This window comes from Amblyomma americanum, chromosome 2 (assembly GCF_052857255.1).
Source record: "Amblyomma americanum isolate KBUSLIRL-KWMA chromosome 2, ASM5285725v1, whole genome shotgun sequence".
NCBI classification, from domain to species: domain Eukaryota; kingdom Metazoa; phylum Arthropoda; class Arachnida; order Ixodida; family Ixodidae; genus Amblyomma; species Amblyomma americanum.
Window position 1 is genome coordinate 122521679 of NC_135498.1, and position 71727 is coordinate 122593405.

At 48.1% G+C, this 71727-nt stretch overlaps 2 protein-coding genes and 1 long non-coding RNA gene across 3 annotated transcripts; 2 read left to right on the forward strand and 1 right to left on the reverse strand.

The window, feature by feature from the left end:
- The first annotated feature begins 2845 nt into the window (after window positions 1–2845).
- LOC144120046 (uncharacterized) lies at window positions 2846–5562 on the forward strand. Its single transcript, XM_077652518.1, has 2 exons — window positions 2846–3340; window positions 5025–5562. The coding sequence occupies exons 1-2, from the start codon at window positions 3306–3308 to the stop codon at window positions 5560–5562; spliced, it is 573 nt and encodes a 190-aa protein (XP_077508644.1). The 5' UTR covers window positions 2846–3305.
- A 37144-nt stretch (window positions 5563–42706) lies between these two features.
- Window positions 42707–45740, reverse strand: LOC144120047 (uncharacterized; the record flags this gene model as incomplete). The annotated part of the gene is given in 3 exon segments (XM_077652520.1): window positions 42707–42799; window positions 42802–45414; window positions 45585–45740. Coding segments are annotated over 3 exon segments (2862 nt in total), but the record flags the coding sequence as incomplete, so codon positions are not given.
- Window positions 45741–49741: 4001 nt separating this feature from the next.
- Window positions 49742–51890, forward strand: LOC144119043 (uncharacterized). Its single transcript, XR_013312242.1, has 3 exons — window positions 49742–49982; window positions 50040–50206; window positions 51684–51890. It is a non-coding gene; the product is annotated as an uncharacterized LOC144119043 (long non-coding RNA).
- Window positions 51891–71727: the final 19837 nt, after the last annotated feature.

Genomic DNA, 71727 nt, shown 5'->3' on the forward strand with positions numbered 1-71727 from the left:
TGCGGACGAGGCGGTGATGGCGCCGATGCCATAGCGTGAGTCTTTATCGAAGCAAAGCGGCTTCTTTAAAAATCACACCAAAGGTGTCGCAACGTAGAGTCTAGATAAGCAGCAGTAAATGATTCTTGGTCATTAATACGATCCTATGCTTGAGTTTGGCTGTTTTACAGGCTAGAAATAAATCTTTATCGATATTCGCATGGAATCGCTAGTTCGCAAGTGCCGCGCGCGCAAAAGCCGCGTCGTTGAAACTTGCGAACTTAGCATGGTGAAGTGCGATGAACACTTTGAAGCGTAATTATTTTGCGCGTTCACTTTCTTTTTCTTTCGGCACTTATCCGAAAGCGTAAATAAACTACTTTAATGACCCATACAGTCTAACGCTATGTTTCGTGCCTACACGAGTGCGGCCCTTACCCGCGTAAATGCGGTATGTGTATTGTGTGCTGGCCTTATAAGGATACCATTGAAAAAAAAAAATCAGCAGTTGGTAACAATGGCCATTCCGCAGCGTAATATTACAGCAGTGATCAAAATCAACTTTTTAATGTTGGACTGCATCAAACAGCCAGAACCATCAAAATCCTTGAGCCTACAATTTCGACGTTGATTGACTGCTTGTTTAGGTAAACAGAAAAGTTTTAAAAGTGGTCTACATTTTCTCGCGGAGGAATTCTGTTCGGTGGCCCTGAATGTGCGCGTAGCTTTACTGCAGACTAATTTCCGACTATATGTAGTCCATCTGCAGCGTACGTTGGTCGCATATATGCGGTAAAAGAAGAGGCAACGTAGCTGTTGTTTGAAGCGGCAGCCAGGGGGTCATTCGAGCTTTATAGTACAGTCGAAGTTAGCGCTGAAAATGTGTTTTTGACTGGCAGGGGAAAACGCTGTGATCGAGTGAGCAGACGACGGTTGCCAAGAAGCGTTCACAATTATACAACCACTTTACGCTTTGTATCCGAGAAATATATGTACATTGTGAAGTTCTTGCCATTCATGTCGCTCTTTAGCAGTCACGTCGTGGCCAGAAAGCCGTGTTTAATCTAGACCAGAATGGACTGAAGCTCGATGAAAAATGTGTTTGCTGCTAACGCCCACCTTAAAATATTACCATATACACCATACTATAGCTAAGTGTTCAAGCACTGCACTGCTTTCATGCAGCTGTAATAGGCTATGTTGGCAGCATGAACAAAACTCCGAACAGGAATGCGTTGACGACATGGTGTCGTGGTGGTGTTGACGACATGGTGTTAATCAGCAACGAGTATGTTGCTGATTAACAGACGGGTCATTAGGCTGAAACTCGTTACCAACCTGCAGAATGAACTTAATCACTGCTTTTTGAACACATTACATGTTGGCAGAAACAACATGTTTGCTATTTGGACTGTTCGCAAATTGTAGAATAGCAGAATATGCTCATTTTTGACGCGTATCTTAGGCTCCAAACTACTGCGAGTGCACGCGCCGCGCAGAGTGATCACCGGCTCGCCGCTTCAGGAAGAGCCCGCTTTGCGCCCCCACCGTCGCTGAAACGATCGAAAACATCATTGTAACCTTTCGACAACTTCTTTTTTACAGCTGGTGGCGACCGTCGGGGCTTCATGTTCCCGCAGGATAGGAGGCAGCCCCCCTCACCTTTTCGAAACAGAATACAGTGGAGAACGACTGACTCATCTCTCCTCATTCTAACCCCGTTAGTCAGCAGAGCAGGAAGTGAAAACGCGGTTTGCTAACGTGGGTTGTTGGAAGAAACCTTCCTTTAAGCCAGCAATTCTGCAAGTTGTCCATTCACTTCTGAGAAAATGAATGCTGCACGTCAAGAGCACCCTGTCAATAGTTCTTTGTGTTTGGTTGGCCTAGGGTGCAGTGACGCGAGGCAAAGATCATGTGAACCAGCTGTCTTTGAAAAGGAGTTGGTTGGTTGGTGTTTCGGGAAAGGAAATGGCGCAGTATCTGTCTCGCATATCGGCGGACACCTGAACCGCGCCGTAAGGGAAGGGGTAAAGGAGGAAGTGAAAAAAGAAAGGAAGAAAGAGGTGCCGTAGTGGAGGGCTCCGGAATAATTTAGACCACCTGGGGATCTTTAACGTGCGCTGACATCGCACAGCACACGGGCGCCTTAGCGTTTTTCCTCCATAAAAAAGAGCTGTCCGCATTTTCAGTGCACGCGCTCACGCTTCCCCGCTGAGAGGTTTACGAGCATAGTGACATCACGAGTAAAAGAATAGTGACGCCATGCGTACTCAAAGCAATATGAAAATAAATGGCAATAAAGAATGAGATATCTGGCGTTCTGCGGTGGTAACCGTGTCTCGTGATTTTTGTGCTCTACTTTGCGTTTTTTTTTAATTTTGATATGGTGGCATTGGAGACTCAATGCACCGTGCTCGACGCTTTTCGCCGCCAGAAAATCTCTGGAGAAATGGACAGTTTTTTGCTATCTATTCGTTTCTTGCCACACAAGACGAAAACACGTGGTTTTTGAAGCTTTCACCAATTATGTGGTCACGGAAATGTCTCGCGCGTTCACAATGGTCAGTTTTATTTCGTACAGTACACAGGCCATAACAACACAGTGCACTCACGTTGCATGACAAGGAACGAAGTAAAGGATCTAAAGCCCCACCTCGATGGACACATCCTACGCGTACCGGCGGAGCGCCTACGCGCACGGGCGTACGCTGGATCCTGTCTGCGCATGCACAAAGCGAGACGCGCGCGCAGGCGCGCGCGTTGCTAGATATCTGTTTATGTCAGATATTTTCGGCCCTGGCGACGCGCTGGCGCACGCGCCGGAAGTGGTTCGCTGGTTTGTGGCCAATGAGAGGGCACAGTTCCCGCAATATCCGGAATGAGCCTCCGTGGCGCGCCGACTGATTTTTTTTTTGTCAACGAGCTGCGACAGCCCCCTGCGCAAACATGTCGTACCTAATAAGCAATGAAAAATTAATCGCTGCTGTTGAGAGGCGCCGCTCGCTGTGGCTTGCCAGCCACAAACACCACAAAAATAAGCTCGTTACGGCAGCGTCCTGGAAGGAGGTGGCGGCGGAAATAATGCCGGGAACACCATTTGAAGGTAAGCAGGCACATTGCTCATGACGAGCACTTCATGATTGTAATGTTCTTAAGATTCCTCATGTTTCAATCACGCAGAGAACGTTCACCACGTTCAGAAGCGGTGGAAATCTCTCCGCGATAAGTTCCGCCGGATTTTCACGGCGGACCAGCAGGCCAAAAAGAGCGGCGCCGGCGCCGAGGACACGGAGGCCAGCGACATCGGTTGGGCCTATTATGAGCAAATGATGTTTCTACGGGACACCATGACCACCAGGCCGTAAGTACACCGATATTTTTGTTGCCATAACGAAATTTTTGGAAAACGGAACTCATGAAGTGCTGCACGTGGTTTTGCCGTGGCAGCGATCGGTGCGTGCGTGAAACAGGCGCTGTTTGACTAGACACGATTGCAAAGCATTTGTCCAAAATGCGATTACATCCGACGCTAACGTGATCGTATTACCACTTCAACTGCGTCTACTAATAATGCCTGAATTTTTTTGCATTTTGTGCAAGATGTGTTGCAAGGAAATGCTTCACGCATGTTATGTGCGGCAAAGCCGCCGTGAGCTTGCCATTGTCGATCACTCCAGGTTACAACTGCGACGTGAAGTGTACTGCAAGTGTGCCTACTGCTGCGGCGGCTGAGAATTGAGCCGATCTCGTGCTCGGCAAGCAGACGGCTTAGTCGCCGGTCCACGACAGTGAGTTAATTTTAGGCGTACGAAAATCGTGCACCTCAGACGCACTCGCAGTTGATATGCTTTCATTTGCTCGGCACTTCGGGAGCAATCGTATGGGAAGAGACAGGCGGACCAAATATAATCTGCTCTACGTTATGTGTTGTTTAATTGCCTTTTTTTCATGGAAGCATTTGGCATTGTTGTCTTATATCCTAGCCTTTAAGGGCACTCACATTACAGGTGCAGTTCTGTTACTGTTATTTACATTCTTCCCATGAGTGCCTGTTTCCTTACTACCCATGAGGAATAAATTCCAAAAGACTATGCTTCTTTTGATGCTGTACATGCAGTTGTGTTGCGAATCTATCACTGAGAAACAGGTTTTTAAGACGAGTGGTTGTGTGGTTTCCATGCAATGAAACTGTGAAAGTGCTCGAAATGTGTAAATGTTTGCTTACTGTCCACCGGTGATGCTTCTTTCACTACTCTTGTACCCATCCTTTTATTTTTGTTATCTTGTTCACAAATATTCCTGCACCTCTCTTATCTTGGCAACTTTTATGTGTAGCATCATGAGGTACTAGTGAGAAACGGGGAAGATCATTGCTTAGGCCACAAACTGCACAAAAAGTGTGAGGGCAGCTTTCAAAGTCGGTACATCACAACCTTCCGAGGAGCCAGTGGCTGATAATGTGTTGCATTGCTCAACTCACTCCTGCATGCTGCAGGCGTAGGTGTATTTTGAGAAGCCCGCTTGAACAATGATGCGGCTGCACATACGTATCTTGCTTTGGCCTGTCTGAATTAAAACTTTAGTCAGCAAATACGTCTCTTGCTCTCTGTGCCATTTATGAATTATTGCTTAACCTGGCCTCTAAAATTTTATAGATCTGTACGAACCAGGTATAAACTATGCAATTCTCTTTACAAGAATTGCCACCTACTCAGATTCTAGGTCATGGATGTAGAATGACAGATGGCTGAAATTAATCGGGAGCTATCATTTGTATTTTGTAACCATTATAGTGTTACGGGAATTGACATTAATAATACACAAGGCAATATGCACAAGAAAATCATTATGCAAGACACATTAAGTGAGAGTATGAGGAACTCGAAGACCATAGAGTCAGTCTGTTCTGCAAAGAGCACAATATGACCTAAATATGATGGGTGGAAGTTATAAGCCTTTTTATGCGTATATGAAAACCTTCTTTTAAACAGTGACTTGCAACACACACATTTATGATGCATATAAATGTTAACTTTTATATACAGGACCTCAGGCAACTACAACAGAGAAGCGCAGGCAGCCACCATGTCGGCGCAGCAAGACAGTTCCCCAGCACAGCAGACGGTGGCGGAGAGCGTTTTTGAGCTGGAGGAGTGGCGGCTGGATTCGGAATCCCAGGCGTCACTGAATGGTGTGGTGCCTGTGGCAGACGTCGATGTGGTGCCTGTGATGGACCGGCTGCAGGCATCGCTGGACTCTTCTGCATCAAGCCAGTCGGTCCAGTCTCCACAGGCATTCGTAGACTTGTGCGCGCAGTCACAGGCCTCCGCGCCACCATCAGCTCAGTCTGCACCTGGAAAACGAAACAAGCGGAAGCGTACCGCACAAGATGAGGAACTAGTGGGGCATGTTGAAAGACTTACGCAAGCTTTGAGTGCTTGCGACACGCTCAACACCCGTGAGCCAGAGGACGAATGTGAGCTCTTCGCACTCACGCTAGCAAAAAAAATGAGACGTGTTCCAGCAGAACGGCACACACAGCTACAAATAAAGCTGCTGGAAGTGTTCCAAACTTTTGAATGAAGCTGCATTGCCTAGCGTCCTTCTTTCAGTTGTAAATTGTGGTTGAAATGTGGCACAGAAGCTGTGTCACATGCCAAAATGTAGCATAGTGGGCAAGAAATTTTCGCCACGGATATCTGCTCGGTTACGTGCCTGACACACACTACAATGCTGAAAAGTGTAGGCAACTCCTGTGCCCCTGAGGAAAGCCAATTTGTAACCTGCAGTACAGAGGCAGTGCTCTGAATGCCATAAGTACACTATAAGCAAACAGGCAAGAATCTGTTGTGCAATTCCGACAAAATCTTGCAGGGACTCCACGGTGACACAAAATGACTGCATGTGTGACGGATATGTTAAGATGCATGCATTCCGGGCTGAGGAGCTTACTGATATCCTGAATTGGTTAATGTAAGCTGTGCTGTAAAGTAAGCACAAGATGAAATTCCAGTTCCTTCGTTGTTTTTGTAACAGAATATAGACACAAACACAAAAAATTACTTTTCATAACAAAAACCTTGTTTTATGCTAGCCATCACTCTCTCCATCTTGTCCTCCACACAAAATTGAGGCAATGCTGATATGTGCCGGATACTCTCCATTTCATGTTGGAATAGTGCTGCTAAATGTTCGTTCCCACACAGCAAGGCCTGCTGGTATAAGGTAGAGGTTAGGGCAGCAAACGTCATCATCCGCGATCAAAACTTCATGAACTAGAAGTTCTTATGCACTCTTAAACACTACAGTAATTTACCTTCAGTGGCAAGCACGACGCTGCTGCCTTTGCAGCCCCCTCAGGGCTGCCTCCTGTGAGATCCCTGGTTGCTGCCACTGCCACGAAACTTCACCAAGAGTGCTGCAAAAGTTTGCAGCGAACTGGTCCCTGGTCGCAGCAGCATCATTGTGGTGATTGCGTGCATGCGTCGCAGCCAGTGGGAAGTACCGAGGCTCGGAGTTAACCCCCAACACCCTCTGGATGCCTTGCCGCCAGCGTACTTCCACAACATTCCCCAACATGTCCTCTCTGTCTGCAAAGGTCTGAGACTGAGGGTTTCGAACTGCCAGGAAGTTGTGGAGGACACAGGCAGCCTTTACAATGTAGTCAACGTTCTCGGGGTGCAGGGGGATAGTGCGCAGAAGTATACGCCACCTGGCTGCGGTGATGCCAAAGGCATTCTCGGCACACCGTCTGAAAAAAAATGAATGCATTTAAAACCATAACAATCTCCAAAGAAAGGCTGCACTATGTCCAATGCATCTATTCATTAACAAACACATGCAGAGGGGATACAGATATGTTAACAGAAACACTAAAATTATGATACAACGGAATTTTGTTCATTTGTACCAACTTGCTTGCTTTGAACTTTCCATTTGTTCAAGCTGATGCTTTTGTCCCGTCAGTATGACGTTTGTTTCAAAGGCTTTCATTCATCTGAACTCTGGATAATATCTTTCGACTGAGGTATGTTTTCTACCACTTTCTTTCAATGACAATTTACCAAGCTTAATGAAATAATACCACATCTTACCGTGCTCTACTTAGTCTGTAATTGAACACCCTCTTCTCGTCATCCAGCTGCCTTGATGGGTAAGGGCGCAAAAAGTCTGTTCAAAGCTGAAAAGCTTCATCGCCCACAAATGCGTAAGGCGCAGTCGTTGCCGTCCCAGGAAGTTTTTCAAGTTGTGGAATGGGGAGGCGTCCTTCAATGAGGTCATATCCAAAAGCACTGTTCTTGAAAGTTCCGCCATCGCTGTGCCGACCTTCCGCACCCACATCTACAAGTATGTACTTGCAGTGGCTGTCGACGACAGCCATCAGGACTACGGAGTATGTGCCCTGAAATGAAAAGCATAGCACTGACAATCACCACAGGCGATAAGACATGTGAGCCTAAATGCTCAATGTGGCGATGGCCAAGGCGTGACTGCATGCTGTAAGGCATGATAGAGTCATGTGCCCAATTAATCGTGATAATGATAGAGGTATTTTTTGCCTGTGTGAATCTCTAAGCTGATAGGAGGCTGTGATCATCACTTTGCAGCAATGCCTGTGCCTTTTACGGCAGCAGGTACGACTGCCTGTAAACAAGAGGCTGCTCGTCAGAGCCAATACCAAGAGAAATGAAGCACACAGCCCGATCACTTACAGTTACATTGCCTTAGTATTAGCAAACTGGGGAATCTTGCACAACAACACAGACTGATAGCAAGTAGAGATGAGGGAAGTAGAGATGAGACAGAGTGCTCTCTCTAAAGAAGGTCAGGCTAGTTGGTGCTTTTGATAAACGGGCTGTGACATGGTAACTAGTGCTAACGACACAAGGGACAATGTGTGTCCTGTTGGTAGCTTGTCGTTGCCCCTTGTGTTTTTCAGCGCTAGTTACCATGTCGCACTGCTGTCTCGGCTCTCCTACCCTTGTCAGTGTGTAGGTACGTTCTTTTAGCCTTATTGCGGGGAATCTTGAACAGCATTTGTTCCCATGGCAGCCTTTGACTAAGTCTAAACAAAGCTGCCTTTTATCAAGCGACGTGCCTTATTCGTCGCATTTTCTTTTCAGTTAGTTCAATGTAGTCAAGAAGCCACGGGGATTAACCAGTGGCTAGCCCACACGATGCAGTCGCCTGAATAGCACTGTTTAAGCAATCTAAGCTCTGAGGTCAGGCGCAGTCGCAGTGGAAGTGAAGCTAGTTGAGAGAACAGCGTGCAGTCAGAGCTCTGCGGAAAGGAACCGGCAGCATTCTAGTAACTTGGCGCAACGAGAGACGGCACAGTAAACTAGTGCCCTGCCCTCGTCCCGCAGGCGCCTGCATGCTTGCTTTGCTGAGAGAGTTGCGCCTTACGAGAGTTGAGCTGCAACGCTCACGAGCAAGACTTGTGAAGCGTAATAAGCTTCTGACAAACCAGCTTGAGGGAGGCAAGAAGGAAATGGTGAAGCTACAAGAAGAAGACGTCACACAAAGGTTGCAAGCTCTTGATGTGCCACCAGCACAGCTACTTCTTTTGAGGGGATGTATTTCTGCTGCCAAATGCACAACCAAAGAAAACAGAAGATATGCACACGACTGGCTCCTACTGTGCCTGCCCCTCAATATACGAAGCCCTGCTAAATATTCTTTCTCGCGAAGTAGTAGCATATTACCGCTTTCCTGTGTGTCCACAATAAGGAGGTACACAAGTATGGTTGACTTATACAGTTTTATTCACGCAGAGGTGCACCTCGACATTATAATGCAGAGCCAACTGTCGAGTTTACGCTTTTTCTTAATGACATATTTGATGCCCTCAACCGCCACTTCATAGCAGAAGGCTGCACTATCGGATACAAGGACTTTGTAGTAATTGAGAGTTCCTCCTGGTGGCTCGACAAGTGGGAACAAGAATTTCCCATTGGAGACATTCCCACACTATCTCCTGACCCAGTCAACTGCAGAGGCATTGCTAGCGACATTAAAGTCAGTTAAAGGGCTGTCCGCTTACCTCCTGCCGGAATGCGAGTTCATATATATTCTCACAGCTAAGATGAATCAAGACCCTTTGGAATGCTTTTTTGGAATATTAAGGAAAGCAGGAGGCCAAAATAAACACCCGACATTTGCAACATTTTTGCCGCTTTGCCGAATGCTTTCACTGCAATCTTTCTTGAGGCCACCACAGTTTGGGAACTGCACAGCTGCTGAAAGTGGCCAGTCTGCTTTTGTGACTTTGGCTGACTTTACAGGTATATGCAAGAGTTCAGCTGTACAACGGCCGAAAAAGGTGGAAGAACTGAGACATAAGCTGGATGGTGTGATAGCAAAGGAAGCTGCGGTTGCCGCCTATTGGCCCCGACATTACGGTGATTTCAAGAAGGGCCTGACGGCATATTTTGGCTTGGAGCTCCCGCCGACTCTCTGCACTCCTGCTCCGGACTCAGAAACACCGCCGCCACACAACTCATGACCACTGGCCGAATCACCCCTCATAGCTGCTTCGGCTTTCCCTCCGCCCGCTCCTCCGTCGTCGACCCTCACCACACCTGTCTCTCCACTATCGCCGCCATCGTATGTGCACCGCCCATGGTTCGGCAAGTGCCACGCAAGCACGCGTCGGTCTCTTGCCAACCTTCTCCACCAGCTGCCTCAAACTACACCCCGATCTCTCTCAAGTTTGCTATTTGAGGTCCCGGATAGCCACGACTGGTGAGCCTGTGGAGCGGGCTGTCGGCGTTGCTGGCCAGGCCCTTTGCCGAAAGCGGTCTGTGTGGCGCGAGCGAGATCTTCTTCATCAGTGCCACTAACGATGCCAGCGCTGTTACAAAGTATTTGAGCACGATTACTGCAATGCAACTGTTAATGACTGCATTATGTATTATGTTACTGGATTCGTAACAAGGAAGCTAGTCAATCAAACACAGTGCATTGTTTGCAAAGAAGCAATTAAAGGACACAAAGGCATCTCAAAAGTAGCTGAAGCTGACCTTGCTAACTTGAAGACGAGAGGGAGGCTAACACATCCAAATGCACACCTTTTCCAGCTTTTCAAACATACTGTGCAAGAGTTTGAGAAGTATGCAGACCAGAGGGATGCATATGGTAAGACTACAGATAATGTGCTGGTACATCCTGAATTTCCTTTCCCCTGTAATCTTCGCAAAGGCAATATTTTGGCCAAGTTGTTGAACTGCTATGTCTGTCTGCGCAGGCATCAATTCTGCCGACAGCTAAAGACTAAGAATGAAAATAAGAGCCAGGATTTGCAAAAAATGTCTAAGCTTGTTAGAGCTCGTGCATCAGGAATACATCGGTGAACAGGTTCCACGTTGTATTTCTCATAAGCTATAAATTTGTGTCAGTGTTTCATTTCTACTTCCGTGAGTAAAATGAATCACTTCGCATATTATGTTGAGTGTTTTGACGGTCACTCTACGGACGAATAAATGCAGCGTTGTAGTACGTGTTTGCATATGGGAAACAAGATCCCATGAAGATATTTGCCCAAGACTGCACATCCCTTCTTGGTGGTACGCAAAGCCGTTGGTACATCAATTTCTCTTAACATTGCTACATGTCATTACACCGCTTGACAACACTCTGCAAAGTAGGTCTTATCAGATGAACATAGCACACATAAAGCAGCACGGACTTGCTTTGTCAAGACAGGCGGAGCCTTGTCATTAAACCGCCTTCATGTGGAAACATTCTACTGGTCATGTGCAGTTTTACCTTGTAGTTGTGATGACCCCCATAATGCGCAGGTCCACACGGGACGGAGAGGCAAAGAGACACCGTATGGCTCAGTTTAAACAAACAGGTATATTCAATAATTACACATGGTTAAGGTTATACATCAGAGGCTGGGGCGTCCGAGCTTACGTGCCGACGACTTCATGGGGGCGATGGAGTGGCTCCGGAGTTGGGCTCGAGCGGTTGCTGGCAGAAGCTGCACGCCGTCGGGCTTCGGCGCTGAAGGCCCTCTTCACTAACGATGTCGTCCTGGGCGTGGATGCAGTAGAATTTCATTAGTCGTCCGTTTCTTCGAGGATGGATCACAAACCCTTCCTCTAGTGTCGTTCGGCTTGGAAGATGAACAGGAGGCGAGCTTGTAGATGATGACAGCAGAGCATAATTTTACAACAGAACAAACTTTGCACTACTTTACTCATCGACCGGGCAGGTTAGTGCCTAAGTAGCATCACATTACATGCTAAGCATGGAGCCCTAGCTCAGACTGGACTGCATCCGTTTACATGTGCTTTTAAGCACTTGATTAACAAAGGACTAAGGGCGGTCATTTCCAGTGGCCCGCCCAAAGCATCAATTCTCCAATCCAAAATAACATGCGAGATGGGGACCACCCCTTTGGGTTGGGCTTAGCCTCGAACCCAGAGTCTGTTAACAATACAAACTAAATAAACAACAAAAACGCCACCACTCTTTCTCAAGTGAGAGTATACACAGGCTCTCTCTTCGGAGCTAATTCACTAGCGCCTGTCTTTCCACATTCTTGGCGAGTACTGCCTGTCCGCCATGACAGGTGTCCGTCCCGGCCCTTCTGGGAAGCTGTGGGTGCCTTCCCGGCGATAGCCCACGACAAAGGGGGGGGGGGGAGGGAAAGAATGTCGTCGCATAGCGTCGGCTGTGGTACGGCGCGCTCTGGCCCGCTGACAGCTCCCTTGTCCTGGAATGTAACCGGAAATTGGGGAGGATAAAGGCTGTTTCCCCGGGGCGGCGGCGGGTCCGGTTTTTCTGGTCGTCACTCAAAGAGCATGGCTGGGTAATTGATGATGCCGCTGTCACGGGTCTCCGTCTACGCCGCGCCGTCGAACGTGGATCCTCGTAGCACACACGGAATGTCACACTCGCTCACCCTCCAGAAGAATGTTCTCCGAACATTTGAGTCCACGCAGCTCCCCTTGTCTTTCTGAATCGCCTCGCACAGTGCGTCCGACAAAACACTTTTCGCTGCACTCAACACCATATGCCTCCGCTGTCAATACTGGCGTCTCCAGGGGCAGCACTGATCTTTTACAGATAAACATGAAACTCAGCACCCAAGCCTCTCCTTTCTAGTCCAAACTGGACGAAATAAATTTACCACAGTTACAAAGGAGCTCCCACTTCTAGCACGATCACGGCACAGACAAAAATATAGATAACGAAAGGAAGTAGGGCAGGTTCTGCATGCGCTCCGCATGCTCTCCTGTGCAGGTGTTACTTAATGACAGAAAGGTTTAACTACCAACTCCGATAACTTAACACATAAGCACATAGCAATGTTATGAGCTGCGGCATTACACAATTCTAACCAGTTCACAACTCCGCTCTGTTTACGCCATTAGTCCGACTTAGGTTTCCGATTTCGCAGCGGATATCGGCCTTCATGAGTCATACTAAGTAAGTCTGTGCCCCTTTGTCTGCTTTGGGACTCGCGAGGGCTCGTGGCAGGAGCCTCTCCTGGCGTTATCTGCGCGGCAACCTCGCGCGCTTCTTCTTCTAGCAATGCATGAAGTAAATCCGGTGGCATTCCGGCCGTCACCTCGGGCGCCTGCCGAACAAATGCAGGAGAGGGCGTTTCTTGCGAACTATCTGCGCGCTCCGCTTCACTTCTGTCCCCATCAAAATCCGCGCTTTCCCTTTCCTCATTTCGTGAATACTGAACCGGTGCCGACTTGAGGCGATTTGCGTGTATCCTTATCAAACGCCGGTTCACGTCTCGGACTCTGAAGTTTACCGGAGAAAGCTTCTCGACAACCTCGCACGGTCCTCTCCACTTCGTCTGGAACTTACGAGCTAGCCCAATCTGCCTTTGGCAGTTTTCAATGTACACGCTGTCCCCCACATCAAACGGCGCGTCTCTAGCACTGCGATTGTGCACCTCCTTCCTGCGCTTCGCCGCTTTCTTTAAGGACTCCTTTGCGATGTCCCTCGCCACTTGCAAGCGCGATTCTAGCTCAACCTTATAGTCGTCCAGTGAAGCGTATGGGACACGACGGGGGCCCTCTGGCACTTCACTAGGCTGGTCCGGGTCTCGGCCGTAGAGAAGAAAGAATGGCGATTCGCCCGTGCTCTCGTGTGCTGCGGAATTGTAGGCAAACATTGCATACGGGAGCCACAAGTCCCAGTCCCGCTGGTCGCGCGAAACAAAATGCGACAGGAACCCGGCCACGGTTTGGTTCAGTCTCTCCACCGCGCCGTTGCAAGCCGGATGGTACGGTGTTGTCTGCTTCTTAGCGATCTTAAGCAGCTCGCAAACTCTCCTCATTAGCTGCGACACGAAGTTCGTTCCCCGATCTGTCAAGAGTTGCCTCGGGGGTCCATGTCGGAGCACGATCTGTTCGACAAATGCTCTTGCAACCGTGTCTGCCTTCTGATCTGGGAGTGCTACCGCTTCCGCGTATTTTGAAAGGTGGTCGACAAATACTAAAATGTACTTGTTTCCGGAAGTGGTCGTGGGCAATGGGCCCATTATGTCCATACCTGTCCGCTCGAAGGGAGCCGAAACCTCAGGGAACGGCTGAATTGGAGCTGGTCTTCGTCCCTTGGGTGTTTTTCTTTCGAGACAGGAATGACACTTCGCACAGTAGTCTCTAACATCCTGTCGCATGCCACTCCAAAAGTACAAACGCTCCACACGCCTGCGTGTCTTCGCTACGCCAAAATGACCGGCGCATGGCGCATCGTGAAACGCGCGAAGAACCCTTTCTGTCCACGACCGAGGTATGACGACTCTCTCCCAAGCGGTTTTCTCTGGTCTCCCTTTCCTGGTTGGCCTCGTGCGCCGACACAGGGTGCCGTCTTTGTCAATGAAATAACCTAGCTGTTCGGGATGAGACGGTGCGCCCTCTAAGCTTTCGATTATTCGCTTCAGGTCAGGATCTTTGCACTGCTCTGTGCGTAATTCGGCGGGGTCGACTACGGGGACAAACTCTTCTATAGCTGCCACGGCAGCTGTGCGGCTGAGTGCATCAGCATTCAGATGTGTCTTTCCTGACTTGTGCTCAACTTCAAAGCAGTATTCCTGCAGGTGTAGATTCCATCTAGCGAGTCGCGAGCTAGGGTCCCTGACACTCATCACCCATTTCAGAGGATGGCAGTCTGTGACTAGCTTGAATTTGCGGCCGTAAAGGTAGCATCTGAAGTGCTTTACTGCCCAGACAACGGCGAGGCACTCCCTTTCCGTAGCTCCGTACTTTTGCTCTGTGGGGCTCAACTGTCGGCTAGCAAAAGCAACGGGATGTTCTTTGCCCTCGATAACCTGAGATAGCACGGCACCAACTGCGAACTTTGACGCATCTGTGGCCATAACGAAGGGCAAACTAAAATCCGGGTGGCGTAACAGCGGTGCACTCATTAGCTTCCTTTTCAGGGCCCCAAAAGCATTCTCCGCGTTTTCGTCCCAACGAAAGGCGACATTTTTGGCTGTTAAGGCGGTGAGCGGCTTAGCGAGCTTGGCGAACTCCTCTATGTGCCTTCGGTAGTAACCGATCAGGCCGAGAAACTGCCGGACCTGGCGGACGCTAGTCGGGGATGGAAAATCCGAGACACACCTTAGTTTCTCAGGGTCCGGTCGCACGCCGTCAGCTGAAACAACGTGCCCGAGGTATTTCACCTCGTTTTTGAGGAATTGGCACTTAGAGGGCTTCAGTTTGAGACCCGCTGCTCTTAGTCGCACCAAAACCTGCTCAATATCGCGCAAATGGTTATCAAAACTGCCACTGTATATGATAATGTCATCCATATACACGAAGCACAGCCTCCCCAGAAGACCTGCCAGGATAACATCAGCGGTTCTCTGCCAGACAGCAGGGCTGTTGGCCAGACCCATCGGCATTCTTTTCCATTCATAGTGCCCTGAGGGCGTGTTGAATGCCGTTTTCTCGGCATCTGCCGGATCCATTGCTATCTGCCAGAATCCCGCCGCCATGTCCACTACCGTGAAGTACCTGGCAGAGCCCAGCTGAGAAAGCGTCTCCTGTATATTGGGGATGGGGTATGGATCGATGCGAGTTACGGCATTTAGTTTGCGGTAGTCCACTACCAATCGATACGAGCCATCTGGCTTTTCCACCAATAGTGCTGGTGCTCCCCAGGGTGACTTTGAGTGTTCGACAATGCCGCGATCAATCAGGTCCTGCACCTGCCGCTCCATCTCCTCACGTTGGGAGTAAGGAATCCTGTACGCACGCTGGTAAACGGGCGATGAAGTGCCGGTTTCTATCCTGTGCTTTATAACGCCACAGCAGCCCAAATCCAGGTTGGACGCGGCGAATACCTCCGAGTAGTCGTTCAGCAAACCAGCTAGAGCCTCCCTCTCCCTGGATTTTACGTGAGAAAGATCGAACGACACCTTTGGAGCAGCCGAAGGACTAGCATGCTCTGCAGTTGCGAGTACCGTATCGGTGGGCTCACGTTGCTCTATCGCAGAGGTGAAGAAAGCCAATGTTTTGTTCTTGGGAAGGCTCAGTGGCTGCTGGCTACAGTTAACCACCCGTAGGGGCACTCTGTGGGCGTCATTAACTGTCACGAGGCACGCGGCTGCCTTCAGGCCATTGCTGAGAGAGTCGACCGGCTCAAGCACTCCCACGGCGCCGCTCTCTACATCTGAAGGCACACACGCGTACAAAATGTGCTCCGACCAAGGAAGGACGACCGCCTCCTCGACCAGCCGGACGGCAACCCGCGAATATACCTTCTCCAATGATCCCACTGTTTGACGGGTGTCAATATCGGTAATGCGAATCTCAGCCCCTCTCCTGTTCAAAAACGGAACTTTTGAGCCGCCCGCATTAACCTCTTCCTCAGAGAATGAGACTACTACCTTCCCTTTTCTCAAAAAATCCTGCCCTAATATACCTGACACTCCGTTTGGCAGAGACACCGTGTCCGGGCATACGTAGCAGGGGTGCTCCAATGCAATTCCGCCGAGAGAGAAGTGTAACCGGTAGAGTCCACTTATGCCAAGAGGATCCCCCGTTATGCCTACAAATTTGGTTGCCATACCACCAGACGCTTCCAACACCTCGCGGTCCCCCTTCCTTCGAAGCGTGTTAAAACTGCTGTCCTTAAGCAATGTCACCTTTGACCCCGTATCTATCAACAATTCCATACAACAACCATTTAACTTGCAACGCACAACAGGGCATGCCTCGTCGGCCACACAAACTACCACCACCTCATCATCTACTGCTCCCTCCCCACGCTCCTCAGGCTGGGGAGGACTAACTAGTTTTTTGACTCGGTATCTGGAGCCCCGCTGTAGGCTTGCTTAGGGCGTGTCTCGCCTGCTTCTCTTTGTGGCTCCCCACGGCGCACGTTTTGGCAGAACCTGGCGATGTGTCCGCGACCCTGGCAAGCGAAGCATACGATTTCTTCAAAATCTCGCATACCGCGCCTGTAGCTTTGTGGCGGTCTCCGGTTTCCAGCGAATGGGCGCTGTTGAGCGCGCGCTTCAACCTGGCATTCTACCTGCTGAGATAGCAGCTGTTCTAAGCGATCTAACCGCTCTGTCAAGAGAGCAACCTCAGGGTTGAGCACCGCTCTCTCTATGACGCGTACTCTCGCTGCGGCTGTCGTTAACGCCTCATTTTGTTCCTCATCCAATGCGGCCTCCACGGCTTGGTCGAAATTGCTCGGCTTGCGCGAGAGCACGAACCGGCGCACGGGGTCTTGCAGACCAGCCACGAACAAAGCGGTCATTTCCTCTTTAAGTATATCCTCCGCGTATTTCTTCTTAAGCTGGTCTCCTTCCTCCTCCCTGCTTAACGTATCGCGCGCTAAGCGCTGAAGCCGCGACGCAAACGTTCGCACGTCCTCCCCTACCATCTGTCCGGCGTCACGGAACCTCTGTACTCGCACGTGACGTGGTTCAGTGTCAAAATGCTCAAACGCGAGCTTCTTAAATTCCGCAAATGATTTTGTGGATTTTACTTTTTCGTCTCGCCATGCAAAATCATGAGCAGCTCCTGCCATCTTACACCTCGCCATTCCCAGCATTTGAGCATCGGACCATCCCCCCATTTTCCCAATCTCTTCTAGCATGGAAAAGAAATCGCAGATTGGAACCCCTGTCTTATCTCCCGTAAACTTCGGAATGACGCTTCCTAATGCCAGCATGCTTGCTCCGAGCGACGGCTGTGGAGTGGGAGCTCCCTCAGATACAGTCATTTTTTTTTCAAGCCCTCCAGTGCCTCAAGCCTCTCAAATGGGGGTAAAAGTCCCACAATCAGTCCCGTGATTCCCTTTTGATTACAATTTTGAAGTCATGAATGTCACAGCATTCAGAGGACATTTGCTTTTGAGACCCCACTTCTGACACCAGTGTGATGACCCCCATAATGCGCAGGTCCACACGGGACGGAGAGGCAAAGAGACACCGTATGGCTCAGTTTAAACAAACAGGTATATTCAATAATTACACATGGTTAAGGTTATACATCAGAGGCTGGGGCGTCCGAGCTTACGTGCCGACGACTTCATGGGGGCGATGGAGTGGCTCCGGAGTTGGGCTCGAGCGGTTGCTGGCAGAAGCTGCACGCCGTCGGGCTTCGGCGCTGAAGGCCCTCTTCGCTAACGATGTCGTCCTGGGCGTGGATGCAGTAGAATTTCAATAGTCGTCCGTTTCTTCGAGGATGGATCACAAACCCTTCCTCTAGTGTCGTTCGGCTTGGAAGATGAACAGGAGGCGAGCTTGTAGATGATGACAGCAGAGCATAATTTTACAACAGAACAAACTTTGCACTACTTTACTCATCGACCGGGCAGGTTAGTGCCTAAGTAGCATCACATTACATGCTAAGCATGGAGCCCCAGCTCAGACTGGACTGCATCCGTTTACATGTGCTTTTAAGCACTTGATTAACAAAGGACTAAGGGCGGTCATTTCCAGTGGCCCGCCCAAAGCATCAATTCTCCAATCCAAAATAACATGCGAGATGGGGACCACCCCTTTGGGTTGGGCTTAGCCTCGAACCCAGAGTCTGTTAACAATACAAACTAAATAAACAACAAAAACGCCACCACTCTTTCTCAAGTGAGAGTATACACAGGCTCTCTCTTCGGAGCTAATTCACTAGCGCCTGTCTTTCCACATTCTTGGCGAGTACTGCCTGTCCACCATGACAGGTGTCCGTCGCGGCCCTTCTGGGAAGCTGTGGGTGCCTTCCCGGCGATAGCCCACGACAAAGGGGGGGGGGAGGGAAAGAATGTCGTCGCATAGCGTCGGCTGTGGTACGGCGCGCTCTGGCCCGCTGACAGCTCCCTTGTCCTGGAATGTAACCGGAAATTGGGGAGGATAAAGCCTGTTTCCCCGGGGCGGCGGCGGGTCCGGTTTTTCTGGTCGTCACTCAAAGAGCATGGCTGGGTAATTGATGATGCCGCTGTCACGGGTCTCCGTCTACGCCGCGCCGTCGAACGTGGATCCTCGTAGCACACACGGAATGTCACATAGTTGTAGTACCTGCTCCCGGAATTGGGAGGGCACATGATGGCCACGTGCTTCCCGTCGACCGCTCCCAAGCAGTTTGGAAACTGCCAACGCGAGGCAAAATCCTGGGCAATCTGCTCCCATTCTGCCTTCGTAGGTGTCTGGAAGCAGTCAGAAGCACTCTTGTAAGTGGGACGGTGGCAATCTTGCAATGTGTCGGGTGGCAAAAAGCCAACATCCAATAACAGATATGTGCAATGCGATTTTTTTGTCATTCCTCTGTTAAATAGGTGTTCTTTCGGGCAGTGCGACAAACATGACAACTGTCAGATTTCTAACAGTTATTTTCATACTGAACTCCTCTTTCACCTATAAAAGTTCCTTTTGAAGCATAAACCTATCTGCACCTTTTATGACTTCCATACCTAATATTTGCTAGTAGTGTACTTAATGCAAAACATTTAAAATTGCCATGTACTCCATCTGTGTGCGAACTGGTAGCAGTGCAATCATAGAGTAGTGAATAAGTTAAAGGAAACAATTTTGGATTGGCTAGTTGTAAAAACTGGGACAGTGAAACCAGGGCGCAGATAACTAGCAAACAGTGAGTAATAGACCCTCTCGAAAAGCCGCCATGAAGATGGGAACATGAGAAATTGCCACATTAGACAGCACATCACTAAGACACCAACACTGACCCTCAAAGTGGAGTGGGCATACATTAATGAAATCATGCATCTGCTTAACCATCCAGCACCTGAAAGGAAGTGCAATGAGTGAAAAATTTTGCTGCAAATGTTCACCTCACCCGCATGAAAAGATCTTTCAGCCGTCTCCAGATGGCCCGACATGCTGCGTGGATGCAGCGCCTTGCAGTCTCTACCCCCACACGGAATGCAAGTGCAACGTTGCAGATGTCCTGCCCTGAAGCCAGATAGCTAAAAGCCAGAGGGAGAGAATCAATCCATGAAGAAGCCTGACCTTGCACCTTCAGGTTCACTTGTATTTGATCACTGTGTGAGTGTTCCAGCTTCATAACCAGCTTTTCTAGAGATATGTGAGGCCAAGCACTTTTACGGTGTGAAGCTTCCAGATTCTGGCAGTTCTAGATTACAGGTATAGCATATTTATGCATTCAAAATTTTCCACTACGACCAACATGACAGCATTGTGTAAACCTACATGACTATTCCTTTTTTCCCCTTCGTCATTAAAGTTGCCCTTACCTCTTTGTTACTTTATATTTACCATTATTTTGCTCCTGGGAAAAACGCCACAGTGCTATAGTGTGCTATGCACGTTTGCTTTTTTCTCAACACTGCACTGTTCTAGCCATTCCTTTCTGCGTAAAGACAATTGCCGTTTTGCCTCTAAAGTATGTCTGTTTCTTCTCTTTTTTTATGGCTGAGGTGTCCATTTTCCTGCATTCTCAACACATTTATCATTTGTTTACATCTCAGCTCTCCTGCCAGCAGCGTGTACACCTCTTTGCACTGCTTCTTAGTCATTTCAGCATTTATTTACAGTAACGTCCTATTAGTTTTGTCATATTCCTACTTCTCTGGGCTTTTTTTTACTCTGTTGTTTTCCGCCTTTTCAGTTTCCAGCTGCTGCATCCTGACCTTCCAGTGTCATCAGCCTTCCTTGTTAAAAGTTCCTAGCCCTTCTTGCCATGTCTCAATTATTGCATTTTTTTCCTGTTTCCTTTAACTGTGCCTTGGTGCTTTTGCCCCCTTGCGCAAGACTGTTTTGTTTTCCAATTTTTCAAACCTTTTTAAGCACCTAGCAAGCTATCTCTTATTGGATGAACTAAGGAAAACTCTGCCGGTCCAGTCTGCCTCACTGATCCATTTCTTTGTTATTGTTTTTAGAGGACCTTTAAAGGGCTAAAAGGGTACAAATGTCCGTCTCACCACACTAACAGATCTCTATTTGCCAAAACGACACTTCTAGCAAAGGAAACTCAAGTACCACAAACCTTAATGCTATTGCCAGTCGCTCACCTGGCTCCAGAGGCTCTCTCACAACTTGCTGCCGTGTGAGGTCTGGGGAAACCAATCCGAGCACTTCATCAAATAGCTGTGGGGTCATCCGGAAGAACTTGTAGAACAGATCATGGTCTCCTTCCCGCATGCGGCGCATCTTTTGAGAAAATATGCAAACTATTAGGCTAATCAGCAAAAACCAGACAGCATGATTACAACACTTGTTGCTGCGTTATTACAGCGCAGCTATTGCGGGGTGTTTCTTAGAATGAAATAAGAAGTGTTATTATGCGCATATCATTTAAGCCAGGTTAGGTTTTAACGTGGTATTCACAGCTTGACCTTGTAGAGGTTGACGCAGCTCTCTTACTTCGCCAGCCTTAGTTGGATCTCCGATACGTAGGCGCTGCGCTTCTGCCAGAGCAGCGCAGAAGCACCCAAATTTTCACAGCCACCGATTCTCCCGGAACTGCTTTGTAATAATCATGATCACCTGAGCCCACAGAGTGTAGCCACGGTTTTTTGAAAACCACGCTTACTCGGAACATGCGAGTGATCGAGTAATGTGACGTTAAATTCCTTTCTAACTTATGTGCCCTTTATTGGCGAAGGAGAAAATCGGAATTTACGGCATGCGCGCAGTCAAAAGCGAAACGAATGAACGACAGTCGGCCCCAAAGAGCGCCTAAAGTTTTCTAGCTACTGTGTGTGTGTAGTATTCCATTCAGATGGAACATGACTGCAGCTCAACTCCACACTCACGCTGTACTCTCGCAAAGGAACGAAACAACTTACCGCTGTGTGATAGAGGCCTTCTTCCTTGCGCACCGCAAACACGGGCCCAACCCACCAGCGTGGCCGTCTCCGCTGGCGCCGCCTCCATCTCAGAATGACAGCAAGTACTGTTCGAATCAGACGCAGTAAAAGTCCATTTCGTTGCTGTCGTGCGCACACTGCTGGCATGATTGCGGCACAAGTATGAGCAACACCGAGAATGCTCGCAATGCTGACGAGCTGACAAGCGTTTGCGGGTGACGAGCTGGCGGGAAATGCCGTCCATGCAATGCTATGGCGATGATGCTGTTGGTTAAAATAAAGACCTGAGAAAACTGCACTGAAACACGTGCCAGTTTGAGTGAAAAGCTACTATTAAAACTGCAGTTCAGTTTATATATTACATAACTTGCCTTGCTACTTTCAAAATCTAAAGATTTCAATTTGCAGTCTAACTGTTTTGGCCAGTTCCAATCTATGAGGTCTAGCAACAACGTGCTAGCGCGCGCACGAGCGCGAGTCAGCGACAGGCTATGGAGGTGCACACCACTTGCGACGCCCGTCGCGACGCGGCGCTGGGCGCACAGGCGCTCTGCGCGTACGCGTAGGATGTGCCCATCGAGTTAGGGCTATAGATATCTGTACATGTCAGATATCCGCTCCTGAGCGCGGGCGCCTGCGCGCGCATCCGAACCGGGGTCCGGTTTACAACATTAGGAAAACCGCGGGGGCTCTCGGGGACTCTTTTCTTCATGGCTTGAAGCCCTTTCAGTTTCCTGGAACTTTCCTTCGCGGTTTAAGTGGTCCTTTCAGCTCTCCCCAAATCCCCTTCACGCTTGAAATTATTTCAGTCGGCTCGTGGGGGAACGCGCCAGCACTAAAGAGCATGGAGGTAGATGCCTTTTTTCGACGCTCGTCGCGGCGCGGGGCTGGGCGCGCAGGCGCTCTGCCGTACGCCTAGGATGTGCCCATCGAGTTGGGGCTTAAGGAAAACATTTCCAACGCGCTGCCTTTTTCAGTGAGTGAGCAGATGAGAGCCACGGCCACTCGGTGATGCGGTTCCATCGAGTGGCCGCATTGGTACCAACCGTTGCCTCCACAAGCTGGTAGAACAGCGGGCTAACGGGGTCGCATTTTTCATTGCAGCACTGAGGCTTCAATTTTGGATTTCGACGTGGCCTCTTTGTATGTCTGAAATTTACTTGACCTGAAATAAAATAATCGAAAATGTTTTACGGCCGCGAGTGAGTTTCGAACCCGAGGCGGCGAGAACGCATACGTTTTGCTGGTTACTGCGTTAAGCGTGGCTCGCATGGAGCGTTTTTCCGGGCGATTCGCCGGCGTCGGCGGCAGCGGAGCGCTTTTTTGCCGCCGTCGACTGCCACACCGCCGCAGCCGAACATTCTGCGTCATAAAATACCAGTCTCTTGCGCTGTATTTTGGATATCGTCGTCTTCATCAGCTGCATCTATGCGCAGCGGAACCGAACACTGAAACAGCACTGAAAACCGAAGTGCTAGCACTCCTAGTTGCAACTGGCGTAACCACGCTAACTCGTCCGAAATTGATTTTGGTGGCACTGTCTACCTGTGCCATGCGCTGTGCTTTTAACAAGGCTGGTGGAATTCCTTAGTTTGGCGGAAGGCAGTAAAGAATCTTCTGCAGAAATTCTGATGTCTTTTTGGGAGATTTTTGTCTGCGTGTGGAGAAACCCTTTGCCAGGACTGACACATTAGCGGTTGTAAGTTTTTTTTTTGTGACAGCCTGGAGGCAAGAGTGCGTCCATGACCTTTCCGGGCCGTTTTCGCAGAGGCGCCGACTATGTCGTGCAGCTCGTGCTTCGCACCATAGGGAACAGAAACATAGCGCATCCAAAAAGCAACCATGGACTGCGCTCCACGATTCGAGGAAAAGTAAAAGGAGAAAAAACAAGAAAGGCAGGCAAAGGCACAGCAGGAGACCCCTCCCCACTGTCCTTTTCTTCCTCCCTCTTACCACCCTGCTACCGGCTGCCCGTGTAGCTCTTGAAAAAGAATTTCTCCGTACCTATGCACCTGCTCAAATCATCCTTGGCCCTTTCCGTTACCGCCTCTCCACGTTCTTCATCCGTTTGATGCTGCGTGTTGTGCGTCTTGTTCCCGTAGCCTTTTTGGGAGGAACAGTGCTGAAAATTGTGCCCTAAGGGTAGGGTGGAATTCAAGCAAGTTTTGGTTAAGACGATTCCCAATTCTTGCATATTTGTTTTAAAATCAGCGACAACAGCAATGACACATCGCTTTGAGCATGCGGCTCGAGGACGGTGTGTGATTCGTTCCGCAGTGTCGCCGTGTACCCACTGATTTCCAATGGGTAGAAGTTTTCTCGAAGCCTGGCGCTTGGTTTCTTTGAGTTGAAGTGCTCGGAAAATGGTCTTCCACCTAACATTGTGTTGAAGAAAACACTTCAACCCATTGCGCTTGGTGCGAGGTTGCCAGTGCGCCATTAAAACTCATCATCAGCAAAAGAAAACATTTCTAGGCAATGGATACCCAAGATTCTTCACTCGATGTATCATCTAAAACTGAAAAGGGTGCAACGAAAACAACTCGATATGCTTATGCTAAGGACACGCTGGTGGCGAAAACGCGTGTGCAGTTAGTACGTAAAGGGTGTCTGCGAAACATTGGCCAGTGTTCTCAGAAAGGAAGGGATGCAAACTACACACAAGCCGGACATCATTATCGGAGGCCTCCTGTGCCACTTCAAAGACAGTCATCCCACCCCAAAAAAGGCCTAGAGGCGCCAACTCGAATGGCCCTTCCTGGGCGTACGCGCTCTTAGCGTAAGCCGAAACCGGTCTGCGCATGCGCACTGCAGGAGACGCCAGCAAGCCTAGGTGAGGCGTCCGTGCTAGATGTCGGCATCAGCGCGCGGGCGCTCGTGTACGCGTTGGAAGGGGGGTTCGGTTTATAACAATGGAAGGATCGCCGGGCTCTCAGTGGCTCTTTTCTTCATGGCTTGAAGCTATTTCAGGTTCCCCGAACTTTTCTTCGCGGTTTAAGTTGTTCTTTCATCGCCCCCCAACCCCTTCTCTCCACGGCTTGAAATTCTCTCCGTCCGCTCGACAGGGGAAGGGAGCCAGCACCAGGAACATGGAGATGCATGGCACATTTAAAAGTCGCTGGATCGTTCCGTGGAAACGGCTCCCTCTTCTGACTCCCGCGGTTTGTGCGCTTAAAAAGCCGCGCTAACTCCCCGGGAGTCACACATCCAAGAAGTAGTAGTTTGCCAACAGCTTGAGAGGCAACAACAACTGATGAGAATACAAAAAGGAAGCTAAAAATGTTGCCGGCCCAGCGATTGCTATCTAATCCCTCAAGCACTGGAACTGCAACCGGTGGAATTAAAAGCAAAGAGAGAGGATAGCGAAAAGTAGATAGAGCGGCAGAAAAAAAAACGAGGGTAGGTTGGAACTTATGCAAAAAAAAAAATATGTTCGCGCTACTAGTGCGAAAGTGCTTATGGGTATTGTTGCACATATTCGCAACACGGTAAATTCACTGCATATTCAGGACCGCGAGCATGTAGCGTCCTGTCGCTAATGAATCGCGCTAGCGGCGCATTGCACAAACGGGTTGGGTGGAGCGCCGAATCACCGTACTGGAGAAAACCAGTAATCTTTTAAACATCGTGTTATCCGACAATAACTTCTGTTCATTTCTTAGCAGATTTAAATTATAATCAAGAACATTTAACTAGAGTTTGACTCTTGATTGCTGCTCTGGGTAACGGCGTAGTTACTGGCTTGCCGAACTGATGGCACACTCTTCAGAATAGTTCCCAGCATGCCACTCTATGAAGTCTTCGTTAGCGGTTCATCCTTCACGTACATCTTTGACAGAATTGCCGAAACTAGCATCGATTACAGCAATGGTAAACCCCTTCTCGACGGCGAACGATCGAATCGTGAGAAGCACTTTACCAACCTAGACAAAAATGTGAACTACCACACTACTAATTGTTACATTGGACAAATAACCTACTGGCATAAAACGCAGCATCAGGTTTGCCGCCTCTTATGTGCAACACATGCAACATTCACTTCAACGCATCCTTGCTGCACTTGCACCACATCGACAAAAGATTGGAAGAGCTTTCTGCTATTAAGGCTAATAACATGAGTGTTGAAATGTAGACATTAAGACACGATTTTACAATTTTGAATGCACAGTGCAAGAACCATATACAAGTATCGGTGAGTGAGGTCTAAGTATGAGCGTCCGGGAATTACAAATTTCACTGCTTGAACGAAAGTACCTAGAAGCTTCATTGCTTTGCACTGTTATTGCGTACGCAATTCCACTATCACCTATGCCGGTGTGGCCACTGTACGCGCTTAATGAAAAATGTACCTGTCAAGCAAAAGAGTCTTCTTATAATTTCCTCTATATACCTCATAGAAGGCACACGCTTTCTTGTAGCATTTTATGTGCAGCCCATGGCCATAGCCTCCCTCCGATGGGGGCACTTTTGATAAAACTGCGCATTCGTACGGCAGGCTCAACCTCCCAAAGCAGCCTACCAAAGCAGGGACACTGTAGCAGGGCACGGCCGGAATCGAGCCGCCTCCGCTACTCGAGCCCGGCCGCGAGCAGGGACGTGTGCCTTTCCAACGCACCGAGAGAGGGCGCCACACGTTTCATGAAAAAGCTGATGATGCATGATCAATAGTGAAATAGCGCAAGAAGACTTTTACGCCATTGAAATGTAAAATACCTTATACTTCCTTAAAGGTAAGACATTACCCTACGTGAACCTGCTAGAGCTTGTCGATATATTTTAAAATAGGGCTGTAGTGAGCGATAAATTGAAGTCAAGAGGGGTATTTTCCAGGCCCTTGCCATAGGCTCCATGCTGTCATAGATCATTGCTCATGGCAAACGCAATATGTAAGCTACATCGATGAAACTCGACTAAATGAAACTTTAAGATGCATTTAACATCTAGGCGAGAGAGCTAATTTCTAACTGTTATGCGCGACGAAATATCAATTTTTATTTTTCGTCGCCATTCAGTTACGCGCCGCCGGCTGTCGCGAGATGGCGCGACTGGTGTTTCGAGGCGCATGGTCCAGAATCCTGGGGATGTAAGAGTAGAGTCACTGGAAAAATCAGAGTACCGCAAAGGTCGGCATTTGACTGGCAACACTGAGCGGCCACCGCCATATACCTTCCAAGCCGACTGCGTCGCAGGAAGGCCGCCGTGTTGGAAGAGCTCGATATTCGGTGACACACCGGGTTGAGTGTTTACTCAAGTGCTTTGTGCACGAAGATAATGGTTGCTAAGAACGAAAAGAATGTTATTTTGTGCGAAGTAATGCAGCTGGTGGTTGTTTTGCACGCCGATCGTGTTTACTTCCGGAACTGTGCTACGATTGTGGGCAGCAGCTTAGCGCTGCTATCGGGAGCTTATGCACGCGTTTTTTTTTCCCCCTTCCGTGGAGCGAGCTACGAAGGAAACATTTCTTTACTTCGAGCCGCAGTGAGGCAAGCTTGTGCTTTTGGGCATGAACATCGTGGACCGCCGTCGGCTTCTGGTGAATGTTTCCAAGCAGGACTTAACACCTGACAGTGTCACAGGTAAGTACGTGCGTTCACTGTATAATTTCACAAGCTAAATAGGATATATTTAATTTAGTTTATAATCGGATACCGCTCGTTCTGGACTCTGCCGGGCGATTTCGTCCGCCGTATACGCACGACACACCGCGACTGCCATGTGCGTCGTGTGCGCACCGGTGTTTGGCCGTGATCGTAAGACGATCTGTGCACAGCAGGCCTAAAAACCAACTTCGATGGCCATTTTGCGGACTAAATCTAGCGTGATTACAGCAACGTATATGTACAGAAGTACACTGATAATGAGCGAGCGTTTGCTACATTGCGATTTATGAACGCGGCTGTCTAGTGCGTTCATGAGTGGCTACTCTTCCCAACTTATTTACGACTGTTTTCTTATACTGCAAAGATTTGCTGCCTGTGTAAAAAAAAAGGCAGGAACGCCCGCTTGTGACGCAGCACTTTGTTTTTCTAAGTTACATGGGTGATGTATAAAATTCTTGTGGTTTTAGAGCGGTTTATGCAACATGCCCTGCATTTGAATTGTATGTGGCCACATAGTGACAGAGTGAAACTAAAGCTACTGGGTGTTCTGTTGGTTTGTATTTCTTGTTATGGATCAAGCACAACATCATTTGGGTATGCACCGTAGCATTTCAACATAAAACATAAGTATGATGACTTCAGTTCATTGTGTGTGCTCGGCTTACAAGCTCAAAATTTGAAGCATGTGTTGTGAATATCACCTGGCCATCGGTTTCAAGCTCAAAATGCGTATGTATACATGAGCAAAGGATAAGTGGAAAAGAGGAAGTATTATGGGCCTCGTATTGACCATATTTTAAGAAAGGACTGCAATGTGTCAGATTCTGAAATCTTTTGTGTAGGTGACCAAAGGAAAATAAATCAAAAGATGAGTTACTTGAATATTATATGCTTGCAGTGTTTGGTAATATTTTCTTGAATGTTATTTGTATAGGTCAGTTTCATTTGTAATAAAGATACAGGTACAAATTACACATTCAATGAAAGCAAGGCAGTAAACAATATGAACGCTTTTTGCGCGGTAAGCGATAGCCACCTTGCATCCATTTATTGATACCATATATAACATATACATTGCTTTCATTTTGCCGACCGCAAGCCTACAGCTTTAGTCATGAACAAAGTGGAACTTTGGGCTAGTTGGCAGTACTTTCTAGAGAGAGACTTGCCGAAGAAACAGAGGATGGAGAAAGAACGATTGGAGAAGTGAAAACACTCAAAGAAGCTTTAATTGCAGAGACATACTCAAGGAGACCAACATGTCGGTGCTCACTGCTGTTGCAGAAAGCCTGTTTCAGAAATTGTGCAGAGAATATAGATGACCCACTGTCCTCAGTGCCACAAAGGAACAGCAGAAAAAAAAATTCAGATTTTGCCCTGCTTCCACCCTATCTCTGTTCTGAAATGGCAGCAGAACAGTTCAACACAGTCGTAGTGTTCGTTGGCTCCCACTCCCCTCACAAGTAGTCAAGCCTTTATACACTTTTCAGCTTAATTATGGTGAAGAAACTGGTTTGAAATAGGAAGTATGCCACAAAGCTTGTTGAATGTGCAGCAGCTGTGGTTTGCAAGATAGCTGTAGGTCTGTTTATATAGGCAGACTGGTCGTTTACTAAACAACTGACCAAGAGAATATGGTGCTTAACTTAATAAAATAATGCTCAATATCTGCATATACACTGTAAACCCTGTAGTTTTTATCTGCTGTACAGAAGCACAGAATTCTTAGGACAATTAAAAGACAAGTTAGCTAGGGGGATTCTTGAGGCACCTCTCATTGATAGGTTGGGAAGGGACGCATGTCAATGATAGATCTGGTGTTGATTTTCTTCAAAGAGCACTTAGGTTGCTTAATTCTAGATAATATAGTTTTTTTTGTCATAAGGTGAGTCTTTATTCTTGTTTTTAATTTCGCTACAGGTATGAAGCTTTCACCTTCTTTGCTTTTGATAGTTTTTGCTGTGATACAAATTTTTTCCCGTAATCGCAAAGCTTTCACCATTCCTGTTTAAGTGTTGTGGCTAGAGACATTGCTTTCGTTAATGGGGTTATCAAATAGAGCTCATCCCGTTCTTCCTTCATCATCCTGTGTTTCTGAGTAAAGCCTCTCCTTCAAATGTGATCATGAAGTAGGCACACCGTGCAAACTTCAAAAATGGGTCGACTAAGACTCTGTGTCACCTGTAACAAAGTGCACGTAAATGAGTGACAGTGCCTTTTTTCTCTTTATGGCACATAAGCCAAACGTGCTTATGCTGAAGAAACTTGGAAGTGGAGGTACACCTGAAGTAGAAATTAAGAATGGCTTAGTTTTGCTCCTTCCGACTAGCAAACTGCCTGTAACATCCATCATGTACGGAAGCTACAAGTTCTGAAGCCTAATGAATTTTATGATTTCTTTTCTCGGATTTATAAAGACAGCTTTAACTAAGCTTCAATGCATGTGTTGCTTGGAACGTATCACGATCTGTAATTACTGTGCTAGCAAACTAGTTTCAGTTGCAGTGCCAATCATCACAATGGCAGTGAGGTAAACCGAATGCCCCTGCTGTTGTGCCCTTGGGTTAAGTGGAGTAATCACTGACTAAAGAATAAAGAGTAGTAATAGTGGAAGCAACTGCATTTCTTTCATACATTAAATTTTGATGGCACTGCAGAGGATGCTTTGCTATCTGTGAAAAGCTTTCAAAAAGCCCATGGGATCAGCAGATACAGTTTGAGCTATGAAATTGTCTGCCTTGTCATAAACAAACTACTCTGCATTACTCTGCAGCTGAATGGCACCGACAGAGACATATTCAGCCAACGGAGGTCCTCATCTGTCACCACTGGGAAGGCACAGCATTACACAAGAAAGGAACCCTCTTACAACTCACAACAGCGGGCGCTGGTGACTGGTGCCAGGACCTTCCCCGCAAGCCTTGTTTCTTAGAAAATATGCCAGTGAGCCAGTTCCTCTTCATCCGCATGTTCCAAGCAAACACTCATTCCAAAAGTATACATCACTGACCTCACCTCCAGAAGCAAACAAGTTTGCTTCACCTACGGAACACACTGGAGGCTAACACCACCAGTGTAAATAAACAAAGTAGAAGCACTGCAAACAGCACACGCAAGACTAGAAACACATATCACCCCTGCAGTCATCTTGAACAGCAAGTGGAGTTTGCTGTACAACATAATAACAGCTACCTAGTACTGAAAACACAATTTAAAAGTACCAACTCTCAAACAGCAACATCCTTGGTGCATAAGAACAAAAATAAAATTTTGTACATATGACAATGAAACTGCAAGAGCATGAACACCAGAAAACACCGATTGCACAGTACCTCCTCAAAACCACAGCAAAGTCTGATTTCATCCTTCTGCAGAATACAGAAAATAGTTTTTGAAGCTACAAAGCCTTACATACAAGCCATAATAAGCAGAGTGAGCCAGTACTCTCATCCTAAGCACGGACCAGAACAGCTTCTCAAATACACTTAACATTTTGCCAAGATGACAGTATATAAAGCATCATCTATCACACAAATATGAATGTGTGCTTACAACCCACCTAAACAATGCAATCCAAGAACATTTCAAATGCATCAAACTGCTTGAATAAATTTTAAAAATTCTATGCTATGCGTACAGCTTCTATACAAAAAAAAATAACAGCAACAATGAACAGCACTAACTGGGTTCAGCTCACAAAACTCCTGCAGGCATTTTTTGCCACATAGTGCAGCAAATTAAGCATTAGTGGAATGGCTAACAAAGACTAGACACAGAGGCACAGTCATTCAATATCTGTGCCTTCCGACTCCCTTAACAAAGACTTGGTCAGGTTTAAAAAAAAAACCAGAACCAGCTTGCAGTGATGAGCCATGAGTCAGGAATAAATAAATAAATATTGCAAACTGGAATAATTTATTCTTTGCCTGACCCTGGAGGCTGAACTCAGCATGGAACATCATATGTGACCAAATTCAAAACACATTTCACTCCAAACACACATGGCCATTGTTGTTAGAGGACTATAAACACCTAACTTTATTGCGTGTTTTCTTCTGTCAAACGATGCGTTAGACATTAGAATACATGGGTTAGTGGGTGGTATTTGCCTACAACTGCTAAATAATTTATAATTGAATTTCTTCTGTCATGTTGTTTTGGTTTCATTGACCAATTACGCCTGTCATTTCAAGTTAATGTTTTGGTCACGTGATCCATTAAAAATTAATATAATCGCTGATGTGTAGTTTCAATTCACTACAACATTTAAACCAGCCTCTTTCAAGACCTGCAATGACAAAAAATGACCTGTCAGGAATTATATCAGTTTTTCTAGTGGATCAAGTGACCATCAACTTGACGTCACAGTCGTCGTTTGGTGAAACTGGAACAGCATCCAGAAGAAATTCAATTATAAATTATTTAGCATTTGTACACGAATACCACAGGCTGCTCCATGTATACGAATGTCTAATGCATCGTTTGAAACAAGAAAACATGCAAGCAAAGATGTGGTGTCTATAGACCTTTAAGCGTACTAAAGACAGTGACAAGCCCATATTACAAAAACACGTCATCCTTTTCAGCCTGAGACATACAAAACGTAGAATAATGGTACCCCGCTGTCGATTCTTAGCACAGTGCAACAATGTACTGATATGGACACAGAATTTATGCTTGAAGAGCTAGACCATTCTGAAAGTTACAGCTCACTTTACAGTTGAAACAGCTGCACGCATGCCAACACTTTTTGATCCGCACTTAGAGTTCTGTGCTGCTTTCCTTTGCAGCATTTCATTTTTTGCACGCAGTGCAAAGCGCAGCCTACACAACAAAAATTCACGCACAACTTTGTCTGCAACATTGTGACATACAGGAAAAACAGTGAACGTGGGCTCCACGGCTGCAATGAGGGTTCTGACTTCATCAATGTTGGCTTTTCCCATGACAAGAGAGTCTTCATTCTCCCTGAAGTATGTCTCCACACACTCTATGAGGTGCATAACATTTTCAGATGGTGTGCAAAGAGATTGCTTGTCTGGAACCTAGTTCTTGAGTGCCAAAAACCTGTTTTCATTCTTTGCCGGCTGAGCCAATAAAGCTGTGCAGCTCTCACAGAGCTTGTGCTTTTTCATAATGTTGCGTGCTACATAACCAGCGACATACTCTAGAGACTGCTGTTCTTCAGGCTCAAGGTCTCCTACTTCCTCTGGCATATTTATATTCCCTAGTTCTTCAGCCAAGTCAGGTCGGGAGGAAAGAAAATCTGTTAGCTGAACAGAGTCATCAATGTCGTAAGAGCCATGCCTGCTTGGCTTGAAAAATTGTGCCAGGAAAATGACTCACAAAGTATACTTGAATTCCCGTGCCCTGGGCACGTGCGACTTAACTCTTATCGTGCTGAATAGGTTCTCGAGTGCGTCTTGGCAGAGGCGACTCAATAGCAGAAATTTCAAATTCTTGCTTTGCACATACAGTTCACGTAAGTTCAGTGCAGTTGTAGTTGTTATTATTATGCCGGCCTGGATAGGCTTCCATGTTGCATTCGTCTTTGCTTTGTCAATGATGCGGAGGTTCCTGAAGACCTCCATGAAGTCATTCAGGAAGGTCACAGCTTCCTTTCCCTTTTCAGAGCAGAGGTCACTCAACGCCATAGTTGGCATTCGAGATGTCATGAGGGAAAACCACTTGAACACCTGGTCCACAAACCATGCTGTCGTTAGGGCCTCTTCGTCTATTTTGCCCTGCTCGACCAGAAGCCGTAGGGCAGATGCTACTGCATGGTTAAATACAGCATATGCTGTGCCTACATTCATTTTTTCATAATGACTTGGATTTAAATGTTTTAACTTCAGGCGTGGAGCAAGCTTCAGGCTATGCTTCTCGTCAATCTCGCATAGCTGCTCTAGGTACTTGATGGAGACCTGCAGAAGAAGCAAATGATCATTGTCGATTTACATGTGTAGGCTAATGTAGCATTTTGTATGTTTGCAGGTGCTTGCCTCTCATGTAATGCCCTCACAAAGAGACTCGAGTTATCTGAATAAATAAATAAAACTGTAAAACCATATTTGTATTTATTTGAGCTGAATCCTATACATGCATCACACTGAAGTATGCATCACACTTCATTGCAGATGCAAAAGTCGCAACATTTTTCAAATAATTAAAATCCATTGTGCACGCTGTGTGGTGAACAGCAATAAAAGACGGTGTGAGACTTATCCAGCAACTTACCTCATTGGATGGCAACTTGTTCTTCCGCACCGTGTCGTCGTCTAGAAGGATTTTTTGTTGCCGAACCAGGTGCCCGCGCAAGTTCTTCAGCAGGTGGGGCGCGTCCGCAAGGAAATGGAGGCTTCGGTTGTTTCCACATAGATGGGGGCAGGTGGTCCTTGGACGACCATACTTAGTGGCCATGATTCCACGCAGGCTCCAGATGGCTTGATTTCCTCCACCCATATCTGATGTAATGCAGTCCACCGATAGGCCGATGCTTTCACAGCGCCTGATGATTTCAAATAGCAAGTCCAGTACTTTGGCTGCATCAAAGGATTCAGCTGAAATGAAAATAAAATGCTGAAACCTTTCATTTATTTTTTGCACATTTTACTCATAGGGATATGCATACTGATGCTGCATTTATTGCATTATGCTGCTATTAGTGGTGCCTCTCACCCGCTCCACACTTGGCTGGCACACAGGCAACATGGCAGGGCACAAGGCCAAGTCGATAACCACTTTCTTGAAGCCTTGCTTCATTTTTTCATGCTATCTTCGTTCACTCATCAGCCGCTTAGGAGGTTTAGCAAGCAAGTAAACTAAGTACCAGCGATGACATGTCACCAGTAGTCGTGCCAAGGATGCTGCTTTAGTTGTGCGAGACATCACTTCGTATACCTATGTAACAGTCTATAAAGTACGGACAACTCATTTCGGCTTTATTCTGTGGGTTGTCATTGCCTGCGACACTAGGTGGTCTTAACCAACATCAACTGCACTTTCTGTAAACCTGCCCTGTGCATTAACTCGCTACCATCCAAGAAAAAGTAGGCAGTTCAGTAAAGATTCTAGGAGGAACGTTGCCACTCCATGTTACACATCACCGGCATGCAACTCTTTAGGAATTGGCCAAACAGTCCCTGCAGTTATGCACATATGAAAAGTGAAAACATTGTGTTGTTCCCAACTTTGCATGAAAATTCACTTAACACTTTAACTTCCAACTGCTACTTACCTGTGAAATAATACGCGACAGTCTGCTTCCATCTTGCTGCAATTCCACCAAGCATGAAAACCAATGCATGTGTGGCCAGTACAGGTTCTGCACTTGGGTCCAAGGAAGGAAGAGTGGGGCGGCCTGAAGAATATTTCAAGAATGCTTATTTGGGGCATAGCAGTGCAGAGCTGTCCAGCATACTGTTACGTCTCGCCTTCGACGCGCGGTATAGCCGGCGCGGATGCAACGGACGCCGCGGCTTCGTTCATCGCGGCCGCAACGCCTCCCGCCAAGCGCGTCCAGACAGGTTTCAGTGCCACGTGTCGTCGTGCGTGCGTGTGTGTGTGTGTGCATGTTTTGCCCACGCTTGTCAAAGCGCGGCCGCCGGGGAGAGGAGCTCCCCAACTGAGAGGCGAGGAGGTCTGACCGGCGCCGGCCTGGCGGACGCGCCCGTCACGCCTGAACATGTTCACGCGTCGCCGTCTTGTGCGACTCATCCCAAGCCGCTCCTTCTTGCCCTCGACTCCGAGGGTATATAAAGAGAGCTGCCCCGGACGCCAACGAGAGACTTCGATTTCTTCATGCGAGTAACGTGGTCGCCCTGACCGGCTGCTCTTTTGGCGATGCCAGAATAAACAAGTTGTTCTGTTGCCAGTCGACTCATCCTTTGCCGGGACCTTCGGATGTTTCCTGCTTTGCCCCAGGCCGCCAGGCCAACGCTACCCTTGGGGCTTGCAACCCAAATGCAACAACTGGTTGCCAGCGGTGGGATCCCGACAACGGAGGCCAGCAGCGAAGATATGCGTTCAACTGTATGCTGAGCAGCACAACGACCATCCGGGAGCAGTGCAACGAGCCCTGTGTGATGACTGGTTGCCTGCAGCGGAACGACTGCGCTGAATTCTTGGCTGCGAGGTTTGGTGAGTGCGGGACTTTCTTCTGAGTTTTGCCAGGCTTTTGTTAGTGTCAGAAACAGAGCTGGTAATTGTGTTGTCGTTGCTGCCGGGTTAGTTTGCGGCAAGACAATAGTAGGCAGTAGAGAAAGCAGCATTCGGAGCAGCCATGGATTTGAAGTCGTTGCGCAAACCGAAATTGCTGGAGCTTGCAAGAGAGTTGGGTCTGGATGTCTCAGACAAACTCAGAAAACCAGAACTGCTAAGGGCTATTCTTGAGTTGGAGGCTGAGGATGACGAGCTGTCGGAATGCCTTGAGACCATTGAGGAGAGGGAACAAAAAGAAAAAGAGAAAAACGAGCGCGAACGTAAAGAGCAAAAAGAGAAAGACGAGCGCGAACGGAAAGAACAAAAAGAGAAAGAGGAGCGCGAACGTAAAGAGCAAAAAGAGAAAGAAGAGCGCGACCACGCTTTAGAAATGAAGCGTCTCGAGGTAGAGATGGAACGCGCTCGTAATGGAAGTCAGGCACACGGTGCAGGAGAACGGGTATCGTTCAAAATGACTGACCTGATGCGGCCGTTTAAGCTTGGAGAGGACATTGGTTTGTTCCTGGTTAACTTTGAGCGAACGTGCGAGAAGCAGGGGTTCTCTCGGGAAACGTGGCCACAGCGCTTGCTCACTTTGTTACCCGGCGAGGCGGCCGACGTAGTCGCTCGCTTGAAGAGAGAGGAGGCAGAGGATTTCGACCAAGTGAAATCGAGTCTGCTAAAAAAGTACAGGCTGTCAGCGAAGGCGTTCCGTCGGAAGTTTCGGGAAAATGAAAAAGGCAGAAATGAGTCATATACAGAGTTTGCCTACAGGCTTATGTCAAACATGCAGGAGTGGCTCAAAGAAGAGAAAGCGTTTGGTGACCACGAGAAAATTCTGCAGTGTTTCGGGCTGGAACAGTTTTATAGTCGGTTACCTGAGAACGTGCGGTACTGGGTCTTGGATAGGCCAGACGTTAGTACAGTGGCTAAAGCCGCCGAGCTAGCCGAGGAGTTTGTGACGCGTCGGGCTCGCGGAGCTAAGGACGGTCAAAAGGGTGAATTTGGCTCCAAGTCTGAGAGGCCGAAGTTCACACCCATGAGAGCAAGGGGGGACACGCGTAGTGCGGATGCGAGTGAAAGCAGTCCGACCGAACGTAAGGAGACGGCGGCAGCCGAAGCCGAACGCAGAAAGCGGTTCGAGGCGAGGCAAGCGCGCGTGTGTTATACGTGCCAGAAGCCGGGTCACTTTTCGGCGCAGTGTCCAGAAACAAAAAGAGAAGTCGTGTGTTTGTCATTATGTAGCACTGACGAGAACATGAAGCTTCTCGAGCCTTACATGCGAGACTTCCTCGTGAACGGGAAAGAGTGCCGAGTGCTTCGTGATTCCGCAGCTACAATGGATGTAGTTCACCCCTCTTACGTAGAACCCGATATGTTCACGGGCGAGTGCGCATGGATCAAGCAAGCCGTGGAAGCTCATAGCGTGTGTCTGCCCGTAGCAAAAGTGCTTATTGAAGGACCTTTCGGAGCACTTGAGACTGAGGCCGTAGTGTCATCTAGGCTGCCCCCCCAGTACCCGTATCTTTTTTCGAACAGGTCCGATCACCTCCTGCGCGAGAAGGGGCTTTTGTTTGGTGAGGCTAGCGTTCAGGCCTTAACCAGACCGAGAGTTCGGGAGCTCGCTGCAAAGGCGGTAGTTGCGGGGCCGACGTTGTCGAGCAATGAGAAAGGGTCGGAGGCGCAGCAAGCTGATATTCAGAGCACGTCCGAACTGAATAAAATTGAGCCTGTAGCGTTGAAGGCACCAGGTACTGGAGAGGAAATGCCCGACACGGGAAAGTTAGAAGAGGTTCCGGTCGAGCTTCCGGGACTAGGCTCAGTGACGAACAGGGAAGACACTGATCAGGTCATTAGTGACTTACTCAGTAAAGCACAGCTGTCGCCTGAGCAGAAAACCGAACTACACCAACTCTTACAAGAGTTTCAAGGTCAGTTCTCTGAGAGGCCTGGTAGGACTTCTGACCTTACTCATGATATAGAACTTACCTCCCCAGAGCCAGTACGATCCAAGGCGTACCGGGTGTCACCCCGCCAGCGCGATATTATGGAGGCTGAGGTAAAGAAAATGCTACAGCTCGGTGTTATTGAGGCGGGTGAGAGTGATTATACCTCCCCTTTGATTTTAGTTGAGGTACCGGGCAAGGAACCTCGTCCTTGCGTCGACTACCGCAGGCTTAATTCCATTACTAAGGATCAAATTTATCCGATCCCTAACATCGAGGAGCGCCTTGAGAAAGTTAGTAGCGCTCAGTTTATTTCCACCCTAGATCTTGTCAGGGGTTATTGGCAGGTTCCACTTACAGAAGAGGCTAGTAGGTATGCGGCGTTCATTTCACCAATGGGAACATTCCGTCCTAAAGTTTTGAGTTTTGGTTTGAAGAACGCGCCATACTGCTTTTCAAGCCTCATGGACAAAGTGTTGCGGGGACAGGAAGAATTCGCTTTACCGTATTTAGACGACGTAGCGATATTCTCCGCCTCCTGGTCTGAGCATATGGCACACTTGCGGGCAGTGCTAACCCGCCTGCGCGAAGCGGGCTTGACAGTCAAGGCTCCCAAGTGCCAATTAGCACAGGCCGAGGTTGTCTACCTCGGTCACGTGATTGGACAGGGTCGTCGCCGCCCCTCTGAAATAAAGGTGGCCGCTGTGCGAGACTTCCCGCAACCGCGCACGAAGACCGATATTCGGTCGCTCTTAGGTGTCGCCGGCTACTATCAGAGGTACATCCCCAGGTACTCCGATATCGCGGCTCCCCTGACGGATGCTCTAAGAAAAACAGAGCCCCAAACAGTCGTCTGGAGCGAGACAAAGGAAAGAGCTTTTAGCGCCTTAAAGAGCGCCCTAACAAGCCAGCCTGTGCTACGATCGCCAGACTACACAAAAGGGTTCGTTGTTCAGTGCGATGCTAGTGAGCGAGGCATGGGCGTTGTACTGTGCCAAAGGGACAATGGAGAAGTGGAACACCCCGTCCTGTATGCTAGTCGTAAGCTGACCTGTCGTGAGCAGGCGTACAGCGCCACCGAGAAAGAGTGTGCGTGTCTCGTGTGGGCCGTTCAGAAATTGTCATGCTACCTAGCCGGCTCGAGGTTTATCATTGAGACGGATCACTGCCCTCTCCAATGGCTGCAGACCATATCTCCCAAAAATGGCCGCCTCCTGCGCTGGAGCCTCGCTTTGCAACAATATTCCTTTGAGGTGCGTTACAAAAAGGGGAGTCTCAACGGTAACGCCGATGGCTTAAGTCGAAGCCCCTAACGTAGGAATCCGCCTCAAAGTTGTTGGTTACTGATGTTTTCTTCCTGAGGCAGGATTTTTAACATATTGCTTTTGTTTAGTGTTTCAAAGTGATTATGTGCTTTCTAGTGCAATTTTCCAATTTGTGGACGCGTTCTGAGTGCTGCTTGACTACTGTAAGGAACTAGGCAGTAGTATAAAAGGGGAAAGAGCCTGGCAGAGCTTAGTGAGGGTTGTCTCGTGCTTGCTGACTGAGCGGTTGCGTTTCGGCGTAGTTCTAACGCTTGCTGGGAACGAGCACAACAATGGCAACTCTCCTGAAGTGACTTTGCAGTGCCCTGTGTGATCCTGAACCTGAGAACGAGGCCTTCTCTGTGCGCTGCGCTCAAGCAACGTCGAGGGACGACCGGTTTCGTTTACGAGCATCATCGAGCGACATCCCTCTGGACAGCGGATGCAGTCCCCTGACCATCGGGATCTCCTCCTCCCGGCGGGGCGGTCTGTTACGTCTCGCCTTCGACGCGCGGTATAGCCGGCGCGGATGCAACGGACGCCGCGGCTTCGTTCATCGCGGCCGCAACGCCTCCCGCCAAGCGCGTCCAGACAGGTTTCAGTGCCACGTGTCGTCGTGCGTGCGTGTGTGTGTGTGTGCATGTTTTGCCCACGCTTGTCAAAGCGCGGCCGCCGGGGAGAGGAGCTCCCCAACTGAGAGGCGAGGAGGTCTGACCGGCGCCGGCCTGGCGGACGCGCCCGTCACGCCTGAACATGTTCACGCGTCGCCGTCTTGTGCGACTCATCCCAAGCCGCTCCTTCTTGCCCTCGACTCCGAGGGTATATAAAGAGAGCTGCCCCGGACGCCAACGAGAGACTTCGATTTCTTCATGCGAGTAACGTGGTCGCCCTGACCGGCTGCTCTTTTGGCGATGCCAGAATAAACAAGTTGTTCTGTTGCCAGTCGACTCATCCTTTGCCGGGACCTTCGGATGTTTCCTGCTTTGCCCCAGGCCGCCAGGCCAACGCTACCCTTGGGGCTTGCAACCCATTTGCAACAATACATTATAAAGTAAGCATGCAGTGTGTTTTATTAGCATAGGAAATCACCAAAAATAGAATCAAAACAAATATTGCTGAGTTGGGTTTAGTAGCACATAAGCATCTAAGCCTGTCATGCAGCAAGCTTAAGCAAATTAAGTTGGACACCACTTTGATAGCTTTGTTTATCAGGTATAACAGGTTTCATCTAAAACTACACAAATATAAGGTATTCCAGGGATGCTTGAACGGCTTTCTGTGTGTACCTATACACACACATTTAGTCATTAACCCTTAGATATTGAAATTAGTGCAGTAAAAAAATTAGTTGCATTTCATTTTTGTTTCCACACTGCTAAATTAAGTATCACATGCCAGTGCTCATTACTGCATTGGGTTTAGCTCCAAGAGAACTACACTGCCTGATATGTAAACAACAGGCCGCATTTGTTTTTGATGAAGCCTTACCTATGACGGAGCGTGTTGTAATATCATAGTCCAAACCAGGTGTCAGTTGGATTTCGTCCAGCATTAGAACCGCATAACGCTCTTCATTGTGGAATGTTGCCACTTTTGATGCCAAAGCTGGAAACACTTCTTCAAGAATACCTAGAATGGCAAGAAAAGAGCCTTTTATTATGTTTGATAGCTTTAACATTAGTTCCAGGGTATTGTAGAGAGCATAATTACAGTGTATCTTTGCTGAAAAACATGCATGCTGGAATGATCACTGCTAGTTTTCTTTGAAATTCAAAATTACAAGCTTCAGCCCAGTGTTTCAAACAACCTCCCTTGTCACTATCAGAGCATTTATAAAATCTTTTCTAAAAAGATGAGTGCAAGCCTTCTGCTGCCGCCTAATATTTGTAGCTGTACTTGGTATGTGATCATCGGTGAAGTCAATAGCTAGTCCTGAGTTGCACCTGCAATTTGGAAAATGTTATTATAGAGCTGCAAACATTGCTGCATACCTGGGGTAAACTTGATGTCTTCAATATGCTTCTGAAGTGTGCGTTCAGCAGGGAGCGGCCAGCCATTACCTCTCAGGTACTCATAACCTCTTCCCCCACAGGCAAGTCTGACCTTCAGAGACTCCTGAATTGTCTTCTGAGTCCATGATGACCCTCTCATTGTTCCCTTTTGCAGGACACGGAGCTGGTCTTCTGCAAGAAGTCCATTAAAAGAACTTCTCAGGGCGTCACACTCCATTTCCGCCCTTGCACGCTTTCTTCTTTTCAAGTTAAGTTGGCGTTTCAGTACGTCAACTTCACTGAACATGTTGGGAGGTGCATCCTCTTGAATATCAGAGGTTATGGGCACTTCTGTTGCCACATCAGCAGATTCATCATGATCATGTGGCTCTTTTGAAGACTTGAGTCCATCTGCTATGCTGTCAGCAGCTGCAAAAGTTTTCATAGCAATTTTTTGGTTTCCAACGCTTTTTGTACCAACTTATCCAACTGCATTACTTGTAGTGCTACACTTAAAAGGGCAGTGTTAATGAAATAATTGATGTTCCTCTGTTTGGTCACCGTATCAAGCCATGATTCAGATCGTAAAAAAGTTAGAAGATCAATACCAGTTACATTCAAGTACGAAATTGTCCATTTTGCATTACATGTGGCTACATGATAACTGACCGACAAAGCACTGCTGCAGTGTATGTATGAAAAACACATTTTGATTAGGGGGAAAATTACCTATTAGCAAGTTTTCCTCTTCAGGTTCAGCCTGTTCTTCAGCCAAGTTGTTTGCTGGTGAATTAGGAAGGTGGGCGAATGGTGGCTTTCTGATTTTTTTGGCACACGGTGAGAAAAAATATTTGGCACAGCTTTGTGCTTTAGCCTCTTCTTCCCATCCACTCTAGCCTTCTCAAAGTCTTCTGCACAAAAGTAGTCCTGCAAATGTTGTATGGTTAGAAGTGTGATGCTGGTCACCCAAACGCTGGGCTGCCCAAGGAGGCTCCCAGGGCTTTTTGAATGAAGCTTTGTTTCAGACATGTGAAACAAGAAAAACATGGAAGATAGCTGCAATAACAAGTTTAAAGACCAACTCAAGAGACAAAGAATACGTTAAAACGGTTTAGAAGTTTACGCAACTAAAATAGCTCATTTGGGTGCAAACGCGCACGTGGCCGCAAACACGCAGCTTTAAGGATTGCTAACATTTAACTCATTTCTATTTTTCTACCCATGCCAACACAACTGCACAGAAAGCGGCCGTTATGCGGACGCATGACATGCACTGACGATGTTTTTATTGACTGTGATCGTCACGGTCTGCGAAAAACAATTAGGTGCCATGGAACGAGTGACTCGAGGCGAGAGCGCGCTCACGTGCGCGGAGAAATCATGCGAGTACGTGGTGCACGTGAGGACGCGGAATTCTCGCGTGGCAAGTGGACTCTAGACAAGTGTTCCTTCGCGTGCCACGAGCACGGAATAATCGCGTGCGATGAGCAACAAACGCGAGCACGTGTACCCGCGTCAAGAGTGCGATGCGCTAACGATCCCTGCAATGAACTCCTATTTTCGTAGCATCGCTAATACCGCGTGCACTTCGCTTAAATATCTTCTAAAACAGTGCCGAAAAGCACAAACAAGGTGTACTTACCTCGCACACGCGGGTGTTTTTCGTAGGCTTGAAGTTCTCCCGGCCGATTCTGTGTAGCCACGCAGAACGACGCTCTCGGTCATTTTTCCCGGTCGGAATCGAGAAAAACGTCTTTCCAGACTCGGTTCGGTTGCTGCATCCGAAGGCGCAGCAGCCAGGCATGATTCCTTGCAGTCAAACACGAGTGCGACAATCAGAAAACAAGAATCGTAGGGGACCTGCGATGTCTGCGCTCTAACTCAGCCGGCCCGCCCGGCGCTTGGAAGGTATATGGCAGCCCAAGGTCACGTGGTACGGTTGGGCCAATGAACGCGTCGGCGGCGAGGGGCAAACGAATGCGGTACTCTGAAGTTTTTCCAGTGACTCTATGTAAGAGAGAACTTGCGCGCCACCTGGTGCCGTCATGAACTACTGCTGCCTGCGCCGCGCGCGCCGCTGGCCGCAAAGCTCTCACCTCCCAGCTTCTAGTCACCATAGCAGTTTCGTGCTGAGCCAACACCACCTAGACGAACTTAAGGCCTCAGTGCTCCTCCAGTGACGTCACAGAGATGGGGCCTCACCGGTTTTTCCGAGGAGCATACATGTTTCTTTTTTACTGCGCAAGGATATGAGGCGGCAGCACAGTTGGCTGCAAAAGATTGTTTTTACTCAAGTTGAGACATCAGTGGAGAGATTTACAGGTACAAAACATTTATTTACATTTCGATTATTGTAACACTGTTCTTGATGCGGAATAATATATACATTTAAAAGTCACCAGCAACAAACAAACAACTTTTCACTTCCTTGAAAGCGTTGCAGCTTTTCTTTCCTTAGCCTTAGCATTTGCATCGGCTACATCAACGTTGAGCTTGCGGCAGAAGTTTTTGAGCTTGCGGCACGTTGAGCTTGCGGCAGAATGTTAGTACTGCTCCACAACACATGCTTCAACAGAAACTCAACTGTGTGCCCATCTTCGCAGGTGTCAAAATCTGATGACTCTTGATCTGCAAGCAGCTGTAATGTGAGTTCGGTGACTAGACGGCGCTGGTTCGGGCTCCTCAAGAACTCCGCTTTCTTGGACACTTGTTCAACAACAACATAGTTGTGGGTTACAGCTTTTACAGCAAACAACGCTGGGAAAATGAGGCCACCTCGGTCTATATCTTTCACCAAGTGATAGTACTTTTGAGCTGCAGAGACAGTGATAGTCTTGCCGACTGTCAATGCTGCCCGACATTTCATGCAGTTTAATTTCTTAAGAGTCGCGTAGACTGCATATCCTGCCACGTACACCAGGACGGGGATAATGTCTTGTATTTTTGACAAGACATCTCTCGTAACTACAACGTTGCAGTTAGGATGCGGTGTTTCTATCTGCTTTCGCAGATCTTCCCATTGCTCATCGAAGGAGCTATTCGTTCCGCAAGCACTTCCGATTGTGGGCAAAGTATTTTGCAGCCGTAATTTAGTTTCGCTATCGTAAACTTGCCTAATAGAAACATGATATTGGGAGCCAGCAAGTTGCCTGTATTTCCCGAAGCGGTCCTCTAAGCTGTCCGTCTGGAACTTGCCGAGCAGGACGTATGAAAGCTGCAGTTCATCGAAGCAATACCTGCTGACATCAACCAGTGCATGGATTGTTTGATGCAGAGAAGCATGGGTTTCCTTTGTGAGCACCCCGCTGTCCAGATTCTTCTCTTTCCAAGAATCAAGCCAGTCCAAAATTTTGTAGAGGAAAGCCACCTTCATGTCATCCTCCGAAGGGAAAACTGGCTCTTGAAATCGGTCATCCAGTCGTTTTCCTTTCCATGGGGTTTTAACATTCACAACCTTCCACCACTTCGCTATAACTTCAATGAAACTCGCTGTATCTTCAGGAAAGAGTAAGCTGTGTTTTTCTCCAAGAGCACGAAGCGCTGGTGGCAGGGAGTCATTAAAAATCTGCAAGGCAAACTTCACATTCTGCCGCTCAAGGCTAGACGGGTACAAGGCTTTTCTAGAGAGCGAGTAACCGTACCTCAAAAGCTGATCACTCTCCAGCTTGTAAGCTTCTCTGATTGTAGCAAACGATGCTGTGCGCATGCGTGGAGGCTGGTTGGAATTTTCATTGAAGTCAGGAAAATAAAAGCATAGTTGGTCGTTTTTTTGGTTGAGCCAATTATTTCGGATGCATTTGAGTATATGCACTGGATCAATTACAAAAACGAGAGGTCTCGATGGGTCAGAGGGGTGCGGATATAAAATTGCATTTGTTGGCGGCGTTGTAAACTGAGACATTGCCTTTCTGTTCACAGAATGATTGTCACTGACTACACATAAAACTCTGTAGCCAATGTTTTCTAGCCCACATATCACATATTTCAGTAAATTGTGCAGAAACTCCCCATCGGCTTTGTGCACTGGCACAATGTGGGCCACTTCCTTGAAAGGGCATGCGACGCTCTGTATCATGAAGACGAAAGCACTGGTAGCGACTTCCGATGAATTCAATGCTGCACCAGTTATATTGCCCCCTTTGTAATCAAAATAACGTTTAATATGGACTTCATCGACCATCAAGGTAACGAAGCGCTGGCGATCATCGAGTTCCGAGATCCTCTTTGTAACATAATTCAGGAACGTCGGACCATGATGTTCCAGTCTTGGGTTCATACCAAATGACGAACATATCGACCGAATGGTCATAGGGTGGGGCAGGGTGACATATCCATAGCTGCGGATGTATTTATATGCGTGCGGTGATACCGTAAAAAGAATGCAGCAATAAACCATGAATTCAACGGAGTACCGTCTCCGCTCCTTCTTCAAAAAAAGCAGGTTCAGCTGCTCGCTCAGGAATTCTATTGCTTTGGCTTTGTCGTCGGCTGGTGTCGTGGAAAACTTGTTCAGCAGCAGACGAATAGTGTCGCCGATGTCTTCGTTTGCATCGCCAGAATTTGAATTTAAGCCCTTGTCCCAATTCTCAACGTCTTGGAGGAGTTCTATTATTTCTCTTTTGCTTCTGGCTGCACTCGGAATAGGCAAGTTAGGGCCCAGTCTTGTGAGCGGCTTCTTCACAAAGAACAATGTTATACTGAGGTCTGATTTTATTACAATTGAATATTTAATCCATGGAGCTTCGTCCTCTATGATGTGCACCAACATGAGACGCTCACTGGCCTCAATTACATGCCAGAACTGTGACTTATGGCTTCTGACTTCGCTAGCAAGGTCCCTTAAGGTGGTGATTTTGTCCGCTTCCTCGGCATTGCGAAATGTCTGAATTGACTCAGAAATTCCTCTTTGCATTGAAGCAGCTTCCAGGCGTGTTCGCTTCGCCTCTGGCTCCTCTCTTAAAGTCTTTGTGCTTGATAGGTAACTAGGGCAGCCTGGAAATAATGATGGAATTGCACCTGACCGAAGGCGCAGATGCGATAACTCTGCTGTCGTCACTCGACCTGTAGCATCGTCGACATATGACGCCTCTCGCACGATGTCGTCCTCTGTGAAGTGATGCTCACAGACCTAAAAAAGAAATATTTGTCTAATATAAGTAACAGCCTGCTACAAATAAGAACCCGTGATCAAATATTAAATAAACATTTAGAAGGTACCCAAAACGTTTTGCAAGTTAGGCGGTGTTACAATTAAAAGCTACAAAAGAGGACGAATGGAAAAAATTATTCATCTCTTACCCTGGAATGCTCAGAAGGGACGAAGTTATTCCGTGGAATGGCACGTATCCATGATTGCTGCAGCGCTTTATCTTGCGGGAACTTAAACACATGAACCTTTGGTCCCGTTTTATAGTTACCTCGGCACTGAGGCACACAACATTTGTTCGGCAGTTTTGCGTTAATGTCGAAGCGTCATCACAGCACTCGCGCACAGAAGAAATAGACGGCAGCCAAATAAGCTGTGAACACACCATCGGACACGAAAGGCGACTGACTGCTCCTGCCGGAGCCACGTGCAGTGGCTTTCCGATTCCCGTCTAGGAATTCAAGGAAGGCATGCTTGGGGCAGACCGGTTTCTCGCGCCCCGTCGCGACTCAATCGCTTGCATGTGAACCGCCCTGAAAGGGCGGTTCACATGCAAGCGATTGAGCGAACTCAGCGACCAGCGGCACGGCGCAGCGATGCTTTTCGCAGGGTTCCGTTTCACATGCGTCGCTCCACAGCGTTTACTGCCGCTGCGAATCTCAGTGTTGCTGGCAAAGAATACGAGCTCGCGGTTGGTTTCGGTGGTTTGCAAACATCAACATGGATAATATTTATGCATTATTTGGCCACGATTACTCAAATTTTGTTAAGAAATAAAGAACCCTTCTTTTTTAAATATCAACTACTTCTTATGTTGATGGTAATAACATCATTTTTTAAGTCCGTACGTGCGGTGTAACCATTGGCCTGTGCGCTGCAATTGCACTTCGCACGGCCTGAATGTCCCTGTCAGCAGCCTCCACTTCCTGCCGCCTTTTCTTCTGTCGCTTGTTTCCCCTATGTGGGAGAACCTCTGGTGAAGTTGCTGCCATACAGGATGGTCCTGGTTCATCAGGAAGGCCTGGGACACTATACATGCATTCAAATTCATTTGGCGTTGCTTCTACTTCTTTCGAGTCTGGCGATGCTGGGCTGCAGCTGGCGTGGCTCGTCTCGGCTGCTGCGCTGGCCACCTGCACGTGGCTCACTGCGTCGAGGTTGCAGAAGCTCCTGAGTAGAATGTACAGGCTGTTAATTGCTGTCACTTACACATTCAATTCATCATTAGTATCAGTCATTGCTTACCGTCTCGTTTCCATGGAGTCCCTCAGGAACTCCATCTGCTTTAAATGTGGCCAGGCCGTCTTTGCAGTGGCTCCTGACCCACTCTTCTTCCCATCTTTTTCGTCTTTAATTTTTCGCCGGTACGTATCTTTTAGATTTTTCCACCGAGCAATAATCTCCTCAACTGTTACTGAAATATGGAGCAGTATAGAGCATAATGTTAAACAAGCAAATTAGGAAACAATGGCAGACATGTGGCCCAAAGTTTAGCATGAACATGTACAAATTCTCATCTGTTAGCACACAAGAATATTGCAGAAAATGTTTACAACACACGATTCAGTACGCAAGCACGAGTTTTTTTTCTTCTAAAAGGCAGTTTTACTGATTATGCATGCATGCATGCCTGAACTGAGGCACACACATGATGAATGATTTATTTTGCGGACACGCACGAGATGATTTTGCGCGGTTCAGAAGCTGCAGATTAATGCTACGTACAAGACTACGATGAGCGGGCAGTGCCGCGGGACGGAGCGCTCGCTCTACATACACGCAAGCGACGATTTTACTAGGCTCTCAGCGCCCGGATTAACTTCACGCCTGAGAAACGTCGCCTCCCGCATTTACAAACGTAGCTGAGAACATGAAAACGTGCACGTCGTGCATTTCACGATTGAAGTGAAGGGTACAAAATGATGCAGCTAGCGTGTCTTAAGAACCAAAAACATTTGCTCACGGCTGCGTGATTCCGACAATTTTCATACAGCTCATCTACGCACAATAGCCGGCGCACCGAAAAAAAAAACACCGAGCAGTACGCAGGAATGCGCGGGGACATAAGACAGTTTTTGACACGCTGCAGAATCCTGCCAGTGTGACGAGGAAAATTTGTTGGCTGCACAATGAAAAAATATGGCTGATAATCTTCGAGCTCGCCACAAAGCGTGCTTTCACTTACCGGTGTCGTCAATTGCTCGAATTGCGTCCCTCACTTCCTCCCAAAGGGACTCCTTGGTCGACTTATTGCGGAAGTTGTTATCTTTAACATCCCATAGAAGCGGGCGCTTGGATACTTCGATGATCAGCACCTCATTGAACAGTCCACGCGACATGTTGTCATGGTGTTGGAAGCACGTGTAGCAAACATTGTCGTCTTTCCCGCACGGATCCTCTTCTTGTCACGTGGCTTTTCCGCCGTGCAGTCATTGGTCAGAGGGCGGAGCTATCGTTCTGTCGCTGCTAAAATTTCCAACTTGTTGGAACCCCGTCGCTCCGGCCCGTCGAGCCGCCGCGACGGGTCGAAACAGGTTTTTCCGTCGCTGCGACAGGATTCGCTGGCATTTTCGCTTGCATGTGAAACGGCCTGTGATGCATGTGATGCGCGCCCGCTCTAGAGGAGCAGAGCCGCGTCGCGACACCGGCCTCATCCTTGTGACGTTGCTGTGACGTCAGCTCTCAGCGCAGAGGCCTTAAAGGGAGACTGAAGCACTTTTTGCAAAAATCGGGCTTGCGGCGGCACCTTACAGTTTTTCATGCTGCGAACTCGAATAGAGAACTGAAATTTGGTAAAAACAAGCGCTAGTTGTCGTTTTTAGCAGAAATACGCAGCCGGCGCCTCGGGGCACATCCCGGGTCGCGCCGCCGCCTCTGATTGGCCAAGAAGACGTGACGACACTCCGAGGACCGGCGAAGCGGCCGATATGGCTGCAGTGCTGCGTAGGCTGCGTTGCGTGCCGATTGCAGCTCTTCGCGGTGTTGTATAAGCGATTACAAGACACTTTTGGCTCTCACGTGAACATCGGGGTTATCCTTATGGAAGGCTTTCATTCCAAGGGAGTTCTACTGCGCCCCCGTCGAGCGACAGTTCGTCGTTGGCCGCCAGCGAAAGCGACGAGGCATTTTTACGCGTGGGAAATGTGAACTAGTAAGTATCTCGATTGCTAATCGGTTCCCGCGCATATAGATGCTGTTTGTTGATGCGGCGTTGCTGCTGACGAGGCCCTACAGCGCGAGTGGCTCAGTGCGGCATTTCTTTATTGCATTTGGTCGCGAGGAATACACAGGTGTAGTGTAGGTATAGAACACGGTCAGTGTTTGAGCGCGCTGGCAGAACACATTATCCCGGTTGTAAATGCAATTTATCGACAAATAAATTCAAGGAACAGGCTGCTACCGCAGTATTTGCGCGTGCTGTACGATAGCCTGATCGGCGTGCGACAGTCCGTTTTTAACATGCATTCTTCCAGTATACGCAAATTATTCAGCATGTGCACGTTTGTTTTTCATATCTTCAGAGTAATGCTGTAGGGTTCGGCGCGCTGGCGCATCTTTTTGGCACATCTGTTGCGAACACTCCGCGACGGGGCAGTGACCTATGCTGCGCGTCCTGTTTTATTTTGCTTTGCTGCACGTCGTTAGAAGGGGAGGACCAGTTTGAGCTTCCATGCACTTAGGTCTATCTCCCCGTTCGCGCTTGCGGCTTCCCTCGCCACCCCAGACGGCGGGGCTCTCTGCCGGCCTCGACCTTGGGCCCGTCCCCTGGGCGAGGGACGGTGCAGCCGCCTGGGGAGGAATTCTGGTATAAGGGAAAGACGTTGACATCAGTTTTGAGCTTTCCGACTCGTTCAAACTGACGAGCTGCAGTTAGCAATTTATTTTTACGCGTGAAAAGGGGCGCGGACATCTTGAGGGTGGACCGGCGAAGGGGGCTGCGCTCGTGGCAGGTTGTCTCTAGCTACTCCTAGCAGGCAGGCGCTCGGTCTGGCCGAGCGCGGAGGCAGCGACCGCTTGAGAGCTGGTGCAAGGCGCGCCAGTTCGACTGTTGGGACGCGGTGTCCCTCGCCTCTGTGCAGGCGATAGACTAAGTCGGCCGCGGGCAGTTGTGGCCGTATACTGACTCTTGTACCCATTTGTAAATAGCCTGTATAAAAGTTCTTCGTTTCTCACTAAATCGCTTCGCCTGCAAGTCGCATTCATCGAGGAGCTTTCAAGCGGTGCATTCAGTTTTGAAAACCACCGGCAAACTTTACTAATGCATAGTACGATTTTAGACTTCTTGCCTACAGGCTTGGCACTGAAGCATTACCGAAGCGTTTTACCTTCCTCTTCAGGTGTTCCTGCAAACACTGCGCAGTAATGACTGAAAAAGAAGACTGCCTATGTTGTCAAGAGGTCCCCGAAATTACTGGAAAGCAGAAGCGGGCGCGGTGCATCACAACAACAAAAAAATTCAAAGATGTATGCCTCAACAAAGCAATCCTTGAAGTTGCACTGGCACGGCAGGAATCCAGGGCATCAAGAAACGACAGGGGCTCTGTGAACAAGTGAGGAGCACATGTGGTAGCTGGGTCAGTTTTATTGACATGCATTCTTTATTTTAGGAGGATGAGGTATGCTGCATATCGACAATTTGTCTACCTTGTGTGGAAAAGACTGGGCAGGCACAAGAGAGAAATCCTGCCGAGCTGCGTGCTCAGTGCTGTAAGAAAAAAATATCTTTCTGCTGATGGCAGTTATACAGGATTCAAGCACCCTTATACTTGCTGAGGTAAGTACACATTATAAAGCCTAAATAGCTAAGCACACAAGTCATTCCTCTAATTTGCAGTTATTTGTACCTCCTTCCAGAGTTTGTGCAAATGCCTAGAACATTCATGAAATAAATTTTCATTCATGGTTGGCAAAACCAGAGATAAAAACGCACAGATCCTTTCAAAAAAGTAATTTATTTGCGAAGCTTCTGCAAGTCAGCATACATCTCGCCAGTAAGAATGTGAATCAAGTGGGCGGTAGAGACCATGCTACAGAATGAGGAGCATGGGAATGAAATTACAATTTCACTCCATTTGAAATAGTAATAAAAGAAAAGAACAATGGAGAATATCTGGTGGTGGACTGGACGGCAGTATTATATGCGTAGGTGACGAAAGGAAGGACAAGGTCCCAGTTGGAATGGTCAGGACTGATATACATGGTGAGCATGTCAACAAATGTCCGGTTAAACCGTTCGGTGAGACCGTTGGACTTCGTCTTTTTATGCTAACCTACAAATTGTCGAGAAATGCAGAAGGATAAAGCTTTTAGGATCATGCAGATACTGTCTTATAGTTTATGGTGTGTTCACCACAGTCTGTCGCTAGTAATATTTTTTGGAAGACAGCAATGGCTGCTAAATATGTGGCAGTAGTGCATTGGTTCCTCTTTCATAATGGCAGATAAGAAGTACAGCAGATTGAAATCTTAAAAAAATAAAGTGAAGAGAGAGCCTCAGTCCAGCGACCAGCGTTCCAACAAGAGGACTTGTCTTTGTCAGGTCAAGTGCGGTCATCATTGGCAGGGGTTATATAGGCCCTTCACTCTAAGGAGGATGGACTGGGGTTACGGTGGGGTGTGGAGCGAAGAGGGTGGGAAGGTGGCGCGCTTAGTCTTCAAACAGCTCTTGTCTAGCCATGGAGGCTGTCACCTACAGGTAGGAGAGAAGCGGGTTAGTAACCATACTGAGTTGAAAAGAATGCAAGAACAGACCCCCCTTTTTCCAAAAGAAATGCAACAGAATCTAAATGAACAACGGCAATAAAACAATAAAAGGAAAACAGCTAAGGGAGCAAAAAATGCCACGAAGGAAAGAATAGAGGCCTTAAAGTGGTTGTCAAGGTTGCATTCTTTTTCCTTGTAATCTATGCAATCCCCAGCATATAGTGCAAAGTGGTATACGTACTTTTTAGTGGCTGCATGATTTCGCCTACTCTGCCTTCTTGTGTTTAGTGATATCTGTTTTTCATTTTTTTTACAAACTAAACCTTTTAGTAACTAGTACTCCCTAATTAAACTACACGGTGCATGTCATCACATCCTTTGCTGTACATTTTTACCTGTCACAATGGCTATCAAGGGCTTTGGCTGCTCAACCCACGTTCAGATTTGGGACATGTGGTAAACCCCCTTACTACTTACCAGCATTTTCTCTGCAGATCATGAGAGGCTGATCATTGCCTATTGAATCTTGACTTTCTTTTCTCGACCAGCTTCTCCTTTGGGACCTTTGGAAAACTGCTGCTGAGTGGTGGGCGAGATTCTGGGGCAGTTATCCTCTCCTGGGGCTGCGTGCTCTCAGCCATGGCCACAACCTTGTCGAGGAGGCATTTGACGTAGCCTGTGTGAGCATTTCATCTTGTAGATTGTGCAATATTCACTTTCTTCATGACCAAATAAACTAGGTGGTGCAAGCTTACCATGAGTGGGTGGCTCCTTTACTGGACAAGCTGTTGGGTTACCACCTGCTGCCTTTGGGTAACGCACACACCATCGAAGTGTGCCATCCTTTGTGCGTGCCTTACCACGTCCACTGTTCTCATTGTAGTGAAGTGCAGCAAGTTGGGTCCTGAAAAAGTTGCACAGGACCGTGTGAAAACGTGTAAACGTGTAACATATATAAAAAGTCCAACCGTAAAGATCATGCAACAAAAGAAGGTCACTGATGGATGTTAAGCACAGCACCATGTTAGCAATTAGTGCTTAAAAGCACCATGAGCACGCATGATGAAAATACTGAAGAAGCAAAGAACTACTTCTGAAGAGCGAACAGAACAATGCATCGCCTCAGTTGCTGGGCAAATTGAAAATGAAAATGCAGTTCTTGTATGGTAAACACAGCCAAAACTAAATGCTCACAAAGTGTCGGCACGTAAAATCCTTTCCGATTCGCTCGACTCCGTTTTTAATTTCTGTTTAGACGACGTAAGAAATGATGCTGCTATTGACAATTTCAGTAAGTGTAATTTAAGATGGGCACCTTTTCATATAATTCTGGCACGTGCCTACATGCCTTTCACTTTTCTATAGATGCGTTTAACATTTGTTTTGTTTAACACAATTGTTTTGTGATATCGATGGTTTCTCATTGTGAAAATAGAGTATAGAAGACAACAGCTTACCTGGCCCTCATTCCTGAATATGAATAATGGTAGGTCTTCGGTGTAAAATTGACTAGAAGGCTATGAAAAGCCTCTAATCCATATGTTTGATGTCTGGTGGATAGCCGTGGCATGTCTTGCAGAAGGGCCTTAGACTTTGCAATGTCTTCTAGCTTCTGGAAAGCTTCTGATTCTAAAAGGAAACGGCTATTATCATCTCTTTGTATAGCTCTAAGCGTGCGGCTTGCTGTATGCTCCTGCATCAACCAGTTAAAAAATATTTCAGTGCACCTGTAAATAAACTTCTGTTCAGTAATGAGCCACTTATAAGTTTCGATAGTTTTAATAAACATTGGCATTTGAGGTGCACTGTAATAAATGGTATGGAAGAAATTTAAACAGCCATTATTTACCTAGCTCATGAAGCTTTTCATGTAAATCCTGCTGCACCGCACAGGTTGCTCAAAATTTTGGAATCCCGTCTATTACACTCAACAACGATAGGTTGTCCAGCCCTCCATTCCAATCCCTGCCATTTCCTCTTGATTTCTGCTAGGGTGTCATTAACTCGTTCATATCGTAACGTTGCACTTTTCACTTTCCACAGCTTGCAGCATTGTACTCAATCTAATTTCAACCTTTTTTGCTAATTTTGTTTCTGCACCATAATAGTGAGTACTGGTAAGATACAGCTTTTGTACAATTTGCTCTTGAGGGATACTGGTAAATTACCATTCATGATTTCAGCATACCTGCCAAATGCACTGCTCCTTATTCTTATTATCCTATTTCTTTCACTCTCATGGTCTGGATGTGCGGTCATTACACACTAATAAGATCTCTTCCCTTCGCGCTTTTAAAGTTTCACTGCCTATCACAAACCACTGCTCGCTTCAGAGACTGTTGGACATTGCTTAAGTTCTCTGCATAAAGTTTTTAGACCCACTGTTCTGCTTTGCCCGTCGAGGTCATCGATCATGCTTTGCAGTTTGTTCAGAAATCATTTTTCGAAAGTGCTAAAACAACATGGACAAAGAAGGAACAGACATGGACAAGCACTCATCCCCGTCTGTTCCTTTTTGTCCATGTTGTTTTAGCACTTTCGAAAAATGACAAACGTGCACCAGCTAGCCCGATCCGCCACTCTTCTGGAGTTTCGAGTTCTTTAGCAAGGCAACGTCATCACCAAATTGCATTAACTCTTATCGCCAGTTCTTCTCATTTGAGGTCAGTGAATACCTTCTGTAAACATACAGTGAATAGTACTCTAGAGATTGTGTCTCCCTACCTGAAACCCTCTCTTATTGGAAATTATTACTTTATATATCATAGTTAAATGTGCCTTATTATGCTTTGCTAGGGCCTTTCACATATTTTCATTACAAAATGTAATAATATACCTTCTCTGAGCCACTGCTTTGGTTCGATGTCACCATGCAAGCACGTGGGGAACAATGTCTGGTCGTGTGTGTGGATGTCCCTTATGTGGTTGAGAAGTGACAACCATTTAGGCACAATGAGTTGTGCTTTGCCTTCGCTGGATGCTGCCGCCCAATACAGGTGGTTGCACACAGACTTGATCCAGGGTGCAAGTTCCTTGCAGCTATTTTGTTTTGCAGCTGTGTGCAGCTTCTTGGTGATACCTAAAATGCATATTAGAAAAAATAGAACTAATGTAATATATTCCATAAATACGTTAAAAATAACATTTTATCAGCCACTGTAAAGCAGCAGCTGCTAGATACCTTTTGCCATGTGCAACACGTCAGACTCGTGGGTGATTGCAGCTTTGTTGTTGCGGAGAAAGCACTTGATCTGTGTATGACGGTCAGTCACCAGCACTGCTACTTTGATGTTCGCACTCTCCAGAAAAGCAAGGCCTTGTTTCAGGCCTTCCAACTCCATGCGACAGCTGCCGCCAGCATCATTGGACTGTGGAATGATAATGGCAAAGGATAATGGCAAAGTCCACACCATGTGTATGAGTGTGGCCGGAGTTGAGCAGTGTTTACACATGGGGGCTATCTGTTCCGGAAAGATCCTGCTGTATAAGAGGGGGTGTGGGAAGCTGCCAGTTTGTAGTTTGCGCCATTGGACGGCCTCGCGTCTTGTTAGATCGCGGTGTGCGGGAGGATATGTGCACCTTTGGAGTCGGTAGTGCTGGAGTATGTCCGTGTAAGTGGTGAGTAGAGAAGCGCGTGGGATATTAGTGTCAGCGGAAGCAGGGTGGCTGATCATACTCTCGGCTCGGCAGCTGAGACCTCGAGCGAGAGTGTGTGCCTGGGCGTTTCCGCTGAGCGACTCGTGGGCTGGAGCCCAAAGAAGTAAGCGAGATGTGGAAGAGGGTGCTGTAGAACGTAGAATGTGTAACGCCTGGCAAGAGATACGGCCAGCATCGTAATTGCGAATAGCCTGTTGAGAATCACTGATGACGACTTTGGTATTAGGGTCGGCTAGCGCGAGCGCAATGGCAACCTCCTCAGCTGCGGTGACTGTTTCTGCATTGCGAATGCTGCTGGCTGTGTACCAGCTGCGGTGAGGGGCGAGAGCTACCGCCACCATCGCTGGCCTCGATGGATGGTAAGAGGCGTCCGTATACGTGACGTCCGGACGTCCGCTGAAGCGTTTCTCGAGCTGACGAGCCCGGTCGGCCCGTCTCTCGGCGTGGTGTTCCGGGTGCATCCGTTTGGGAATGGGAGGAATGCGGAGATTTATCCGATATTCCGATGTAAGTTCAGCGTAACTTGGGGCCGATCTCGGCGGGGAGATCCCAACTTGCTGCAGTACCGCTCGGCCAGCGTGTGTGAGTGAGAGCCGCTCATACTGGGCGGTGAGGGTTGCTTCGATCAGTTCGCTCACGGTATTGGAGATTCCGAGAGCCATGAGCTTATGGGTAGCTGTGGACATGGGAAGACCTAGGGCCGTCTTGTATGCTTTTCGAAGTGACGCGTCTAGCCGTTCGCTTTCGGCACAAGTGAGACGTAAGTAGGGTCCAGAGTAGGTGATGCGGGAGCAGACGAAAGCTTGAACGAGGCGCAGGAGGTTGGACTCTCGCATGCCATGATGCTTGTTGGAGATTCGCTTAAGGAGGCGTCCGATCTGCACAACCGACTGGTCGATGCGTTGGATCGTGATGTTGTTGCTGCCGTTGGCCTGTAGATGCAAGCCCAGGATCCTGATGTTGTCTGTTCGAGGAATCGGGTTTCCTTGCACCTGGAGGTTGATGTCCGGAAGTATCTTTGAAGGGCGTCGTCCCGGGGAAGGAATGATGATATACTCGGACTTTGTCGATCTCCGATCCGTTCGATCGCGGTCTGTAAAGTCTCTTCAATCTGGCCGTCACTGCCGCGCGTGATCCAAAGTGTGAGGTCGTCAGCATAAATGCTTTGATGCAGGTGGGGGATGTCGGCCAGTAGCTTCGGCATGCCTATCAGTGCGACGTTAAAAAGCATCGGCGAAAGTACGGCGCCTTGCGGCGTGCCACGGTTTCCCGGAGAGATGATGGAAGGATCTCCCGTGCCGGCTTTAAGTTGCACTGTGCGGTCGGTGAGAAAGTTTCGGATGTACGCATACATGCGATGTCCGACACCGAGAGCTTGAAGTTGTTGAAGAATCGCTTCATGGAGGACGTTGTCGAATGCCTTGGCAACATCGAGGCCGACGATGACTTTCGTGTCTAGTGTACGTCTCATGACTACCTGATGATGGAGAAGAAGCATAATGTCCGGGGCTGCTAAATGAGGGCGGAAGCCGAACATAGTGTCTGGTAGAAGATGGTTGTCTTCAAGGTATCGTGAGAGTCTGGTCTGGATAACGTGTTCCATCAGCTTCCCAACGCAGGACGTGAGAGAGATGGGACGGAGGTTGGCCAAGGTTGGTGGTTTGCCTGGCTTGGGGATGAGGACTAGATTGGCGCATTTCCACTCTTGAGGGATGGTACCGCTGGCCCAACATTCTTGAAAATAGTCGGTAAGAGCATGAATGGATGCGTCGTCTAGATTCCTAAGCATTTTATTTGAGATGCGGTCAGGACCGGCCGCCGAAGTCGTCTTGAGACGATTGAGTTCTGCTCTTGTTTATGCTCGTCAGACGTGCCAGGATACTGGTGGAAGATTCGCTCAAGCTGTTGGCGTGTTTGGAGCTTGCCTCCTGCTGGGTCGAGTAAATGTCGAAAGAGGTTCCACGTCTTACGAGCGTTTGGAGTGTTGTTCATCTGGTCACATATGTTGTGCCAGCTCTGTCGAGTGAGTTCTATTGCATATTTCTCGATATTCGTATGTGCGCGCGCCAGTCTACGTCGGATATTGCGGTCCCATTTCCGAGTGGCAAGTAGAGCTTCGAGCGACTTCTTGCGCTCCCACAGATGGGCGTAGTAGCGGTCGCAGTGTGGGATACTGTCCTCTAACTCGACGGTTTGAGTGGCGTCGGCCACTTGTTTGACAATTTCGGTTGTCCACGCCTTGATATCAGTTATAGCGGGAGGTTTGCCCTGCTGTTTCCTGTGCGTCCGGAAGGAGTCCCAGTCAATCACCTGAGCTGGCCGCGTACATTGCCTGGTGGGCTCGTGTATTACGATTTCGAGTACGAAGTGATCACTCCCAAAGTTTTCGTGAGTGTGACACCAAGTCCCTTTAACTCCGGAGGTCGTAAAGGCCAGATCCGGCGTTGTATCACGATGTAGGCCCGTACCGTGTCTAGTGGGGTAGGACACGTCCGTGATAAGAGTCAGCTGGTTCATATGCCAGTCATTCCAAAGGCGTCGACCTTTAGCGGAGTCATAGTGGTAGCCCCAAGCGCGGTGATGCGCATTAAAGTCACCGAGAATGAGGAGGGGTTGCCCCTGCGCCAGCTGCTGGGCTTTGAGGAAAAGCGGACCGAAAATATCCTTATGAGCTCGGGGAGGGCTGTAGACATTAATTATAAACAGACTAGTGCAACGTTTACGCGAGGGTCGGGGTAATATTTCTAAGAAGACGTATTCGGGGAAAGTTGGATCTAAATTGTGTTGGAGGACAGTGAGGTTACGTTTGACGAGAGTAGCTATTCGAGGTTTTACTCGTTCCGATAGGTATGTACTGTAACCGGCAAGTTTCGTGTTCTTGTCGCATTCCTGGAGAGCTATTAGTTCGGGGCGATTACTCGCGGCGAGGAACTGCTGGAGGACCGGACGCTTACGCGCGAACCCACGACAGTTCCACTGCCAGATGGTGGTGTTACCCGAGCTGCTCGCTATGATTAGGCGGGGATAGTTGTGGGGTTTGAACGGGTGTCGGCGCAGGGGCCGCGGGTACCACGGCAGCGAGGAGTTTGCCCTGTGCTTCTATAGCTTTGTTCAGCATGTCAAATTGTTGCGTGACTTGTGAGCCGATTGTGTGGAGTGAGCGTTCGATGTGTGCTTCTAAAGCCTTGATGCGAGTTTGACTGAGGTTGCAGCTTTCCTCAACTTTGGCAAAACGCGCCTGCCAACCCTCCGCGGGTGAGTCGGTATCGGACGTTGCTTTGCGTTTTTGTGCGGATCGGTTGGGAGGAGCGATATCCATAGGTACTGATTCATATGATCCCTGCGGATGCGGGGGAGACGAAGGGAGTGTGGACATTGGCTTTTCGGGAGCCTCTACTCTGGGTATAAGTTGTTGGATGACTGCTGTCAGTTCCATAATCGCTTTGTGTGTGTCTAGAGTAGTGGGAGTCCCTTCCTGCGTACTCACCGGTTCTTGACGTTCTCGTAGATCGGGTAGAGATGGTAGTAGCCCAGGTGGCTGCTGCAAAGGATGAGGAGAGTCCCCTGTCTGCTGGACGACTGCAGGTGGCCCGGGATTGGTCCGGGAGGTCCCCTGAGAACCCATCCGTGGAGCGGGAGACTTGAGCGGTGGAAAAGAGCTCGAGCGGTCTCGGAGCTGCCGCTGCTGGCTATCGGAGCGTTGCCGGTCCCATCGGCTGGTGCGCTGGAGTGTGATCCGCTTGGCGGTCTCTTGGGTCTTGAGTTTCTCTGCCTCAGCATTTCGAATTTTCTCCCACTTCCTGCGCTTGACTTCGTAAGGAATCCTGAAGATTTCCCTGCAGCGACTATCGCCCGTGAAATGTTCTTTGCCGCACAGGCGGCAGATTGGTTTGCACGTGTGGTCGGTGGTAGGATTGGATAGTCCGCAACCTCTACACTTAGTAGTTGTGCTTGCACAAACATCGGCTCGATGACCGAGCTCGCCACAGCGATAGCACACCTCGTACTTCCTCTTGAATAAGTTGCATCTGTGGCGACTATTGCAAAAGTAGACCCAGGTAGGCACTTGGCGCTGAGCGAATGTGATGAGTACTGCGGTGGTGTTCCCAAGCCGCCGAAAGTCCAGAATGGGTGGGTTACGGTTGTCTTGTAACACTGCTTGAATTGTATTTCGATCCAGTCGGAGGTCGACGCCGCGAATCACACCACGGCTCGAGCTATCATCTGGAGCGCAGTAGACGGATATCTCATACGCCTTGTTGTCAACGGTGATCTCTTTGAGTTGCATCATCCGTTCAGCTCTTTCGACGACTGGGGTGCAGTACGCGAAAGTATTCTGGATCAGGTTAGCTTGTATTAGGTCTTCGTGACGAACAGCGTCCCTGGTGAAGCGAGCAGCAGTGCAAATTGCTTCCAGTAGTTGGTAGGTTGTAATCTTGGAGAGTAGCAGTCCGCCCCGTGGGCGCACAATTAGCTTGAGAGCGTTGCTGGGTAAGCGAGGCTGGTTCGATGCTACAGATTTTTTGGCTAGTAAGCGTCCTCGTTGCCGAGGCGTGAGTTCAGCTTCCGTCTTCGCACGTAGCCCATTGTCGATTTGGGACGCTTGGTTCGGTCCCGCTTTGTCTCCAGGGAAATCTGGCACGGCAGGCCCTGATGTTGTTCGCGCTTCCCGGAGCTTGTTAACTTTAGTCAACCAATCACTGGCTGCTAATTCTTCTCGAGAAATTGGGATGCCTTCTACGGTGACCCTCATGGCGAACTACGGCGCGCGGGCACGGTCCACGGCGCAGCCCAGCTGGCGAACGCTGCTGAGACGCAGGTGGCGAACGCCACTGCGACGCAGAGCTCCGTATTCTTCGGCGCGGCGCAGTAGGCCTAGCGAGGCATCTGGCTTGGTCACGGGGAAAAGTTGACCTAAAATGGTCAAAACTTGTTGTACGTACTTCTGGTTGGTGTCCCTGGATTCCGCTCGTCTTCAGGAAACCGGTGATATCAACGGAAGTATTGTAGGGTCTCACTGTCTAGGGTAAAAACACGAAATCAGCGGATCTCACGTGGAGTTCGTCCGTTGTCACTCGCGCTCGCAGCGCCCCTCCCCCAAGACCTGGCCAACCTGGCAGCGCCACTGCTCCGCAGGGGCTTCCCGAGCATGTCAGGCACAGCAGTGGGCTTTCTTCAATTGCCTGTCCCGTCTGCACGCGAAGAATCACCAGCGGTGTTTCGTTGATTAAGTAACGTTTAGCACAGGGATCTCTATAGCATATCCCCTTGCGCGAGAAAAGGAAACTCGCCAGTACAGCCGCGCGCGGCGCATGCATCTGTGCACCTACCATCGCGGGATCGCTCTCCACGTGGGCGAATCACAGTCAACGCTTCATGCCACGCTCCACACAAAAATGAGACCTGAATTTCCGCGAAGTAATGAATTTAAAATCGGAAGTAGAAGCACTCACCTCATGTTTCCTTCTTTTAGCAAATGCACTTCTTGGCGGTGGCGACATGCTTTTTTTGTGCGAAAATACTGAAGGAACCGCGTCATGGTTCAGCCTTGCCCCTCTGACAGAAATCCCTAGCGATCGCATTAGGGACAAGCTCTGCGCGTAGTCGCTGTCACGAAAGTGCTTCGAGCAAAGTACGCTTGCTTTGGTCGGCTTGAAATTCTTCCTCTTCACAGCCACGACCCAGTGCGCTGCGAGCTTTTGATCTTTCGGGAAAGTGTGGAAGACGACATCGTCGCGGCCGTAGGTGCTCGTACACCCGAATGCACAGCAGTACCTCATGTTCGATCGCCTGCACGGGGTCGGGTGCTCAAAACTTGGCTGGAACACTTTGTGAGTACGTCCACAGCGCAGCCAACACGAGGAACAACGCGCACTGAAAGCACAGTCCGGCGACTAGGGAGAGTCTCCGACTCCTCATAATCACGTCACACGGGCCGACAAGGAGGCGGTTCTCCTCTCCGCTGTTTCCCTCTCCTGCGCTCTCTAGGGACGCGGGAGATTTGAACGGCGTGATTTCAATCTGTGATTGCGCCGGTGCTTTTGCAACAATTGAAAAAATAACTTCACAAACATGGTCAACAATGAGTATACTTCAAAAGCCTAGTAGGTTAGCAGATTTGAAAACCGCCTCAGTCTCCCTTTAAGTTCGTCTAGTGGTGTTGGCTGAGCCGCCGGGGCGGGAGAGGGGGTGGCGCCGGTGAGGAGGCGGCGGGAGAGAGTGTGGACCGGTGCACTTGGCCGGTCCAGGCTGCGCTGGGTCACCACCACCTAGACTAACTCAAGGCCTCCGCGCGCCGCCGTGACGTCACGCTCGCGGGATGGGCCTGGAAGTCGGCTTCACCTCGCGCGGTACTCCTCGACGGATCTTCAGCGCGCTCCTTACCCCGAGGCCGTCGGTTTATACCGTTTCGTTCATGTAAGGACCAGTAGTAATAAGAACTACTATTACAAAATACTTTCCCGACAGAAACACAATCACTTCATTTTGTGGCTTTATTTAGCGTATGCACAAATTAGTGTGCTTTGCGCTGATTGATAGGATCTTACTTCCGCAAGTAAATTTCGCCGCGGTGTCCGCATGGAAATGTTCTGGCCAGGTCATTTACCACAAAATATAAATTCAGTCACCAAAGAATCAATACACGGCATTTAAAGCAATGTAAATACACAGCCTGTTGACAACACAGAAGAAAGGAAGCCAGGAATGAATGGCTACAGTGTTTCAAGAAACGAGTGATTTATTACGGTAAACAACACAAAATTGAGGAAAATATGTACAATGCAGCATAATCACAGCAAGATGAAACAATACACCTCTTATGCATTTTTAACAATTCCAGTAGTTTTGCGTGCAGTCACTTCATTTCTGTACAGTTTGCAGCTTTCGCTTTGGTTTTGGCATAGCCAGTTTGTTGTTGGCTGCTTTGCATAGATTGTTGAGGAGTGTATTGGCTGCCGCACTGAGGATGTGATGCATGACCTCCTGCGGAGAATGCCCCGAATCGCAGTAGTCAGGCGCCTCAAAACCATCAAGAGCATGAGATACGAGTGCTACCAGTGCCTCCTTTTGATTAGCCAGAGCAAGAAACTGCGAAGAATACTGCTGGCTTCTAAGCTTGTTAAGGACAATCTCAGTGAAGAGCACCGCATTGACGACCACTGCTTGGGGGAATTTCAAACCCCCTCTTGTCATGCCTGCAATGAGTACGTTTTCATCTTTGTCTAAATCTGTATTTTCTAAAACAAGCATTTCTTTACACGATGTACACATGAGCTTCTTCAACGCAGCATGCGCACAGTATTCAGCAACGTATGTCACAGCTGGCATCCTTGAAGTTTTTTTTTTTCAATGTCTCCGTTGTAAACTTTTATTGGAAACTGCTCGTGAAATGGGCTGGCAGTTGTCTTCGACACTGGCCGTCGTATGACATCTAAGTCGGGAAGATCTAGGACTTTTTGCAGCCGCAGTTTGCTCTCGGACTCATAAATCTGCCGAACCGAGACATATTGGGAACCGCTCAGCTGGCGATATTTTCCGAACCTCTCCTCTATAGAGTCTGTCTGAAACTTTGCAAGTAGGACATATTTAAACCCAAGCTCCTCTAAACAGTAAAGTGAAATTTCATGCAGAGCGTGGCTTGTGTGTCCGAGAGCCATGTGTGTTTCTGGTGTGAAACGCCCTGCATCATGCTTTAGGCTAGCCCAGTAGTCAAGCCACTCTGTTATCTTCAAAAATTCCAACTGAGGGCATGACGTGGAACTCACAGGATACTGCATCTCATCCCGCAGGCGCTGACCTTTCCTTGGCGTCTTTACATTGACTATCCGCCACCAAGTCAGAATTGTAGCAATAAAATCAGCAGTTTCTTTTGCATGCTGTATGTTGGTAGATTTCAGTGCAGTCACTGTGGAGTCATTGAAAATGCGAAGTGCAAGATTCACGTTTTGCCGCTCCATATTCGATGGGTCTAGTGCCTTTAATGATAGGGTTGGTGCTATTTTTAATAGCTCATTTTTCTCTGCATCGTGGAGCTCCCGCAAAGTTTTAAATGATGCTGTCAGAATCGGTGGATTTGGTTCAGCGCTGTTCAGATCTGGGAAATACATGCATTTGCCAATGTTACGCTGGTTCAACCAGTTATTTCGCACCGACTTTAACACATGAACTGGGTCTAAAATGAAAAACAGTGGCCGAGAAGAATCAGCTGGATGCTGATAGACAATGCTGGCCTTTGGCGGACTTGCGAAAAATTTCATAGCCTTTCGATTTATTGAGTTATTGTCTGAGACAACTGCTATAATTTTCAGTCCAAGTGATTCAAGATTTCCTATTAGTTTGTGTAAGAATTTATGAAGAGTTTCTGCATCAATCTGAGCTACGGGCAGAATGTGAACAACATCTTTGTGGTTTGAAAGAAGGCTTTGTATCATAAAAACATGAGCTGTTTTGGCTGGACTTGAGCTGTTTACTGCAGCGCCTGTGATAAAGCCACCTTTATAATCAAAGTAGCTTTGGAGATGAATCTCGTCCATCATCAGAGTAACAGTCCGCTCATGCTCTTTCATCACGCTCAACACTGTCTTCGTATAGCTCAGGAAGGAAGAGTCGTGCTGCTCTAGGGCAGGGTTTACCAGATATGAAGAGCAGAGGCGCCTTATGGTTACAGGGTGGGGCCACTTCACTTTCATAGAACTTCGGATAAACTTATATGCATGCGGTGATATTGTGTACAGCAGTCCCGCAAAAACAAGCATGTCTGAAGAGTAACGTAAAGCATTTTTCAAAACAAGCTCTACTTGACTGCTTACAAATTTGAGAACTTTCAAGTGCCATCCCTGATTTTCTTGTTGCTGGTACTCCTCGCACACATCATGAAGCAGTAGCAACGCAGTTTCCAGAAGATGGTGAGCCTTTCGGTTTCCATCCGCAGAGCATCCACTTTGTAGCTGCTCAACAGACTGCAATACCTCATTTAGCTGCCTGAGGTCTTGCAAGTGTGAAGGCACATTCACAGTGGAAAGGTTCTTGATGCACGATTCTCCAATAAACACCTCAACGCACAGTTCTGCTGACACTGTCACCGAACTACGCACAGCGGGAGCAAGATCAAATGACAGATCCAAGAATAGGACCTTTGACTCTTTGACAATCACAGTCCAGAAGTCGGAAATCGAGGAGTTTGAAATTGCATCGCAAAACTCCCTGAAACTGCCTACTTTGTTCTTCCGGTTTTCTTCTGCTTGTGCGGCAACAGAAAGCTCAATAGCTTTTCGCAGCGACGCAGCTTCTAATCGAGCTTTCTTTTCTTCTGGTGCCTCCCGGCCGGACGCTGTCGGGCGAGATAGATACTTCGGGCAGTCGGCGAACACACTGGGCACTGCTGTTTGCTTTAGGCGAACGCGTTCCAGCGGCACTTCAATCACCTTGCCTGTCTGCGCATCTGTGTATGTTGCAGTTCTAACGAAGTCTGCTTCGACAAAATGTTTCTCGCACAGCTGAAAAAAAAAGAGTAATGTATAGTTCTATGCACGCTTACGGGAAACGGATCGAAGCGAGCATGAACACAGACTTAACAAATACCTACAGGCGAGAGAGCTAGTGTGCCGCAATAAGCACAACAAACGTAAGGAAAAGCGCTTGTTTTATGTTACATATACATAGAGCATAACCAAAAAAAAAACGATGCTTACCACAGTATGCTTTGTTGGCGTGAAATTTTCACGAGAAATCGCCTTTGTCCACGCCGCTCTCTGCTGCAGGTCGCTCGGAAACCTGTAGACGCGGACACTTGAGACTTTCAGATCGTAGTTAGACTTGCAATTTGGGGCACAGCATGAGCCAGGCATTCTGATCTGTGCCTGCGCACGGCTCCTATTTCCAACAGCACCTTTTCGTCACCATTGACAACCAACACGAGAGAATTCGACGACAATTTTGCACCATTAGCACAGCCACCGAAGGAATGCCGTCGCCTCGCCACTCGGCCGACCCGGTAGAAGTTCTGTGTGGTGACAGCCAAACCGGCTCAACCGGTAGTAACTCAACGGCTCAACTCGTCAGCGTGAGCAGCTTCATCCCCTGACTATTCCCGGCTCCATCCAACACCCTCTCAATGCTAAGGCCTCTCCACCGGCCGCGTGACGTCACGCCAAGGGACCGTGCAGGCCCCGCGCTCCGCGATTTCAGCGCGCCGCGCCCGTCTGCACTATTCGGGTACTGCCGTACGTAGCTGCCTTATAAGTGATTCCTTCATTTTCATTTTTGTCGTTGCTGCAGAAAAGAAATTCGCTAGTTTGTGCGCGCCTTAGGCTATCATTTTATCTGCTTTATATATTTTTTTTATTGCAGAACACCTTATTGTCAAGAAAGTTCGAGCTGCTAATACAGTTTTTTATAATAAACAATTTAGCATACGGCCGCCAATTTCGCATTATTGGTCATTATAATAAAAAATTGATTAGTTAATTTCAATTAATCATCTAATTATTAGGTTCTATCACGTACATGATGTCTGCCGTGCGGTAAAATCCATCCGCACAGACCGCACATGCGTATATCTAGTTGTTAAAGTAGAAGTTCGTGAACATTGAAAAAAAAAACACCGTCTACTGCGCATTGTGTTAGTTTTATTCTGTATTGTGTTTTGCTTAAAGCTTTCACACACAGCAATAATGACACTCACAATAATGTTGCGCTGTTGAGTATTTGTACAGCTAATCTGACCCTTACAATAAAAAACGACGAGACACCAGCAATGAAGTGTGCGCAAAGCATTTTTATTGCTTGGGAATAAAACTTACTTCTTCTTAAGCGTTGCTGCTTTCCGGGCTGCGGCCTTCTGCTGCGCATTGTCTTGTATGGCATCATTTCTTAGTTTGCAAAAGTTGTTTAGAACAACGTTGGTTGCAACGCGTACTACCAAGCGCAGGAGAGTTTGTGCAGTGTGGCCATTTTCACATGTCTCAATGTCGTGTTCGTCCAGGAGGGAAATCGTCTGTGAAATCACGACACCACGTTGATTTCTACAGGAGAGAAAATCTTCCGCGGTTGCTCCAAAAGACAACTTCTCTGCAACTAGTTTAGTCATCAGTACCATGTGAACTGTGCATGGCTGGGGAAACTTCAGCCCTCCTCTCGACAGGTTAGCTATCATGGCAGTATTTTCCGCTTCGATCTCTCGATTTTCAATCACCAATGTGCTGAAGCAAGCAGAACATGAAAGCTTCTTTAAAGCAGCATGAGCAGCGTATCCTGCAATGTAGACAATAGCATCCATGTCAGAGTGGGCGTGTGTAATATCGTCGTCGCTGACAGCCACAGAAAAGTTGCATGGGACAAGATCCTCACTTACGTCTTCAAACTCTGTTTCCTCGCGTGGAAATGTCAAAAGTTTTTGAAGACGAAGCTTCTTCTCACATTCGTAGAGCTGACGCACGGAAATGTGGTACTGTGATCCTGCCAGCTGGCGGTAACGGCCGAACCGGTCTTCTAGCGCATCCGTCTGAAATTTGCCCAGCAGTACGTACTTGAAGTGAAGTTCTTCTAAGCAGTAGCGCGAGAGTTCTACCAGAGAATAGCATGTCAGTCGCAAAGCACTGTGAGTCTCTTTCGTCAGCGAGCCACTGGTGATGTTTATTCTTGCCCAAGCGTCCAACCAGTCCACAACGCCGCTCAGGAAAGCTAACTGTGTGTCATCAACAGACCTTACAGGGTCTTGCATGCCGTCCCTTAGCCTCTGGCCTTTGCAAGGGGTCTTAACATTGACTATTTGCCACCATGTGAGGATAACGTCAATGAAAAAAGCAGTCGACTCAGCTTGAGGAATCTTGAACGCGGAACCATGTGTCCTGAGGGCATTTGAAACAAACTGATTAATGACGTCGAGAGCGAGCTTTACATTTTGCCGCTCCATTGAGGTTGGATTCACGGCTTTTGCGTTCAGTCTGTAAGCAGCCTTCACAAGCGACGTCTTCTCTGAAGAATAAAGCTGCCGCACAGCTGCGAAAGAAGCAGCTTTCATACGAGGAGGCCCTTCGGGCATTGCTCCACTCAAGTCCATTTCAGGGAAATAGAGGCATGTTCCAGGGTTTTTCTGGTTAATCCAATTGTTCCTAATGCACTTCAAGAGATGCACAGGATCGACCACGTAGAAAAGAGGGCGAGCGTTATCGGCTGGATGGGGATAGACAATGCTCACCTGAGGACTTGTAGCAAATAACGACATCATCTTGCGGTTCAGAGCATTGTTGTCCGTTATCACAGCGATAATTTTGAGCCCCATTTTCTCAACATTAATGATTATGTTCTTAGCATGCTCGTGCAAAATTTCTGCGCTCAGTTTGCTCACAGGTAATATGTGAATGACGTCCTTGTTTGCAGAAAGGAGTGATTGTACCATGAACACATGGGCTGTTGTTGCTGGTTCCGTTGAATGAACCGACGATCCTACTATTGTGCCCCCTTTGTAGTCGAAGTATGGTTTTATGTGGATCTCATCGATCATCAGGGTCTTCTCGTGGTCTTTCATTGATTTGACTCGTTCTCGGATGTAGGAGAGACAGTGCGGTTGATTTTGCTCCACAAGAGGGTCAGCTTTGTAATTTGAGCAAACACGGCGCAGTGTGGAAGGATGGGGCAGAATGATTCTTGATGCAGCTCTTGCGAAGTGATATGCGTGAGGAGAAATTGAATTCAAAATACTGGCGAATACCAGCAGCTCTGCGCTATACACATGCTGTTTCGCGAGGAGAAGCTCTATCTGCTCAACCAGAAATTTCAGCAAAGAAGACTGTTCTTTCGTCGTATCACTGTCCTCAATGAGGTCTGCAAGCAGTGAACCGACAAACTGCAATACTTTAGTATGTTTCGACTCTTTCGTCACCTCAGGTATATTATGCAAGCCTATCTCGAGTTCTTCTAGCAGCAAGGACAGGCTGGAGGTGTCGCATACTTGAGCTGGCAGAATCCTGCCTGAAGGAAGCGACAGAAGCTTCACTCCATTCAAGAAAACAGAAAGTGACAGATCAGGGAGAACTACCAAGGCGCATTTCACATTAGGTGAAGGATCATTCTCGATGAGAAGGAACCTAACGCACTGCTCATCGACAGAAACGGTCCAGAATTTCGTGTTGCAGATTCCAGGCAACTTAGATTTGAACTCCTCGTAAGATGAAACTTTGTTTCTTTTCTGTTCAAGCTCATTAGACTGAAGTGACTTCCTCATAGCCTCCTGCAAAGCAGCGTTTTCCCTTCTTGCTTTTTTCGTCTCTGGCGATTCACTCCGTCCAGGCGTTGAGGACAAGTATTTTGGGCAGTTTGGAAAAACAGAAGGCGCAGCATCAATCTTCAACTGTAGCCTGTCACGCTTCACCTCTATTATTTTCCCTGTCAGTTCATCTTGGTGTGACAACGTCGTAATGAAGTCGCCTGCGTGGAAGTGCAGTTCACACACCTGCACGAGAAAATGAAGCAAGGCCATTCGCCATGACTCTCCATTGCCTAAAACACTAAGTAAAAAGAGTCTGAATAGTGAACAGCTTTTACATATTTACACAGCTTTTACACAAGCCTTATGCACATCCACAGAACTAAATGCTTCCTGGACAATTCATACATAAGTGTAAGAAGTGATATCATTGCCTACAAAGACAGCATGCCTTTCCGGGAGCGACAGCTCACAACTAAGATAATTACCAGCGCCTATTAAGCAATATTTCAGAGTCTTACCCTCGAATGCTCTGTAGGTGTGAAATCCTTCCGTGGAATGGCTCGCAACCAGGCTTTTCTTCGTACTTCGTCTCTTGGGAAGCAATAAACACGTACTTTGGGACCATTCTGGTAGTTCCCGCGGCACCCGGGAACACAGCACCGGCCCATGTTTCACGAAGTTGCACTCGCTACACGGCAGGCAATCAGTTTCCCATTCGTGCGCTAGCACAGGTACGCACGCCACACAAGAAACGGCCACACGAAACAGACACAGCCGTGCGAGGAGCGAACGGAAATGCACCCAACGCCAGGCTGAAAGACTCAAGCAGCAGCTAGACGCTCACTGCAAGACTGCGTTCGTGTCTGTGCTTGCCCGGGCAAGCGCGAGCACATCGAGGGAGACAACCGAGGGGAGCGGAGCCGCGCTTGGTGAGCAGCCTGACCGGACACTTGGCGTGACGTAGCGCGTGTGGAAAGGAGGGCCTGGAGAGGCCTGAAGAAAGTATTTAGAGGGTGTTGCTCCATCCAACACCCTCTAAATACTTCAGGCCTCTCCAGGCCCTCCTTTCCACACGCGCTACGTCACGCCAAGTGTCCGGTCAGGCTGCTCACCAAGCGCGGCTCCGCTCCGCTCGGTTGTCTCCCTCGATGTGCTCGCGCTTGCCCGGGCAAGCACAGACACGAACGCAGTCTTGCAGTGAGCGTCTAGCTGCTGCTTGAGTCTTTCAGCCTGGCGTTGGGTGCATTTCCGTTCGCTCCTCGCACGGCTGTGTCTGTTTCGTGTGGCCGTTTCTTGTGTGGCGTGCGTACCTGTGCTAGCGCACGAATGGGAAACTGATTGCCTGCCGTGTAGCGAGTGCAACTTCGTGAAACATGGGCCGGTGCTGTGTTCCCGGGTGCCGCGGGAACTACCAGAATGGTCCCAAAGTACGTGTTTATTGCTTCCCAAGAGACGAAGTACGAAGAAAAGCCTGGTTGCGAGCCATTCCACGGAAGGATTTCACACCTACAGAGCATTCGAGGGTAAGACTCTGAAATATTGCTTAATAGGCGCTGGTAATTATCTTAGTTGTGAGCTGTCGCTCCCGGAAAGGCATGCTGTCTTTGTAGGCAATGATATCACTTCTTACACTTATGTATGAATTGTCCAGGAAGCATTTAGTTCTGTGGATGTGCATAAGGCTTGTGTAAAAGCTGTGTAAATATGTAAAAGCTGTTCACTATTCAGACTCTTTTTACTTAGTGTTTTAGGCAATGGAGAGTCATGGCGAATGGCCTTGCTTCATTTTCTCGTGCAGGTGTGTGAACTGCACTTCCACGCAGGCGACTTCATTACGACGTTGTCACACCAAGATGAACTGACAGGGAAAATAATAGAGGTGAAGCGTGACAGGCTACAGTTGAAGATTGATGCTGCGCCTTCTGTTTTTCCAAACTGCCCAAAATACTTGTCCTCAACGCCTGGACGGAGTGAATCGCCAGAGACGAAAAAAGCAAGAAGGGAAAACGCTGCTTTGCAGGAGGCTATGAGGAAGTCACTTCAGTCTAATGAGCTTGAACAGAAAAGAAACAAAGTTTCATCTTACGAGGAGTTCAAATCTAAGTTGCCTGGAATCTGCAACACGAAATTCTGGACCGTTTCTGTCGATGAGCAGTGCGTTAGGTTCCTTCTCATCGAGAATGATCCTTCACCTAATGTGAAATGCGCCTTGGTAGTTCTCCCTGATCTGTCACTTTCTGTTTTCTTGAATGGAGTGAAGCTTCTGTCGCTTCCTTCAGGCAGGATTCTGCCAGCTCAAGTATGCGACACCTCCAGCCTGTCCTTGCTGCTAGAAGAACTCGAGATAGGCTTGCATAATATACCTGAGGTGACGAAAGAGTCGAAACATACTAAAGTATTGCAGTTTGTCGGTTCACTGCTTGCAGACCTCATTGAGGACAGTGATACGACGAAAGAACAGTCTTCTTTGCTGAAATTTCTGGTTGAGCAGATAGAGCTTCTCCTCGCGAAACAGCATGTGTATAGCGCAGAGCTGCTGGTATTCGCCAGTATTTTGAATTCAATTTCTCCTCACGCATATCACTTCGCAAGAGCTGCATCAAGAATCATTCTGCCCCATCCTTCCACACTGCGCCGTGTTTGCTCAAATTACAAAGCTGACCCTCTTGTGGAGCAAAATCAACCGCACTGTCTCTCCTACATCCGAGAACGAGTCAAATCAATGAAAGACCACGAGAAGACCCTGATGATCGATGAGATCCACATAAAACCATACTTCGACTACAAAGGGGGCACAATAGTAGGATCGTCGGTTCATTCAACGGAACCAGCAACAACAGCCCATGTGTTCATGGTACAATCACTCCTTTCTGCAAACAAGGACGTCATTCACATATTACCTGTGAGCAAACTGAGCGCAGAAATTTTGCACGAGCATGCTAAGAACATAATCATTAATGTTGAGAAAATGGGGCTCAAAATTATCGCTGTGATAACGGACAACAATGCTCTGAACCGCAAGATGATGTCGTTATTTGCTACAAGTCCTCAGGTGAGCATTGTCTATCCCCATCCAGCCGATAACGCTCGCCCTCTTTTCTACGTGGTCGATCCTGTGCATCTCTTGAAGTGCATTAGGAACAATTGGATTAACCAGAAAAACCCTGGAACATGCCTCTATTTCCCTGAAATGGACTTGAGTGGAGCAATGCCCGAAGGGCCTCCTCGTATGAAAGCTGCTTCTTTCGCAGCTGTGCGGCAGCTTTATTCTTCAGAGAAGACGTCGCTTGTGAAGGCTGCTTACAGACTGAACGCAAAAGCCGTGAATCCAACCTCAATGGAGCGGCAAAATGTAAAGCTCGCTCTCGACGTCATTAATCAGTTTGTTTCAAATGCCCTCAGGACACATGGTTCCGCGTTCAAGATTCCTCAAGCTGAGTCGACTGCTCTTTTCATTGACGTTATCCTCACATGGTGGCAAATAGTCAATGTTAAGACCCCTTGCAAAGGCCAGAGGCTAAGGGACAGCATGCAAGACCCTGTAAGGTCTGTTGATGACACACAGTTAGCTTTCCTGAGCGGCGTTGTGGACTGGTTGGACGCTTGGGCAAGAATAAACATCACCAGTGGCTCGCTGACGAAAGAGACTCACAGTGCTTTGCGACTGACATGCTATTCTCTGGTAGAACTCTCGCGCTACTGCTTAGAAGAACTTCACTTCAAGT

Excerpts from the sequence above, each read along its gene's own strand:
- LOC144120046 (XM_077652518.1), top strand. The coding sequence starts at position 3,306 with ATGATGTTTCTACGGGACACCATGACCACCAGGCC. Across the intron at positions 3,341-5,024 it reads GACACCATGACCACCAGGCC|GACCTCAGGCAACTACAACA; the intron begins GTAAGTACACCG and ends TTTTATATACAG.